Genomic DNA, 72,089 nt, shown 5'->3' on the forward strand with positions numbered 1-72,089 from the left:
AAACAAAAATTCAGGGAATTTGTTGCCAGTAGATCTGCCTTGCAAGAAATTTTAAAACAAGTTCTTTGGAGAGAAGGAAAATAAGAAGTAAGAAGTGAAGATAAAATAAAAACTTTTATTTTTCTTATTATTAATTGCTCTAAAAGACAACAGTTTGTTCAGAATAACAATAGCAAGTGCTCGCTTCGGCAGCACATATAAAAACTAACAAGAGCAATAATGTGTTTAATTATATATCATGCATATATGTGTGTATATATACACATACATATACTTACATATACTTGTATACATATATGTATTATGGACATATATATTTATCCTTACGTATAAATAAAATTAGTAACAGGTACAAGGGATGAGAGGAAGGGATTAGAATTATTTTGTTATTACAAGGTACTCACATTACCCATGTTGTGGCATAATGTTATTTGAAAATGGATATGGATTAATATTGTAAATGTATATTGCAACTCTAGGATAATGATTTAAAAAAAAAAAGAAATATAATGGATCTGCTAAGAAAGCAGAAAAAAATGGAATCACATGAAAAGCTTAATTAAGAGCATAAAAGTCATGTTCAGAGCCTGGAGTCTGCTTTAGATTCTATGTATCCTTCTCTCTCTGCCCCTCCCCCTTTGGTGCTCTGTCTCTGTCTCTCAAAAATAAATAAATGTAAAAAAAACTTTTTTAAAGAGCACAAAATCCAGAAAAAAAAGGAAAACAAAAAAATAGGAACAAAGACCTAGGACAACAAATAGAAAATAGTAATGAGTATGGTACATATTAATTCAACTATATCAACAGTTACTTTGAATGTCAGGGGTCTAAGTACAACAAATAAAAGAGAGATTGTCATAGTGGATGAAAAAACATGAGCCATGGGGCACCTGGGTGGCTCAGTCGGTTAAGCTTCTGACTTCAGCTCAGGTCATGATCTCATGGTTCATGAGTTCTACCCCTGCATCTGGTTCTGCACTGTCAGCATGGAGCCCACTTCAGATCCTCTTGTTTCTGTCAGCGCCTCCTCCTCGAAAATAAATAAAACATTAAAAAAACCCCACAAGAATCAATTATATGTTGTCTACAAGAAACCCACTTTAAATGTAAAGACACACATATATGGAAAGTAAATGGATAAAGAAAATACACCATGCTAGCACTAATCAAAAGAAAGCAGGCACAGCCATGTAATTTCAGACAGACTAGACTTCAAAGGAAGGTAAGTTATCAAGGAAAAAGAAGGACATTACATAATGATAAAGAAGTCAACTCCTCAAGGAGATGTAACAATTCCTTTTTTTTTTTTAATGTTTATTTATTTATTTTGAGAGAGACAGAAAGTACATGCATGTGTGGGGGAGGGGCAGAGAGAGGGAGAGAGAGTGAGTCCTGAGCAGGCTCTGTGCTGCTGAGCAGGGCTCAAACTCACAAACCGTGAGATCATGATCTGAACTGAAATCAAGAGTCAGCCACTTAACCTACTAAGACACCCAGGCACCCCGAAGATGTAACAAATCTTAATGTGCATGCCTCTAACAACAGAGCATGAGGCAAAATCTGATAAAGTAGAAAAAATAGATGAGTCTAGTATCGTAGTTAGAGATGCCAATATCCTTTTCTCAGAAGCAGACAGATCTGGTAGGCAGAAAGTCAGTAAGGACACAGTTAAACTCAACCACATCATCAATCAACATTGAATAGCAATCAACATTAATAGCATTGACATCTACAAACTGTTTCATCCAACACCATAGAATGCACATTTTCCTCATATTCATATGGGTCACTCACCAAGATAGGCCACATTCTGGGCCATAAAATACCCTCTAACAAATTCAGAAGAACAGAATCCTACCATGTCTGCTCTCAAAAGATAACAGAAGATAACTGGAAAACCCTAAAATACGTGGACATTAAACAACACTCTTTTAAATAACATATGAATCAAGGGAAAAAAATCTCAAGACAAAATTTAAAATATTTTGAACTAAATGAAAATGACAATACAACTTACCAAAATTTGTGAGATGCAGTGCTTAGAGGAAAATTTATAGCACTGAATGCATATGTTAGAAAAGGAGAGAGATCTAAAATAAATCATACAAGTTTCCACTTTAGGAAAGTAGAAAAAGAAGAGAAAATTAAGTAAAACATAAGTAGAAGAAAAGAAACAATTAGTAGTAATCAGTAATAATCAATTTCCTCTGAAAACAAGAAATAGAGAAAATCAATGAAACTAAAAGTTCTTTTAAAAGATCGAAAAGTTGATACGCTTCTAGTGGGGCTAACTAAGAAAAAAGGAGAGGACGCAAATGACTAATATCAAAATGGAAGAAGAACAACACCAAAGATTCTATGGAAATGAAAAGGATAATAAAGGAATACTATGAACAACTCTATGCTCATAAATTTGATAACCTAGATGAAATGAATGACATCCTTGAAAGATACAAGAGGAAAGAGATGATCTGAATAGGCCTGTATCTATTAAGGAAGTAAATAATATTTATAGCTTTCTAAAAGAGAAAGGACCAGGCCCAGATGGGTTCCCTGAAGAATTCTGTTACATAGGTAAGGAAGAAGTTTAACCAATTATCTACAATCCCTTCCAGAGAAAAGAAAAAGAGGGAATGCTTTCTAACTCATTCTATGAGGTCAGCACTATGCTAATACCAAAACCAGACAAAGACATTACAGGAAAAGAAAACTACAAACCAATATATCTCATGAACATAGATATAAAAATACTCAACAAAATATTAGTAAATAGAATCCAAAAAAGTATAGAGGAAATATATAAATCTTGTGATTTATACTTGTGACCAAATGGGATTTATTCCAGGTATGCAAGGCTGGTTCAACATTCAAAAAACAATTGATATAATGTAGCACATCAACAGACTAAAAAAAGAGAAATCACATGATCATACTAATAGGTGCAAAAAAAGCATTTGACAAAATCCAATACCCACTCATAATACAAACTCTCAGTAAACTAGGAAAAGGAGGAGATTTTCTCAACTTGATTTAAAAAATATACAAAAAACTTACAGCTAATATCACACTTAATACCGAGAAACTCAAAGGTTTCCCACCTAAATCAGGTACAAGGCAAAAATGTCCCCTCTAACTATCCTTTTTCAACACAATACTCTTTTTAATGCAATATGGCAAGAAAAGGATATAAAAGGTATGCATATTTGGAAAAGAAGACATAAAACTATCTTTATTCACAGATGACATGATCATCTATGTAGAAAATCTGAAAGAATCAACAAAAATACCTCTTGGAGTTAATAAGTACTTATAGCAAGGTTAAAGGATACAAGGCTAATACATAAAAGTTAGTGGCTTCCCTATATGCCAGCAATGAATAAGTGGAATTTGAAATGAAAAACACAATACCATTTACATTAGCACCCCCAAAATGAAATATTTAAGAATAAACCTGATAAAATAGAGGATCTTCGTGAAGAAAATTAAAAAATTCTGATGAACAAGATATAAATATAAGGGAAAGATATCCCATGTTCATAGAAAGGAAGATTCAATATTGTCAAGATGTCAATTCATCCCAACTTGATCTATAGATGTAATGGAACCCAATAAAAATCCCAGCAAATTATTTTATAGATATTGACAAACCAATTCTAAACTTCATATGGAGGGGCAAAAGACAGAGAAGAGCCAACACAATATTGGAAGAGAAGAACCAAGTTGAAGGACTATGCTACCCGACTTCAAGACTTATTATCCAGCTATAGTAATCAAGATGGTGTGGTGCTGGTGAAAGAAAAGACAAGTAGTTCGATGGAACAGAATAGGGATCCCAGAAACAGACTCCTATAAATATTGCCAATGATTTTGACAGAGGAGCCAAGGTAAAATAGAATGGAGTTAAGATATTATTTTCAACAAGATTCTGGAACAACCAGACATCTGCATGTAAAAATAATCAGTTTAAATAAAGGCCTTACCCTCTTCACAAAAGTTAATCAAAATGGATCATAGATCTAAATGTAAAACACAAAACCATAGAACTCCCAGAAGATAGCATACGAGAAAATCTAGATGGCTTTGAGTATGATGATGCCTTTAAAATTTTTTTTTAACGTTTATTCATTTTTGAGAAATAGAGCACGAGCAGGGGAGGAGCAGAGAGAAAGAGGGAGACACGGAATCTGAAGCAGGCTCCAGGCTCTGAGCTGTGAGCACAGACTCCAATGCAAGGTTCGAACTCACTGACTGTGAGATCATGACTTGAGCTGAAGAAGTCAGATGCTTAACCAACTGAGCCATCCTGGTGCCCCAGTGATGCCTTTTTAGATACAATACCAAAGACATGATTCATGACAGGAAAGTTGATAAGCTATACTTCATTAAAATTAAAAACATCTGCTCTGTGAAAAACAGTATCAAGAGCACTGGTGAAGAAGTTACAGACTAGGAAAAAATATTTGCAGGATAAACATCTGATAAACTGTTATCTAAAATATACAAAGAACTCTTAAAACTCAATAATAAGAAAACAACTCAATTAAAAAATGGGACCATAATAAACACCGTCCTAAAGAAGATAATTCAGATGGCAAATAAGCATATGAAAAGATGCTCTACATCATACCGTCATCAGGGAAGTGCAGATTAAGACAACAAGTACCACTATAGACCTGTCAGATGGCCAAAATTTGGAACACCGACAACACCAAATGCTGGTACAGATGTGAAGCAACAGGAACTCTCACTCATTGCTGGTGGGAGTGCAAAATAGACAGTTACACTGGATGAGAGTTTGGCAGTTTCTCACAAAACAAAACATACTCTTACCATATGATCCAGCAGTTATTCTCCTTGGTATCTGCCCAAAGGATATGAAAACTTATGTCCACACAATGGCATGCATGTGAATGTTTATGGCAGCTGCCTTCATAATTACCCAAACTTGGAAGGAAGCAACCAGGATGCTCTTCAGTAGGTGAATGGAGAAACTGTGGTCCATCCAGACAACAGAATATTATTTAGCACTAAATACAAATGAGTTATCAAGCATGAAAAATCATGGAGGACCCTTAAATTCATAATACTGAATGACAACAAGCCAATCTGAGAAGGCTACATACTATAGGATTCCAAATATATGACATTCTGGAAAAAGCAAAACTATGGAGACATTAAAAAAGATCAGTGGTTGCCAGAGTTGCAGGTAGTGGGGAGGGATGAACAGACAGAGCACAGAGGATTTTAAGGGCAGTGAAAATATTCTGTATGACACAATGATGGATATATAGTTGTTATAAATTTGTCCAAACCCACTGTATAGTACTGAGTGAACCCTTAGTTAAACTAAGGTTAGACTCTTGGTCTTAGTTAAACTAAGTGAAGACTCTGGGTGACTGTGATGTGTCAATGTTAAGTTCATCTTTAGTAAAAAGACTGCACTATTCTGGTGACTGATATTGACAATGAGGGAGGCTATGTATGTATGGGACAGGAGATATATAGGAAATCTTGGTAACTTCCTCTCGGCTTATTGGAAACCTGAAACTTCTATAAAAAAATGAGGTCTAAAAAAACAGAGTGGAAGGAGCATTGCACATAGATTATGGGGTGCGGTACATGGAGACGGGTGATCCCCAGCCCTTATAAGCAGCCCCCTTGAGCACATCCACAAGGAACATGAGGACCCTTCTGGATGTGGCTTCTATGGTTGTGAAAGTTGACCAAGGTGAGGGAGAAGGAGGAACTAAAGAGATAAAGAGAGTTCTTACCTGTAAACAGATTACTGGGCCACAGATGCTAGGAAAATGTCAGGTATGAAGGAATACCTCAGGCAAGTTATAAAGTTCATATGGATGAAACAGGGCCTCATCTTGCCCTTCCTCAGGGGGCTCACGGTCAAATGAGCAAGACAGGGAGTCAGCAGAACGTGGTGGTCACAGTGCTGGCTCTGAAGTCAGAATGCCCAGGTACCTCACCAAACCCTGTCACTTGCTGGCTGTATAGGCGAATTTCTTAGTTATTCAGATCAGTTTCCTCATTAGTATTATGAGGATAATATTACCATCATGTTGTGAGATGAAAAGTACAGTATGTTTATAACTTAACAATAATTCTTACCTGTCTCACCTGTTATACAGATTTCATTTTTCATGGAGAGGCTGTTCATGTTCCCTGCAGTTAACCTTAACATTCATCTAGTGGTGCCTAGTACTTGTCCTCCTTACAGACCTCTTCAGAGGTCTTCCAGAGAGTCAAGTGAGAGCCAGAGCCCAGAGATGTAGGGGAGCGATCATATCCCAGGGTTTGACCTTAGCTTTGCTAAGGAGAGAGGGACAGGAATTAATATTTAAGATCTCAAGCTCTCCCCAACAGTGCTAGGTGGGGTTTTTACATACATTTTGCTCAGTCTGTTAGTTATTTTTATCTTTACCATTTTAATTTCACCTAAACAACTAAGGCTTAGATTAGGACACATTCTCAGTAAGTAGCAGAACAGGGTTACAAAATTTAACCCTTTTCTTCAGGTTATAGTGAGCTTGGATTTCTAGCAGTATTGACTCATTTATTCGTTTGTTACTCTTTCAAAGAATACTTATGAAGGCCTGTGACAGAGGTTATTGGTTTCCCCTCAGTATCTGCTCTCCTCTTCTTTTTCCGGAATTGTTTTTAGATGAGTAGCATGACTTCCAAGAGTAAAAACCTCTTGTGCAGCCAGGAGCGGCTGTGTGTCTAAGTCCTAGCCAGTGGCATGCAAAAGGGTGTGTTCTTAAAGGCCACTATTCCTACCGTGCCCCTTCCTGCTGTCTGGATTGCAGACAAGACGGCTGGGGCTTGAGCATCCATCTGGAGCCACCAGGGAAGCCATATGCTGAAGATGATGGAGTGGCAAGGTAGAAGGTGCCTGGGTCTGACACTGGAATTATCATCGCTGTGGGGAAATAGGTTCTACTTACATACACAGGTTAGGAAAACGCCTAGAGAAGAAAGCAGCCACCATGGTGTGAAAGTGCCCGAGGCTAGGTAGCGAGATATTGTAATAGGATCACTAGTAAAATTACTTTCCATCTGACACCAATGTATCTTGATCACAAACTCCACTTGCCCCCCAGGCCCTTTGGTTCTTACACAAGTTAATGATTACTGTCCGTTTTCTTCACATTCACCACTTGTGTAAGATCTTGAGAGCTCAATAAATACGGAGACGAACCCCTGTTGGGGGCTCTTGTCTCCTCCTGGACATTAGGCTCTCTTGTATTCAATTCTGCAGCCACTCTCTTGCTGTATAAGACAGAACTCCAGGCTTATCGTCTGCAACACATACCAACCCGAGACTGCTCACATTCAGTCTTCTTTTATTTGAGAGAGAAATATTATTCTCTCCTGTTTAAGCCACTCTTATTCGGGGCTTTATCTCACATGCAATTAAACTCATACAGTTCATAACAGGAAGGCCCAAGTTACACAAATATTCTTGCTAAATAAGCTGCTTAGCTAATATTCCTTTTCTTTTTTATAATTGTTTATTTTTTCATTTTTAAAAATTATTTATTTTTTAGAGAGAGAGAGAGCACACGAGGGACAGAGCAAGGGAGAGAGTCCCAAGTATGGTCCACACTGTCAGCACAGAGCCTGATGTGGGGCTCTACTTCATGAACTGTGAGATCATGACTTGAACCGAAATCAAGAATTGGACACTTAACCAACTGAGCCACCCAGGAGCCTCTAGTATTCCTTTTCTTGATATTCGTATTAACTTTCAGAGTGTTTCCTTATTTAGCTATTTTGGAGAGCTCAATAATTGTTTCGGATATTAACACCATTGACAAAATGAACACCATTCATAATCATTAACTGCAGCATTTTACTCTTGCAATAATAAACATTTATGTATATTTCCACTATTAGAAATTCAACATATAGAATAAACATATAAAGAGATACCTTTCTGAAAGTGACTATTCAGCTACTAACAATAAGTGCAACTGAGATGACTGGGGTTTGTTTTCCCTAAAAATAATTAATGAGATAGAAAAGCATAATTTACCAACATTGTTAAAAACTATTTGTAGATATGTCAACAGAAGCGGGTAGGTCTGCAACCTAGAAAAGAACTTACAATGGTCTGTGTCTGGGCTCACACGAAAGAAGGCTGTCATGACAGGCATAGCTGTTTTTGGTAGAACAACGAGAGCCTCAGAATTAGGTAACAAAGGCCATCAAGACCATTTGATTAACTCCTTTCATTTTGCTTCTGTACTCACTAAGAAATTGTCTATTATGTGACTTGAGAGGGAGACACTGAGGAGGGAGGAGTCACCCAAGGGTCTATGAGGTTTTACTAAAGGGGCCAGCAGGCCCCCATCTCTCTCATCTCAATTGACTCTGGTAGAATTCATTTAAAAAAATACGTTGGTTTTGTTAAGGACATCCATAAATCAACATCTGTTTTAAAATGATTTATTATAATAATTAAAACAACAAAACCAAAAGAATCATCATTAAATATGTTGATGATAAACTTAATGATTTGACTACTATGACGTGAAAATACAAAGATACTATATAAATATACAGTGGGAAAGATGAGCTAATGATCTGCCCTTGTAAGAGAGGGCCTCAGGGTGGTTTTCCATTGACCATTATTTGGATCAATGGTTCCCAGTCTCAAATGGACAGTTGTATCTTGTGCTTTAAAAAATTATAATGCCCAGGCTGTGCTAATTAAATCAGAATCTCTGGGGACAAAATCTAGATATCAGTATTTTTTTTTTTCATGCTCCATAGATGATTCCAAAGTTCAGTCAAGCCTGAGAGCCAATGCACTGGATTTTGAGGCTAATGTTTGAGATCACGGAGTTGTTTCAAACTGACAGATTTCTTTGCTTCTGTTTGTTTTCATGGACTTTTGAAATTATTTTTGTTTTACAATTTTAGAGTTGTCCTGAAAACGAAAGAAAGCTCACTCATACAGGAAGCAGAAACAAGAAGTGTTAGAGGCTTCACATTCATTCTTCTTTGTAAGCCAGGGCACTTTAAAGACAAACCTTAGTACTGACGGCCAAGAAAGACTCAGAGACAGATACACTTAGAAAAGCAGTTTACTTGCAAAGGTGAAGTGAGTCAGACTGAAGAACTGATTGCCAAATACAAGTACTTAAAAGAAACAAAGCAAAACAACCCTGCACATTTGTCAGAGTTACAAGATTACATAGTCTGGTCAGATAGAGAAATAGTAATTTTCTCGGATGATTATCATACTTACAAAGGTCGTGATCTATTGACACGCGCAAGGCAGACATTCGGTATAAAATTATCTTGAGGGGAGTCCGAGGAAATATTCAAGGAGTTATTATTTTGGGAATCAGAACAAGTCAGGATGACTGCAGTTTTGGGGTTACCTCCCGTGAAATTTAGTTGTACTGGAAGCAGGCAAGGCGCCACATTTGGCTGTAACGCAAGTGTTAATTCTCCCATTCTACCCGGAGAGGAACGGAGCACTGTATCTGACCTTCTGCGCACGCTCCGCCCGGACGCCAGGGGGCGGGGCGACGGCACGCGGGGACTTGTGGGAAAGCTCAGGAAGGCGGGGCCCGGCGTGAGTCGCTGCGAGCCTAGGATACCGGCCTTGCGGGCACTAACGGCCTAGTGAGGTGAGTTGGCCTTGTCGTTTCCGCTGGCTGCAGCACCGACGAGGCTTTGGGGATCTCCTGGCTCGAAGGGGGCGCGCGGCCGTGGGTCCCGGATGAGGCGGAGGGCGTGGGGGGCGGCGAGGGCGCGGCGGTGGCCGGGGTAGCGGTGTCCCGGGTGAGCGTTCCGGAAGGGGCTTGCTCCGCGCGCCCGCGCGCCCGGGTCTGGACGGTCTGCTCTGCTGACCGACCCTCCGCCCCAGCTGCCTGGGGTGCTGGGCGGATTGGCGGTGGTCGGACTGCAGATCCACTCTATCCCGAGAACTACCGTGGGGCCCCGTCGGCGTCGGTGTGCTGCTGTGTTTGCCTGGATATTGAGTGGGAAAGCGATACCCGCAGCCCTGGAAGTTTCTGTGTGCTTGCTTGGACTCCAGCTCTGTCGCAGGTTACTTTGGGAGCATTTGCGCCTGCGGGAGCAGCAGAGTTGATGAATGAATGAAATGGAAAAGGGTTTCGACGCTTTGCAGCATCTCAGTGGCTTGATGCGGCTTTATTCCTATTTTTGAGCCCCCGGCAAAGCACTATACTAGTTTCGCCTTATTTTTTATTTTATTTTATTTCTACTTTTTAAGTAGTTTATTGTCAAATTGGTTTCCATACAACACCCAGTGCTCTTCCCTACAAGTGCCCTCCTCCATCACCACCACCTCTTTTTCCCCCTCCCCCTTCAACCCTCAGTTCGTTTTCAGTATTCAATAGTCTCTCAAGTTTTGGTCCCTCTCTGTCCCCAACTCTCCCGCTTCCCCTCCCCCTGGTCCTCCATTAGGTTTCTCCTGTTCTCCTGTTAGACTTCGCCTTACTATTTTTTTTTTTTAAGTGAGTTCTACATGTGTGATCAAACATGGGCGGTACCTGAAAAGAATCTTAGTTTAGGTTCTAGGGCCAGGCTAGGGGTCAGAAGACCTATCTGCATTTGCAACCGTTAGAAACTTGATTTTTCAAATCTCTTCTCTCTCTCCCATTCTGCTCCCCCACTTTTCTTAAGCTTTGAGTCTCCTCCCATCCTTTTGGGGACTTTGTCCCATCACTCATCCATTTTCCTAGATCTTCTTTTATCTGTTTCTCTTCGCCAGACTGTATTTCTGAGCAATCTTAGATTATTAAAGATGGAATCCCACTAATCCCAGTATAATCTCATTTACTCAGCATCTCATTTTATTTCCATTTTTTCTTTAAATTTCATTAAAACTCTCAGTAAGTCTTTATATGACCAAATATAATGCACTTTCATTCCTCTTAGACGACCTGTGTGTCATTTGGCACCACTAAGCTCTCTCATCTTTTTGAACTCTTTCTTGAGAATTCTGTTCTGTGAACAGTATTCTCCCAAGTTTTCCTCACAGCTCTCTAGTTGTTGCTGCCTAGTTTTTCCTGTTTGTTGGCATCTTTTACTCTGTTCCCTAAATGATAGTGTTTTCCAGGTTCCAGTCCCTCCCCACCCCAGCCTGTAGTCTCAGTGATTAAGCGTGTCCAGATCCATGACTGTAACTTCTACCGTTATGTTAGTGATACCCAAATTTATGTCTCTAGTCCTGTGTAACCACCGATAACTACCTACTGGATATATCCTCCTGATGTTCCATAAGCACCCAGTTCAGCATATCTCAAACTGAAATATTTGTTTTTCTTCTTGTCCTCCAATCCTGAAACTTTTACCTTTCCTTTTTTCTTTTTAATAGATCTAAAGAAAAAATTTTTTTAAGTAATGTGTACACCCAATGTGGGGGTTGAACTCATAGCCCCAAGATCAGGGGCCACATGCTCTACCAACTGAGTCAGCCAGGTGCCTCCTTTTCCTTTTAAAATTGTGATCCAGACTCAAAATGACACTACTAATTTAACCAGGCTCCCAAGCCAGAAATCTAAGACATTAGTTGAGTCCTCTGCTCCCCCACTCCTTATGTGAATCAGTCATCAAGTATCTTTTATCTTCCCACTATAATACTTTTCAGGTAACTTTCAGACCTCATGGCCTGGCATTTCAAGATCTGTCCCACAGCTACCTCAGCCTTCTCTTTCATCATTCTCTTTCTTAGTCCCTCAGTCCATCTGCTCACTCCTCCGTGGTTAATCACTTGGCTGCTCTTTGAATTTGACTAGTTAGATCAACTCTGGGACCTCTTTCCTTGAACCCACCACTCTACCCACCATCTTGATTTATGCCTATCCTTTGTGGTCAGTCCCACAGCATCTGCATGTACCTCTCTTTAGCACAATTGTTCTCAACCAGGAGTTAATTATGCCTCCCAGGTGACATTTGGCAATGTCTGGAGACACTTTGATGGTCAATCTGGAGAGGAGGGGGAACACCGCTACCTAGTTGGGAGAGGCCAGGGATGTTATCAGCCAGCTTACAATGCATAAGACAGATCTCCTACCACAAAGAATAATCTGGCCCAAAATATCAGTACCCTAAGATTGAGAAACTCTGCCTAGCCTAATATTTTGTTGCTCAGTGCTTGATTATTTTGTTTCCTTCTCCATTAGATGCAGGATCTTGTCTTACTTGTTTTTGTAGGGCATGTTACATAGCAGAAGTTCAATAAATTTTGAAAAGGAGTAAAGGAGATAATTAGTATTAACTTATAAACTAGAGATGGGCAGACAGTCTGCTACCATGGTCTATTTGCTAATTTCAGTGATTTCCTTAATGCCTTTCATATTGCATTGCAGCGATGCCCAGACTTGTCTGTTTTTCATTTGTTCATTCAGCAAGCATTGATTCATCTAAAAAATTATATTCTGATATTTTCTTTCTTCAGCATCACTTTAGGCTCTCTTCTTTCTGTGTATTTTGGCCATTTATGAAGTGGTAAAAATTATTATTTTAGCTAAACTTCAAAAAATATACCAAATATTTTTGTTTAAACTTGTCAGAGATTGGTTGGTCAAAACTCTACAGGCTAGAATGACTTCGACAAATAAAGCAATTGAATTACAACTACAAGTGAAACAAAATGCAGAAGAATTACAAGACTTTATGAGAGATTTAGAAAATTGGGAAAAGGATATTAAGCAGAAGGATATGGAACTAAGAAGACAGAATGGTGTTCTTGAAGAGGTAAATTTCTTAACTAAATTCTACTGTATATAGCATTCAGCAAAACTAATGTAAAGCACAACCTTAAAAAATTTTTTTTCAATGTTTGTTTATTCTTGAGAGAGAGACAGAGTGCAAGTGGGAGCAGGACAGAGAGAGAGGGAGACGCAGAATCCAAAGCAGGCTCCAGGCTCTGAGCTGTTGGCACAGAGCCTGATGCCGGGCTTGAACCCACAAAGTACGAGATAATGACCTGAGTGAAAGTTCGATGCTTAACTGACTGAGCCACCTAGGCATCCCAACGCACAACCTTTTAAAATGTTTTGTGAAAATACTGAATCTGAAGTGATTTGCTGCCTGTCAGCCTTCTGAAAAATTCTGCTTTTTAAAGTCTTTGTAATTATTTATATTAATTATATTAAGACATTTTAAGATTTAGTGAATAGTTGCTGAAAGAAAGTGTGATAATTCTTGAGGTAAATGAGTAACATCATACAATATTTAGGTGTTTATATTTTCTAGATCATATAAGTATATGTTTCATGATACATTAACATGCAGTATTAGCATAAAATGTAGATAGTACAACCAAATGTCTTTCTTAAGAGTGTGCATTTAAACATGGATAACTTTTTCATACTAATTATGTGGAGGCAGTTTAGTTTGCTGTTGCAGTACTCCTAATTCATTCTGGTGAGGCTGAAGATCAGGCAGGTTTGAAGTGTGCATTTAGGATTGCAAATTAAATGTGTTAATGAAACTTCCTAGATAATACTTATGACTAAACACTGTTCTACATCTGGGAGAGAATGAATTGAACATTTCAGGCATGAATTATTATAAGTGAAGATGGTAAATTGATATTTTTAAGTACTTAAAAAATAAAAAGTACTTCCTACTTGAAGATACAATTTAGTGAGAATTTTAAACATTGCTATTATACAAAAAATAATAATAGAGCAGTTCTTAAACAATGTGTGTGTGTGTTTTTTTTCCCCATTCCCTAGAATTTACCTCCTGTTCGAAATGGGAATTTTAGGAAAAAGAAGAAAGGCAAATCTAAAGAGTCTTCTAAAAAAACCAAAGAGGAAAACACAAAAAACAGGATAAAATCTTATGATTATGAAGCATGGGCAAAACTTGATGTGGTAAGTTAATCTACTCATGTGCTTCTTAGTATTTAAATGAAATTATCTTGGAGTTAGCTAAGAGCCATGGGTTCAGTGAAAAATAATGTAAAGTTCTTATGCCTGTGTTTTTGTCCTTTGGGTTGTTTTATGTGAAGACAAATTTATTTATAGTGCTCTTCAATTTGCTACATTATTTTTTTCTCCTATAGCCCTCTTTCAGTGAATAGCAGCTAAAACAGCCAGTATTCTTTTTTTTTCTTATTTTTTCTTTCTTCTTTCTCTTTTTGCAAGAATAGTATGTAGAGGTCCCGTGTACTCTTCACCCAGTTTATCCCTGTGGTTATATCTTCCTTAACTATAGTGCAATATCAAAACCAGGAAGTTGATACGATTCAGTGTATGTATAGTTCTATGCCATTTTATCACATGAACACTTGAGTAACCACAGTTGCATTTAGAATTCAAAAATACTGTATCGCCACAAAAATCTCTCTTATGCTAACCTTAATACTTGTTCCCATATCCCTCCTCCCCACCATCTCTAATCCCTAAACAGCCAGAATTCTAAGATATAATAACTCCCGGAAAAGAATGACTCTACTCTATGTTTTTATGGAGTGAAAGGCCTGTTGAATACTGGCTGAAAGGGAATGCCTTAGTGTCTAGTCTTGGGGCTGTGGCTATGGGACAATAAAGGTAGGCCTATCTTGATCCCTAGAAGATGGGCTTCGCCCTTCTAGATGAGGGTAAATGTGTGTGCCTCCCATCCCCCACACGAAACACATGGTATAACTGGAAAATTACCACCAGTACTCTGCCTCAGAACCCACGACCTAGTGCTTCAAGTGGCCATCGTTAGGTCAGGTCAGCCTGTGGAAGGGAATCTGTTGGCCAGCCTTATTCTAGACTCTGACCCACGTTAAGGGTTGATTTGGTGTGGTTGATTCCTTTTTAGCCTTCCTAAAAGTGTTATATACTAGTCAATTTATACAAAAGAGTAAGTGGAGATACATGTTCTAAAGCATAATAATAAAATGAATATGTGAGCCCACCATGTAACTTAAAGAGAATTATTCGGTCCCTTTGAAGCTAACCAGTGTGCTCCTTCCCTATCCCATCTTCTTTTCGCCCCTCTACCGCCATAGATAACCACTCTTCTGATTCTTGTTATTTTATTTGCACTTTTCTGTTTGACATTTTTATTTGAGGTTATAGTATACATACAGTAAAGTGCAAAAATCTGGTGTACAGTTTCCTGAATTTTTGCTCATATGTATACTTGAGAAACCACCATCCACATCAAGATGTAAGACATTTCCAGCATCCCAGAAACCTCCCTTTTCAGTTGATTGCCTCCCAAAGGTAGCCACTATTGTGATCTCTAATATTTTAGATGAGTTTTGGCAGTTTGGGAATTTCATATAAAAGTATCATATATTATACTTCTTGTTTAGCTTCAGTTGCTAGCATTATCTGACATTGATTCATAGTCAGTAGCAGTAATTTGTTCTTTTCATTGTTGATCAGAATTCCATTGTGTGACTCTATCACAATTTGTGTGTCCATTCTTCTATTGACATACATTTGGGTTGCTATTATGAACAGACCTGTTAGGAACATTCTTGTATGTATCTTTTGATGGATATAAGCACCTGGAATGAGGGGGATTTGCCAGGTCGTACTTTATATATACATATTTAGTTTTAGAAGATACTGCTCAGTGTTTTTCCAAATTAGTTACATTTTTCTTAATGAATCCAAGGCTAATTGACTCAAGATGGAGCTGGCACTATTAATTAAATAGTTTGCCATCTTTTTCAGTATTGTTCTGATGTAAAAGAAGTATGGTTTAGGTCTTGGATTTATTACTATGGGAAATGATGCTTTCTGAACATGATTTTTACTCTGCTGAGTATTATATAGTCCACTTCTCATTTTTTGTGACTTTATCCCTCATAGCCTTTTCCTTTTCATAAGGTGGTATCTTCTGATAATGCTTTTTCTTAAAAGGCATCATCTCAGATCATTTCCTAGAGAGATGCTTTCTACCAGTCATGTTTTCATTCAGCAGATACTGATTGAATTCTTGCTTCGTGTGGCCAATGCCGTCATGATGTACTATATTGCTTGATGTCATTTTAGTGTCTCTCTACAGGATATAGGTGTTTACTTACCATCCGCTCTAGTTCAGATCTGAGCACCTGCTTGAGTGTCTTGCTGCCAGTGGTGGTCTATACATGTCAACAGAGCAGGGTAATAATCCTGGCTCAATATGTGTTGGCAGACTGGTGGTGTTTGTGGTCTTCATGCTAACACATAGCTAAGCTTCAGATTATCTCTTAGTGTTCATTCAGTGGAACTAAGCATAGATTTATTTTATTTTTTAATTTGTCATACTTTGGATTTTTAACATAAAATAGTATGCTACTTGTTAAATGCAAAAACTATTTTGTTTATATAATTGAAAATTTTGTCTAAATGAGCTTTAGTGGGGGCACCTGGGTAGCTCAGTTGGTTAAGCATCATGATCAGATCATGATCTCACTATTTGTGAGTTTGAACCACCCTGTGTTGGGCTCTGGAGTCTACTTCGGATTCTGTGTCTCCCTCTCTCTCTCTGCCCTCCCCCACTTGTACTCTGTCTCTCTCTCCCAAAAATAAAAACATTAAAAAAATATTTAAATGAACTTTAGTGAACTCTTTAATGCTTACTAGTTTAAAATCTCTTTGTAAAAACCATTCTTTTATCATATATGATATGTTTAAAATATATTGATGGGGTTTATGAGATGATTTATTACCATGAAAGGAAAAGTGTGATCCAAAAGAGATTGGGAATTGCTGAACTAGCATAATATTCTTCGATAGTCTGCTATATTTTTGGAATTCACTGAGAAACAGTATAACAGTCATTGACAGAGGAGTCAGATTTGCTGGGTTCAAATCCTGACTTGACCACTTATTAGCTGAGTAACGTTGAGTTAACAGACTTCTGTGTTTTGGTTCCTTGCAGTGAAAAATGGGTGGTTATACTTACTGCACTGGTTTTTGTGAGGGTTAGGAGTTACTGTGTTCTACAAGCAGTTTTTAATGGTTTAAGAATAAGGAAGGAAAAAGGGTTTTAGTAGAAACACTTTTGTGGCTGTTGGTTGTTTATTATATTAGTTTGGGTTCTTAAAAAACTTTGGTTATGTCAAGCCATAATACCTCACTACTAAGTTTGTGATTTAGGGCTGTTTTGTGGACTCTATTGAGTTAGCTTACTACATGAGTTCAAAGCTGGATTCTTTAAGTGGTTTGGATCTTGGTTTTCTAAGGGTATATTTTTCTCTGGATATAATCCTAACTGTGAGAGGTTATTTGGGTGAAAAGCAACCTTAGACCTTTAGGTCTTTAGGTGATAATGACCTAGGTTCTATTGAGTGTACTTCTTTTTTTTTCCTAATGTCTTCTTTATTTAAATGGTCATGTAATTATGAGCACTGTTTTCCTACTTATAATTTCAGGACAGTATCCTTGATGAGCTTGATAAAGAAGAGAGTACCCATGATTCTGTGTCTCAAGAATCAGAGTCAGAAGAAGATGGGATTCATGTGGATTCACAAAAGGCTCTTACTCTAAAAGAAAAGGTATTCTTTAGGTTAGCATAAGATTCCTTCATGTAAGCAGGATGTGCAGAAACTCACATGGCTCCCAGTATTTATTCAACATAGTTCGGGGGCTATTCAGATTTTAAGTTTTTATTGGCTGTTGCCACATCAAGAGACAGTAGAGCTTGTGGATTAGGAATGTCTGCTTTGAAACCAGATTACATGGGTTCATATCCTGTGACAAGTTCCTTCAATTGCCTGTACCTCAGTTTTCTTAACTGTAAAAATAAAATTAGTATTATTAGTAAATCTCGGTTATTATGAATATTAAATGAATTATTATATGTAAAGTGCATGGACTGTACAGAGAGTCATTTTAGGGTTTTTTGTAGTAGACAAAAGTAACTTAAAATCAGCGTGATATGAGTATTAAATTCCACTCCTCCATATCATGGACCATCTTTTCAGATTAAACCTCATCTTGCTGCCTTTCTTTTGTTACGTGTCTGTGGGTTATTGTCAGTAAGATGTGTATAATGCTAAGTGTGTTACTCATTTTTCTACCAGGGCTTTTGGATTCTGCCCATCCAATGACTATATAGTGAATGTCAGCATTTGTTGACAAAAGACCATTTTGCTTAATTCTTTTTTCTTTACTGTTAACCTTGATTTCAGAGCTAATGAGTTAGAAAGAGATGCATCATATTAAAAGCAAACAGCTCTGGATTCTATGCCAATATGTATCTGACTCATTTGCTTTTTCAGGGCAATAAATACTTCAAACAAGGAAAATATGATGAAGCAATTGAATGCTACACCAAAGGCATGGATGCTGATCCGTATAATCCCGTGTTGCCAACAAACAGAGCATCAGCATACTTCAGGTTGAAGAAGTAAGGGATATCCATAATGCGTGTGAATATTTTATGTGTAGATGGACACTCATTAAAAAAATAAATCTTCCATACACCTAGGCAATGACATAATATTCACAGATAAAAAGGCATGTGTTATTAAGCCTTGAGAAGTCATGGGGAAACTCCAGATACATATTTTTTTAAAAAATAATGCTACTTTTTATTCTCATAACTAAGCATAGTAAAACCATACAACTGTTTGCTATCACTGTAGTTTATTGAACAAAAGAGCATTTGGCAGTATTAAGGACATAATCTTAGAAGAGTCTTTTAAATGAAATCAATTTGGCCTTATAAAAATTTACTATGTGGCCTGTCTTTTCCAGGTTTTCAACATAAAGTGGTAAAAACTTCTCTCAGATTCTGGCATTTGCATGCAAACTAGCATTTGGGAACCATACATCATAAAAAGATAACTGTCATCTTTCCTTGAAAATGGGGATGGGATCTTCTTATTTTTCCTTCCAAGTTTTTATTGAAATTCCAGTTAACATACAGTGTAATATTAGATTCAGGTATAGAATTTAATGTTCTTCACTCACTTACATCCAACACCTGGTGCTCATTACAAGTGCACTGCTTAATACCCATCATCTCTTTAACTTATCCCCCCTCACCCCGTCACTCCAGCCCACCAACCATCTAGTAACCCTCAGTTTGTTCATGAAAGTTAAGAGTCTGTTTCTTGCTTTGTCTCTCTTTTTTCCCCCTGGTTCATTTGATTTGTTTCCTAAATTCCGCATACAAGTGGAATTATATGATATTTGTCTTTCTTTGACTGACTTATTTCACTTAGCATAACACTCTCTAGCTCCATCTGTATTGTTGCAAATGGCAAGATTTCATTCTTTTTGATGGCTGAGTAATATTCCATTGTGTATAGCTACTATATCTTCTTTATCCACCTATCAGTTGATGAACATTTGGGCTCTTTCCATAATACGATTATTGTTGATAATGTTGCTGTAAACATCAGGGTGCATATATTTAGTATTTTTGAATTCTTTGGGTAAATTCCTAGTAGTCTAATTGCTGGAATTTAGGATAGTTCTATTTTTAACTTTTTGAGGAACTTCCATACTTTTTTCCATAGTGGCTGTAGCAGTTTGAATTCCCACCAACAGTGTAAAAGGTTCCCCTTTCTCCACATCCTTACCAACATCTGTTGTTTCCTGTGTTGTTAATTGTGGCCATTCTGACAGGTGTGAGGTGATAATCTCATTGCAGTTTGATTTGTATTTCCCTGATGATGAGTGATGTCAAACATCTTTTCATGTGTCTGTTAGCCATTTGTACATCTTTGGGGAAATGACTACTCTTGTCTTCTGCCCATTTCTTCATTGGATTATTTATTGTTTTAGGTGTTAAGTTTGATAAGTTCTTTATAGATTTGGTAACTAAACCTTTAATCAGATATGTCATTTACAAATATCTTCTCCCATTCTGAAGGTTGCCTTTTAGTTTTGTTGATTGTTTCCTTTGCTGTGAAGAAGCTTTTTTTTTAAAATGTTTGTTTATTTTGAGAGAGAGAGAGAGAGAGAGCACAAGGGGAGGAGGGGCAGAGAGAGAGGGAGAGAGAATTCCAGGCAGGCTCTGCCCTGTCAGTTCAGAGCTCACCATGGGGCTCAATCCCAAGACCCCAAGATCATGACCTGAGCCAAAATCAGTAGGTAGGTGCTTAGCCAACTGAACCACTTAGGTGCCCCTAGAAGCTTTTTATCTTGATGAAGTCCCAGTAGTTCATTTTTGCTTTTGCTTCCCTTCCCTCAGGAGACGTGCCTAGTAAGAAGTTGCTATGGTCGAGGTCAAAGAGGTTGCTACCTGTGTTCTCTTCTAGGATTTTGGTGGTTTCCTGTCTCACATTTAGGTCTTCATCCATTTTGAATTTATTTATTTTTGTGTATAGTGTAAGAAAGTGGTCTAGTTTCATTTTTCTGCATGTCGCTGTCTAGTTTTCCCAACACTTTGTTAAAGAGACTTAAAAAAAAAAACTTAAAAAAAATGTTTATTTATTTTTGAGACATGGGGAGAGAGACAGAGCATGAGCTGAGGAGGGGCAGAGAGAGAGGGAGACACAGAATCCGGAGCAGGCTCCAGGCTCTGAGCTATCAGCACAGAGCCCAATATGGGACTTAAACCCATGAACCATGAGATCATGACCTGAGGCGAAGTCAGATGCTTAACCAACTGAGCCACCCAGGCACCCTGAAGAGGCTGTCTTTATTCCATTGGAAATTCTTTCCTGCTTTGTCAAGGATTAGTTGGCTCTATATTTGTGGGTCTATTTCTGCGTTACCTATGTTTCTGTTTTGTGCTGGTACTGTACTGTCTTAACGATTACAGCTTTGTAATATAACTTGATGTGTGGAATTCTGATACCTTCATTCAGTGTTGCTTTCTTTTTCAAGATTGCTTTGGCTGTTTGGGGTCTTTTCTGGTTCTATACAAATTTTAGACTTGCTTGTTCTAGCTCTGTGAAGAATGCGGGTAGTATTTTGATAGGGATTGTATTAAATGTGTAGATTGCTTTGGGTAGTATTGACATTTTAACAATATTTGCTCTTTTAATCTAGAAGCATGGCATGTTTTTCCATTCCTTTGTGTTGTCTTCAATTTCTTACATCAATTTTTTTTGGTTTGTGGTCAAATGCTCTATCCCTGAGCTATACCCCCACCTGCATCAATTTTTTTAAAATGTTTTATTTATTTTTGATACAGAGAGAGACAGAGCATGAGAAGGTGAGGGGCAGAGAGAGAAGGAGACACAGAACTGGAAGCAGGCTCCAGGCTCTGAGCTGTCAGCACAGAGCCTGATGCGGGTCTCAAACCCATGAATGTGAGATCTGACCTGAGCCGAAGTCAGAGGGTTAGCCAACTGAGCCACCCAGGCGCCCCTCCATTTTTTTAATGTTTATTTTTGAGAAAGAGAGACAGTAGTGTGAGTAGGGGAGGGACAGAGAGAGAAGGAGATGCAGAATCTGAAGCAGGCTCCAGTCTGTGGCGTGTCCACACACAGCCTGAAACGGGGCTTGAACTTGCAGACCACAAGTTCATGAACTGAGCCAAAGTTGGACACTTAACTGACTGACTATTGTGTTTTCTGTACTGAGTATCATGTTATCTACAAATAGTGGAAGTTTGACCTTTTTGCTGACTGGATGCCTTTGACTTCTTTTTGTTGCCCGATTGCTGAGGCCAGGGCTTCCAGTGTTATGTTAAACAACAGTGGTGAGAGTGGACCTCCCTGACCTTGTCCTGACTGGATAGGAAAAGCTCTCAGTATTTCTCCATTGAGGATGGTATTAGCTGTGTGTTTTTTGTGTATGGCCTTTGTGATGTAGAGGAATGTTCCCTCTATCCCTACTTTTTTGAGGATTTTTTAAATCATGAATGGATGTTGAACTTTGTCAAATGCTTTTTCTGCATTTATTGAAAGGATCATGTGGTTCTTATGCTTTCTTGTGTTAATGTGGTGTAGCACATTAATTGATTTGCAACCACCCTTGCAGCCCAGGAGTAAATCCCACTTGGTTATGGTGAGTGATTCTTTTAACGTATTGTTGGATTTGATTTGTTAGACTTTTATTGAGAATTTTTGCATTCATGTTCATGAGGGATATTGGCGCTTAGTTCTCTTTTTTAGTGGAATCTTTGGTTTTGGAAACAGAAATGCTGGCCTCATAAAATGAATTTGGAGGTTTTCATTCCATTTCTATGTTTTTGGAGCAGGTAGGGCAGCCAGCGTTGGCGCTGTGCTGTTTACTGAAGTTGGGGGAGGGAACCATTGTCAGCCAGCTCCTTCGTCCTCAGAGAGGGGTCCCTGTGCTCTCAGGGAAGCATTCCAGAAGAGCAGATAATTTTCCCTTGTGCACTCCAGGCAGTTTTCAGATTGCTGTTTTCCTGCTGTTTCCATTTGCCTGCCCAGAACAATGTAGTGCCTTTTGGGCTCTATTATAGCCAAGCCTACTGACTTTTAAAACTCCAGACTTTAGGGAGCTGGTGTGGTGGGGACCCTCGCAGGTCTTCGGGGGGAGTCTCACCGCGCTGGGATGGATGCAGGTTTGACGAAGAAGGGCAGTCGCTGGAGCTCAGGGCCGTGGGATTTGGAGAAAGCAGGGTGAACAGCCAGTGTCCGGATTAGCTGCCCTCAGCTGATGTCTCTGTCTCTGTGCTCAGGGGGAATGGAAATGGTTCTTTTGTCCCCAGAGAGGTCCCTTTTTGAAAGCCACCTCTCAGATGTGCTCCAAGAAGAGGGAACAATTTTAGGGGCTCCTCAGATCTCTGCACTGTCTGCCCCAGGGTTGTTTGCCTGCCTGCTCTCCAGGAGTAGGGCAGTACCTTCACGGCTCTATCCCAGCCATGCCCTATGCCTTCTAAAACTCCTGTCTCTGCAGAAGCTCTCCTTGCCTGCGGTGGGCAGTATTTGGATTAGCCAGAGTATGGGGAGTTTTAACCAGGTGTGCTCTGGTCTGCTGTTAAATGAGACCTGATTCTCCTTCCACTAGATCTGAAGCTTTACAGAACTCTGTGGCCGGTGGACGTGGTGCGTGCAGAAGTTTCTGCTGGCCTTCTGAGGAAGGGGCCCGCTGTGCTGTGACTTAGGCACTCTTGCCTGAGAAAAGCAGTACCAGTGGAGCACAGGTCTTTGAGCCCTGCTGGTTGCCAAAAAGAGAAAATCAGCCCCTTGTTTTCCAAGCCAGTGGCTTTGGGGAAGCGTTCTTGTGCCAATCCCCGTGCACTCTCCTCTCTCTTGTTCTCCTCTCTTCTTCACCACGAGGGCTTCTTCCCTGTATCCATTTTCTTGGTGCTGGGCTTCCTTTCTTTCACTCCTTCCTTCTCTTCTCCCTCCCCTTCTCTTCTCTCCCTACCTACCACCCTTTACTTGCTTCCTTAAAGCAATGAAAACGTTGACATTTTTGTAGGTTACTTGGGGCAGGATGGGTATGTGTTCTGGTTACATGGTGATGACCAGTTGTACAGGTGGTACAAAGGTGGTTGTGTAAGTTTGCATTCCCATGGGGAGTTTGTAAGGATGCTTGCTCCGGCTCTTTACCAGGACTGGTAAATCGGGCTTCTTAATTGGTTTCAGTCTAGTGGGTGTAAAATGGTAATTCACTGTGGTCTTAATTTCCATTTCCACAACTGCTCATGAGGTTGCACATTTTATATATTTATTCACCAGTTGTATTCTTTTTTTTTCCCTGTGAAATGCCTGTTTCGTTTTTTGGGCATTTTTCTGTTAGTCCGTTTTTTAATTGATTTTTAAGAATTCTTTATTCTGGATGCTAATCCTTTAGTGTTTGTTCATAATAATTATTTTCTCCCAATTTGAAACTTTGGTTTTTTTTCTATGAAGTCTCAATGAGCAGAAATTATTAATTTTAATATATTTCAATTTATTGATTTGTTTTTAGAGGTTAGCACTTTTAAAAATACAATTTGTTACACCAATAGTTTCCTACCCTGAGCTTGTAATAGTCTTCTATATTTTCTTCTATAAGTTTTTATGTTTTAATTTTCATGTTTAAGTCTGTGTGCTGAAGGTGGAATTCCAATTTCATATGATTATTTCAGTCATGTCTGTCTTATTTATTGAACATTCATGCTTTTCCGGATCTACAATGCCACCATTGTTGTCTGCTCAGTTGGCGTGGATCCCTTTTTCTTTTTTTTAATGTTTGTTTATTTTGAGGGAGAGTGAGAATTTTGAGGGGCAGAGAGAGGAAGAGAGAGAATTCCAAGCAGGCTCTGCACTGTCAACGCAGAGCCTGATGTGGGGTTCAGTCTCATAAGCCATGAGACCATGACCTGAGCCGAAATCGAGTCAGATGCTCAACCCACCGAGCCACCTAAGTGTCCCACATGGATCTCCTTTTCATCCTTCTGTTTGTCCAGTTGATCTGTTGCCTATCCCTATAACCCATTCCGTACTATCTTTAATTGGTATAGCAAGTCTCGATATTTGGCATAGACATGTATTCTTACCTTATTATTTTTTAGGAATGTCTTGAGTATTCTTGGGCTTTTGCTTATCAGTGTAAATACTGGAATCATCTTGTAAAACTCCTTGAAAAATTATGTAGGGATTTTGATTATAATTGCTTTGGATTTATAGATCAGTTTGGAGAGAATTATATCGCTATGGTTTTGTGACTTATTATAAATCAAGAATAGGATGTATTTCTTAAGTCTTTAATGGTTTTGAAGACAGTCTTGAAATGTTCTGCATAGGAGTCTAATCTTTCGTTAGATTTATTTCTGAGGTTTTTTTTGTTGCTTATCCCTAGTAAAGCAACAAGTCACCTTGCAAACTTTCATTATTACGAACAGTGTCTCCAGATTGTTTTCACTTATTTACATAGACCATCAAATTGTCTGAGTTTTGTTCCCTTAGCTGTATATTTCTTTCTTGTGAAAGTGCATTAGCCAGGGCCTCTAATATAATACTGACAGAAAGCAGTGGTAGTGGGCATTCTTGTTCCTTTAAAGTGAATGTTACTTAACATTGTACCATCATGAATTAATGCTGTTCAGTAGCCTTAAGTAAATTAAAGAAGGTGGGATTTCAGAAACAAAGTTTGAAGTTTTGGTTTAACACATGAATATTATTAACTTCAAGGTCTTTAAATCGCAGATTTGCTGTTGCTGAGTCTGATTGTAATTTAGCAATTGCCTTGAATAGAAGTTATACCAAGGCTTATGCAAGACGAGGTGCTGCTCGATTTGCTTTGCAAAAATTAGAGGATGCCAAAAAAGGTATTAATATTTTCAGGTTATTATCTAAAAAAAATTCTTTAGTAGTTTAACAGATGGGTATACAAAGAATACTAGACAATCATAGTTACTACCCTCAGGGAGCTTTCTGTATTTGAATAAATCTCATTTTTGCTACTTTGGGAAGGAATGCATTATTTGCCACCAGATTTCAGTTCAGATTCTTACTCCACTATGTATTAGCTGCGGTACTAAGGGGAAGGATATGGATCCTCTGTGATTTTCAGTTGTTCTGCTGTAAAATAGAGATTAAAGCATCTTGTTGGATATTGTGAGGCCGAGGCACCACACATAGAGTCCTTGATGTGTTTTTCTTCTTCTGTAAATTCGAAGCCTTTTGTTACTCTATAAAATAAGCTTGTGAACTATAAATCATAAAATCTGAATAAAGTTGATTATCTAACAGGATGCTGCTGTTTCTTGGTTTTATGATATACCACTTAATGATAGCAAGTATCCTTCCTGGGGCTGGTGGAAGAAGGTGATTTGTCAAGGGATTCTGTTAGGAGTTTGATTGTCCTGGTGGAGAATGAAGACAGTCCAGTAGCCTACTATTGGTTAGTATTTCTTGGTTCCTCTTAATTTTGCTGTAGGATGCATGCTTATTTGTCACATGTAACAAATGATTGTTTTATAGAATTTTTTAATAATCTGTCTTTCACATATTCTGTGTCTTTGAATTTACTTAGATTATGAAAAAATATTAGAACTGGAACCAAATAACTTTGAAGCAACAAATGAACTCAGGAAAATTAATCAGGTAAAACATAGTTATTTAAGTGTATTACTTTATTTTTTGCATAGTCTTTGTACTATAGATTACTTAATATAGACTTTTTCTAATTTTAATTCTTTGTACTATACAGTTTTACTAAACAAATTTGCAAGCCAGGGGAAGTAGAATATTTAAAGACCCGTAGGAATCATCATCTTAAAAAGTCATCTGAGGGGGCACCTGGATGGCCCAGTCGGTAGAGTATGAGACTCTTAATCTTGGGGTTGTGAGTTTGAGCCTCATGATTGGGTGTAGAGGTTACTTAAAATCTTAAAAAAAAAAAATCATCAGAGGTTTTTGAACTGCTGCTTTATTTTTTCCCAGATGACAATTATTTTTCTTTATCCCACTAATTTTTCTTTTTTGGCTTTTTTCTGCACTAAACTTTTGCATATTTGATTTTGTAAGTTTTAAGTTAGTCTATCTTTATAGTTTATATCTTAGCAAAAACAATAGTAATTTTTTAACAGTAAGAAAATAATTATTTAACTATAAAATTTGCCAGATAATACTATACAGTTACATATTCCTTTCTCTTTGCTGTTAAATCAAAGTTATAATTATTGGGCCATGCATTGAAACTTTGAGAAAAAGATGACAATGATTGGGAAAAATCTGCTTTTAAATATTGCCATTACTTACAGCGCATAAAATCTCTAGATAAATATGTCAACTTTCTTAAAATTGTAAACTGTGTGATATATTTTTGTGTTTTGTCTGAGGTCAAATAATGACTGAATGTGAAGTTTGAGAAATTTGCTGATGTGGTCTTGATTATCTGTTTATTTTTGAAAATAGTTTCTCAGATGGTGCATGGCCTGTGTAGAATTTCAATAAATACTTGTTGAATAAATAAGTGAACAGCTACCATTAGTGATTTTAATTGGACTAAGATGTATTATTAAATTTATTATGTATTTTGTTTTGTAATTTGAATTCAATTTCAAATTAGGGTAAAAGGTATTATTTCAATACTAATTTGAAATGTGGCAGAAATTCCAATATATTTGAGTAATTTAGTATTTCCTAGTAAAATATGTATGCATCTTGCATTATTTGTTTATAGTAGTGGACTACTGTGTCTCCTAGGCTTTAACATCCAAAGAAAACTCATACCCAGAGGGACCTGATACAGTGATTAGGACCACTGAAGAAGAGAAAAAACACATTGAACAGCAACAGAATAAGCAGCAAGCCATTTCACAGAAAGATCTGGTAATCCAGAGGGATTTCAACATATATATGTTTGTTGAATTTACTCTTCGTTTCTTGTGTATCTGTTTCTATCCTTTTTTATATTTAAATGCTTCAGTAGGAGTTGAAAATTATACTAAAAACCTCTGGAGCTTATCATTTAAAACTTCAGTAATTGATGACTTAATACATAAAAAGAGTGTAGGGAGCAAATTATTTTGAGTATTTTAACATATTTATATATAGACGTAAATTTAACATAGACATAAATTACAGTTCATTCTTATATATAATTTTTTTTTATTCACACTGGACTGTTTCTGATAAAGAAATTCCTTTAGAAGCCATGAGTTGAGATTTAATTTATCTGTAGTTTTTCATGGACCCATAGAAGATTTTTAATAAATACTTATGGAATGGTTATTGTTTGTGATGAACCTGATTATAAAGGAATGGTACAGGGTAATCTGGTATACACATTTGAATGTGGTTTAATTTATCCTGTGTTTAGAACATGTTAATGTTACCAGAGATTGAGCTGTACAGTTCTGGTACTCTGTCCTTCCACAAAAATTGTTTGAGTTATGAAATTCTATTGTACAACTTTTAATTTAACTAAAAGTATATTTGGGCCTATATTTATTACAATGTGTGGTTTTTTAAAAAAATGTTTCATGTATTATTGAGACAGAGAGAAACAGAGCATGAGTGGGAAAGAGTCAGAGAGGGAGGGAGACACAGAATCTGAAGCAGGCTCCAGGCTCTGAACTGTCCGCACAGAGCCTGATGCGGGGCTTGAACTCACGAACTGTGAGATTGTGACCTGAGCTGAAGTCGGATGCTTAACTGACTAAGCCCCCCCAGGCACCCCTTACAATGTGCTTTTAAATTTAAGCTTTAACATTTAATTAGTAGGATAATGATTAATTCTGCAAAGTAGTATAGTACTATATGTTTCTTTTTTAGTTCTGAAAAGAGAAGAATGCCATTATAAAAAACAACCTAAACATTCTAAAACATGTATCATGGACTAGATTTTTAACATTAAAATATACTATAATTACTGGTATAATATTGATGAGTATTCTCTTAGTGTTTACTTAAGATTTGAATTCAACTAATTTCTTTGCATTTTTTTCTTTCTTCTTTATATTTCTCTCCAAAATGATAGGGCAATGGGTTTTTCAAAGAGGGGAAATATGAAAGAGCAATAGAATGCTATACTCAGGGGATGGCAGCAGATGGCAGTAATGCCCTTCTTCCGGCAAACAGAGCCATGGCCTATCTGAAGATTCAGAAGTAAGTGTTGGATGTATTTTATGCTTTTCAGAATGAAAATGAAATTTACCATAAATTGTCTTATTAGACAATAAAATAAAATTTATTCACTCTTGGGCATTAAATTTAAATGAGACCCTGAGTGTGTGTCAGGATATATGCAGTAAATGTTAGCTCTTGTTATTATTTTCCCACTCTTAATTATCTGGCATTACACAATTTAACAGTAATTGTTGCATGCATGTTATTCTGAGTTAATGATTTACAAATTATTTTTAAAAAGTTTTTAATGTTTATTGAGAGCAAGCGAGAGAGAGAGAGTGAGAGAGAGAGAGAGACAGAGATAGAGCTTGAGTGGGGGGGAGGGGCAGGGAGAGAGGGAGACACAGAATCTGAAGCAGGCTCCAGGCTCTGAGCGGTCAGCACAGAGCCCGATGCGGGGCTCGAACTCACAAGCTGTGAGATCATGACCTGAATTGAAGTCAGGTACTTAACTGACTGAGCCACCCAGGCGTCCCTAAAAATTATTTTAACCTCAGAACCTTTTGGGCACATTTTTATCTGGAAGTGGTATATATATGCATATCCATATATCACAAAAGAGAATTGTTGCCATTAAGATCAGCTGATTGCTCATATATATATATATACAGCTAAAACTTGGTCGTGTGGTACTGAACAGCTGTTCTGGATGCACTCAGGAGTTCCCAGTTGGACAATCGGGATAATATCTGAGGGCAGAGACTATGTCTCACAGTTCTTTATATCTGTTGTAATAATATTTTATACACTAGCAACAGAATTTAAGAAAAAAACGTAGGTACTTAAAATAGGGATTCTGATTATCTTGGTGCCATGGACCCCTTTGGCTTCATGGGGTTCTTCTTCAGAATAATATTTTTCCATGTATAATTATACATTTGAGAGTAAAAAGGAAGCAAATTGAAACATAGTTTTTAAAGTATTAAAATTTGTGATACAGTGATATACATATATACCATAACAAAATGAGAAACTGTATTTAAAATATAGGGAAATTGGGGTGCCTGAGTCCTCAGTTGGTGAAGCGTCTGACTTCTTGATCTCAGCTCAGGTCTTGATCTCAGGGCTGTGAGTTCAGGTTCTGTGCTGGGTGTGGAGCCTACTTAAAATATACAGGTAAATTTAAAGCTAATTTTTTAAAAAGACATTATGTGGAAATTTAAATTTGGGGTGATCTGTGACATCTTTTTCCACATATTGATGAACTAGTAAGTGTGGAGAGGGAGTACCCAAAAAGTCGCACAGATGATTGTGTTTCCAGTGTGATAATATGACCTTGCTCTGTGGCATCTGAAGGACTAGCTAGGGACAGACTTGCCCAGTAGTTGGCCAGTTAGGTCATAGGAGCATTTATAGACAGGGATTCTGTGATCACATACAAACAAACAACAGGTTAAATTACTACTGTAATTTTGAAATTGTGGTGACCTTAAGTAATATTTTGAGATACCTGTAACAGTTGAAATGTGATCTGAAAATGTTGGTGATATATATTGGTGCAAAATCAGCTACTCCTTTTGCTACTGTGGTTTATTGTCTGCAGTTATAATGGAGAGAAAAGCTAAATCCCATTTAAAATAAGTTAATGAAAATAAGGATGTTAATATTTTTCTCATCCAACTTTTCAGATCTCTCAAAGGACCTCAGGTTAGGAACTCCTGTCATATAAGTAAATTTTGTTTATATATCCTCATTTAAACTAACAGACAGGCATAGGGTGCCTAAGTGGCTCAATCAATTAAGCCTTTAACTTCAGTTCAGGTCATGATCTCATGGTTAGTGGGTTTGAATCCCACGTCGGATTCTGTGCTGACAGGTCAGAGCCTGGAGCCTACTTTGGATTCTGTGTCTCCCTCTCTCTCTCTGCCCCTCGCCCCCTCACACTCTGTCTCTCTCTCAAAAATTAATAAACTTTAAAAATTAAAAAAAAAAACCTAACAGACACAATTAGAGATACATTATTTTGATTAGTGAGAGTGGATGAGGTAAAAAACAGGTTGAGCGTCCCAGGTCAGGTTTAAAGGCACAGAGTGGAAAAGTTCATGTAATTTCTGAAAGGACAAGTGGTTCCTATTATGACTGTTATGCAGGATACAGTGGTAGAGATAAGACTGGAGAGCCAGACAAGCCCTTGACTTTGTGCTCTTTAAAGTACTATATCCTGAGAAGTGTGGGGGCCATGCTCCCGTCTTGAATGGAAGAATGACCTAATCAGCAAGTAGAAAGTAGATTGGTAGGGGCATGGGCACACACACCTGCACGTATACAGACATGCTCTTTCTTTCATTGAAAAATGAATTAAAAAATTAAGGGATGTTTAAGTTCATTAGAAATTTTGATTTTGTTCTTATGAGGTCTTGTTTCAAGGATAGGGTAGCAGTCATCTAGGCCTTCGGGAGAATGTAATCACAGGAGATGCTCCTTTTTTAGAATATTTCTATTATGAAACTTTTGCAGCTTTCATGAGAGTAATGTAATAAACTCTATGTACCAGATCATCTGGTTTTAACAGGCCGTACCTTTTTTGTTACATTTAGATTTTTCCCTTTGAATTATTGTAAAGCAAAGGATTTTTTATACATAACCACAATACCATTATCATGCCAAATAAATTCACAGTAATTCATTAATGTCATTTTGAAATATAGGAGGGTCATAAGTTTTATGTTTGTTTGGTTTTTTGGTCCCCTTAGCTTTTTGTTTTTATAGAGCACTACCCAGTCTGACTGAATTGATTGTTGGTTGCATGGTTGAGTAGAATTTATGAAAGGTGTTAGATGATATGCTATCACACACGTAAGGAGTCCTGAGTTTCATATGGTTTTGTTTTCCTTGGGTAATGTATACTGTGGGCAAATATAAATGAAGTTATATTCGAAAATTAGTCCCACTGCTAGGGATTTACCCAAGGGATACAGGAGTGTTGATGCATAGGAGCACATGCACCCCAGTGTTCACAGCAGCACTGTCAACAATAGCCAAATTATGGAAAGAGCCTAAATGCCCATCACCTGATGAATGGATCAAGAAGATGTGGTATATATACGCAATGGAGTATTACATGGCATTGAGGAAGAATGAAATCTGGCCATTTGCAGCAAAGTGGATGGACCTCGAAGGTGTCATGCTAATGAAATAAGTCAGGCGGAGAAGGACAGATACCGTATGTTTCCACTCATAGGTCTAACAGGCAAAAACCTTATGGAGGACCATGGGGAGGGGAAGAGGGAAAGAGAGTTGGGGAGAGAGGGACGCAAAACCTGAGAGACTGCTGAATACTGAAAATGAACCTAGGGTTGAAGGGGAAGGGGAAGGGGGAAGTGAGGTGGTGGTCATGGAGGAGGGCACTTGTGGGAAAGAGCACTGGGTGTTATACGGAAAGCAGTTTGACAATAAACTATTAAAAAAAGAAAATTAGTGCCAGTCGTAATTGTTAATTAGTACCTAGGTGTACCACACATGAGTGCAGCTAGAGGGGAGGCAGGCTGCCAGCAGTGAGGTTCTTTGTCTGCTCTGCTTGTACTTGACCATCATTCTCTTCAATCCTTCCCGCACACTCTTTTCCGACTTTTCCTTTAACCTGACCCTTTCCCTGCTTACCACAAGATCCAAAGAATAGAAAAGAAAACGTCTTTCTTCAAAGACAGATTTGGGAGTTTTTAATTGAAATAGTATGCCTGGGGGTGCCTGGATGGCTCAGTTGGTTAAGCGTCCAACTTCGGCTTAGGTCATGATCTCACAGTTCATGGGTTTGAGTCCCGCGTCGGGTTCTGTGCTGACAGCTCAGAGCCTAGAGCTTGCTCGGATTCTGTGTCTCCCTCTCTCTCTGCTTCTCCCCCACTCATGCTCTGTCTCTCAAAAAAAAAAAAAAAAAAATAGAAAAAAAAATAGTATGCCTGCTTTTTACTTTAGAAACTCAGTTTATGTGTAGTTTTTCTATAAGCTGCATTTTCCGGTTGGTAATTTTGTCATGTTTATTAATAGATATGAGGAAGCTGAAAAAGACTGCACACAAGCTATTTTATTAGATGGCTCATACTCTAAAGCTTTTGCCAGGAGAGGAACGGCAAGAACGTTTTTGGGAAAGTTAAATGAGGCCAAACAAGGTATGACTATTTTATAACAACTGTCACTCACTTGTCCTGATGAGACTCTCAAGTTACAGAAGCAGAGATTCGTGTAGCTTTCCCATGGTTCAAGAATACAGAACTTAGAGACTTAAATTTTCTTTCACAGTCTAGATCATTCATAGTTTGCATATTTGGAGGAATACAGCTTCCATAGTGGACTTGATTATCTTTTACTTCAATAGCATACAGTCTAATCTGGCTATTGCCCATCAGAATTCATGAGTAATTTGTGGTTTTTTTTCATGAATAATCTGAATCATCGCTGAGAAGGAAGAGGCAGAAAGAAGAAGAAAGGGAATCAGTTGTTAAGGGTTAGAGGATAGTGTGGGATCTGCAGTGGTGCTCCTTTTTATTCTTGGTACTAGTTATTTTTTCAGGGTCTGTCAAATTTACGTATTCGTTCTGTTAGTTTTTTTTAAAGAACCAACTTGGTTTTATTGTATGTGTTTTCTTTTTCATTTATTTCTGCTCTTTTCCTTTGTTCAGATTTAATTTGCTGTTTTTCTAATATTTTGACATCAGTACTTGATTTTCAGCCTTTTTTTCTCATATATGCATATGAATCTGGCAGTTTCTCTCTAAGCTTGGCTTTAGCTGCATCTCATGCATTTAAAAATGGTAGCAAAATATACATAAACAAAATTTCCCATCTTAACCCGTTTTAAGTGTACAATTCAGTAGCATTAAGTACATTCACATTGTTATGCAGCCATCACCACCAAACATCTTCAGGACTTTTTCATCATCTAATCCTGAAATATACCCATTAAATAAGAACTTCCTGCACCCTCCTCCCCCTCCCCCCAGCCCTTGGTAACCATCATTCTACTTTCTGTCTATGAATTGGACTATTCTACGTACCTCTCATATAAGTAGAATCATGCAGTATTTGTCATTTTGTGTCTGGCTTATTTCACTTAGCATAATAAAGTTTTCAAGGTGTAAGGCTGAAGGATATCCTTATATGGTCTCTTAGATTCTGTCTTACATTTGCTGAGTAACCCTGTCATTTTTTAATAGTGTGAGCTTTGGTAAGTTAGATGACCTCTAGGTCTCAGTTGTATCGGTAAAGTGGGGTTGTGATGAGGGTTACATGAGAATTCACATAAAGTAATTAGAATAGCACTTAGTGAATGTTTAGCTATTACTATTGCTCCCCCGTTTCTAGCATCCCGAGTAAAACTTCTTGAGATAAACACGGTTATTAATTAAATGTATCCTGTCTTGAACTTCACAAAGTATTTTCACTAATTTATTGTAGTTCTTAAAAATTCACTTTAGATTTTGAAACTGTTTTACTTCTGGAACCTGGGAATAAGCAAGCAGTAACTGAACTTTCCAAAATTAAAAAGGTAATATGTTCTTTTCACCAAAATATGGTCTTATTTTCTGAAACAGAAACACATTATCTGTTAACATAATTAACTTGAGAATGGTTTGATAGTCATGCTGCCAAATTTATTTTCAAGGACTTAATTGAGAAAGGACACTGGGATGACGTTTTTCTCGATTCTGCACAAAGGCAAAATGTGATAAAACCTATTGATAATCCATCTCACCTTGGGTCAACTGTAAGTAAAAAGCACTTCTCTTTCAGTTTTTTCCTTTTTAAATCTCAGTGTTGTATAATTAAGAGTTGGAAGCAAACTGTTGAATTAATAAACTCTTAAAAGAAATATTAAAAGCTCTTAGGACCATTTTTAGAATCTTTAAGAAACTTCTTAGGATTATCAACATAATAAAATGGGAGAACATTCAGTTGTTTAGAATTCTGGTATAACTTTTTCAGCGACTTAATTTAGCATTATAAATTTAAATATTTTTATATATTTTCTGATGTTAAAGATAATTAAAGTACTTTTATATTTTATAATAAATATTTTTAATTGCTAGTACCATTCTTATTTGAGATTATGATTTTATTATAAGAAGCTTGCATCTTGTGTGGGGTTTGATTCAAAATGAGCACCTAAGCTCAGCAACAACAGAAATAAAGTGAATGCTTTACATGTCGATTCCTACCATTCAGGTCATCTGCAGGCAGAGGAGGTAGGCGCTCCCTGGGGCCACCAAGATGCGGGAGGTGGAGGGGGCGAGAGGTGGTGCTCGGGGGGGACATGGCGTAGGATGTGTAGGGTGGTCCTGGTAAGGGAGGGAGTTCGATTGCATCCATACTGACCTGCAGAACAGAAGAAAGCTATGTATGACAGACCAAAGAACCAACACCAACCGCAGCTGAAACCCAAAAAAGCAGGTGTCAGGACCTGTCACCTTTCCTACCACCAGGTTCCAAGAGAGCAGGATCAGTGTCAGAAACTCTGTCCTTTCCACTGGGTGTCACCTACCCCTTGCGGGAGTAGATGTTAGGAGGTCAAACTACTGTCACCACCTGTCACTGCCCATGTCTGCGGATGTAGAATAGCAAGGGGTCACACCCTAGAGGAGTAACACAAGTAATTACAAAGTAGTATTTCAGACAGACAGGCAGGCATCTGTGTCCAAGGTAACCCTGCATCCGTCCCTCTCTGTGGCCACAGAAGCCTATTGGTATATTGAGAAGAGAAAGAAGGGGAATCAAAAGCCCATTGTCTGCACATGGAATCATAGCCGCTCCATGGAGAAGTGCTGCCTGTCAACCCTGACCTCCCTTTTGTCCCTCCTGGACCAAGGGGTCTTCTCTCTGGAAGTTCTGTCCATGGCCTCAGGTCTCTAGGTGGATAGGGGTGCCTGGAGTCTCACAGGGGAACTGAGGAAGGATTTTTTTAGAGGAACACGTGACTCATAAATGTCAACTAAACTCAGCTATGTTTATGTTAATTCATTAGTTCTGATTTTTAAGTAGCTGTGAGACACACAGTAGTTATGTTCTGTGTGGAAGAAGGAGATAAAAATTCTAAGTAAAAGGATTAACACAGATGTGTTTTGGTTTCTGGTATGAAACTCCCATGATGTATCATGAGAGGCAGTATGAGTTTTAACAGTGACTGAGGACACAACCACTTGCTCAGATGAACACAACTGAAGGACTTTGTGGGGGATTGGCCTTGCAGGATGAACTCATCTCTTCCTTCATAACTTCATTTCCAGTGTACGTTTTCTACCACAAATCAGGTTACTTCTGACAATTCAGCATATTCCTGGGGTACAACCAGAGGGAGTCCATAAAGTGCATATGCCACCAGAGAAGGAACAGTGATGTGTTAGAAAATTTATCTAAGACCATTCAACATTGCACAGAGCACACAATATGAAGTTGGAGGGATGGGGTTTCACATTTTCCAGTTGTGAGGATTACTGCAGACATTCTGAACAGGTTAATTGTCTGACTGGAAACAGGAAAGGAGGAAACAACAGGAATGGTTGCACATAGAGGAGTTCTTCAGTCAGGCCAGGAGCTTCAGTGTGGAGTGTGGTGTCATATTCTTTGTGTTTTTCCCGGAAATACGCAGGAGAAGCCCTACGGTCCTTAGCCTTCAAGTGCTTTTGGCTTCTGGAGGCACAACCAAGATGGCAAGCTGAAAATAGGGAATCCTGTAGGCTCCTGGGTTAAGAGTTTGCACTTTGAAAATAAATAACAGCAGACATATCATGCACCACACAAGACAGGGGTAAGGCCAGGAGAGAGTGCTTTCCCAAAGGTGAGGATTTCCCAGAAGAGTTACAATGGAAAATGGGCGCAGCGTTTGCCTTGTCTTCTGTACCCTTGGTAGAGACAGAGCTGCTGTTCCTCACGGGAGCAGCCCCAGCTTCCAGAGCTGATAAAGGCCCTAGGAGGAATGGAGGGCTATTGTGATTTGCATAGATTGTGCAGAATTAAAACAAACCCTCTGCTTATTCCTCCACCATCATAAACTCTACTCTCAGGCCCCTGATCGGAAGACGAGAGTTTCTCACATGCTCAGGTGACCCCCAAGGATAAGGTGGGGAAACCTTTCCCTTATACTTGGTGAAGACATCCCAGGACACAGGTTTGGGTGTTTTCATAACTCATCAAACAACTATGGACAGCTTGGTGCCCAGTCAGCTGAAAATAAAGTTAGAGATGTGTCTCATGGCTCAGAGAGTCCAGCACATGGCCTTTGTACAATGTACGTTTGCAGAAGTGGTATGTCCACCTTGCTGTAAACAGCCTCATTCTTTCTCTGGGTGAGACACCTACTTCCCAGCTCTGTGTGGGGAAATGACACAGCCCATCACATGTATGTCCTGAGAAACCTAAGGATCGTTGCAATGTGTTCAGTCAGGTTCATTACCCTAATTACTGCAAATACAGCACCATATCTACACCTTAATCCGCACCTAAGGTAAAACTGTAGTATATGCAAATTATCCTTAAAAATATACCATTGCACATTGTTTTTGGTATACGGTTGTATTTTTCATTAAGTCCAACAAAGCCAGTTTTTTTTTTCCCTGCAATATTAGAATAGCTGGTGTAAATTTAGCAATTTGTTTTGTGCTTGATCTTTAAGTTACTCATATAGGGCAAAAAAAATACAGATATCTATTTATCTATCTATCTATCTATCTTTCTACCTATGATACAACCCTATGGTACTTTCTAACATTCACATATACGGAAGAGTACACAAAGTAAGATTTAAAAAATGGTTTTATATACATGTATATATATATATTTTTTAATGTTTTTATTTATTTTTGAGAGACAGAGAGAGACAGCGTGAGCAGGGGAGGGTAGAGAGAGAGGGAGACAGAATCTGAAGCAGGCTCCAGGCTCTGAGCTAGCTGTCAGCACAGAGCCTGACGGGCTCAAACCCACAAACCGTGAGCTGAGCTCAATACCTGAACTGAAGCTGGACGCTTAACCGACTGAGCTACCCAGGCGCCCCTAAAAAATGATTATAGAATAATTATAAAGTGAACACCCATGAAGTCAGCTAGGTCAAAAATTGAAAGGCGTCAGCCCTGTGTGCCCCTCACTGCTCATAAAGGGTCTCTTGGTCTCGTAGCCTCTGCTGAAATACTTTATTTTCATTTTTCTGTTTTCCTGTAGCAAAACTTCACCTTTCTCCCTGGTCCTTCCCCATCTCTTTCTGTCTTTCTGTTTATTTTTATTTTTCTCTTTTCTTGAAATGGCCCTGTTAATATTAGAGCTGAGTAATAAATGTCATGGAGCTAAATTTAATTTTAACAATCAGTTAATTGAACCTTTCATATTTTCTTACATCTTTCTCTAGTGGTATCTTCTGTGTTTTACTCCTGTTAAACACAGTAGTGTCCTCCCCTGTCCTCCCTAACCATCAGCAACCCTCAGCCGCTCCCAGTGGGAGCTGTCCACACTTCATAGAGACCACTGAGTAGGACATTTTAAAGTTGGGATCATGTGGACACATCTGTTGTCAGTGAACAGATTTGGTTTTAAATGGGACTGTATTGATTTAGTTCAGTGATTTTAGCCTGTCAGAAATTACAGTTTATTTTGCAGCACTAACACATGCCCGTTCTTGGTTAATATCTTTATAGAAAACGGTTGCTGTTGATAAGCATAGCAAAGGCCTTAGCTTAACATGATTGCACTTTAAATAGAACTGCTACTGTGGTTCTGTTAACAAATTTGTTAATAGCTTTTAAAATTTTTATTCATCCACCCAGTAACATTTTGTTGTTAACTGTTAGTCTTAGCTGTGTTAATAGAATGTCTGGATTTAACACCATTTATATACCATTGAGTTAGTATATATGTCAAAAAAGTTTATATTTACAACTTTTTGATTTAAAATTCAGCCATTCAATTGGAGTGAAACAGATTATATTGAAGAAAAATGTTTTATTAAAAATAACAGAAGTATTATATGTAAACTTAAGAAATTGAACATTGACACAATGAAAAAAAGGAGTGAACCCTATTCTATTAAATTAAAAACCATTATTTTTAAGTTCATCTTCAAATAAACCATTTATTTGAAGTTTGTCAAGTCTTCACAAACTTCACCAACATGACAAATATATATGGCAGATCTTTAGTCCTTAGCTGGTTTTTTCCAGCTGCTACATATTAAGTCTACCTAGATCTTAATACAGAATACTAGTTAATTGGCTAGCCTTGTTCTCCTTGTCTTCACTTAGCCCACTGTAGGTTTGGCTATCATTTTTCTTGGCTTTGTTACCTGAAGGATGAGGTCCAAACTCCTTGACATGGTGCAGAATTCCTTTATAATCTGTCTTTAAGGAGCCTTTCAGGCTTTGTCCACACCACTCCTCCCTTGTACCAGCCCTGTTGGACTTCTCCTCTTTCTACTGATCGTGCCGTGCCCTTGAACATTGCCATTCATGTCCTTTTTCTGTGAAGGGTCCCCTGATGCCAGTGTTTATCTTCCTTCCTCTGTGTTCTCGTAGCATTTTGTGCTTTCACCTTTTATAGCATGCATCCCATTGTCTTGTAATTATGTATACAAGCATCTCTTCTTTCTCCCATTTAGAAGTCCATATGGTTGGTGCTGTGCCTCTTTTTAATCTTTATTCTCAGAGTATGACTCCTGTTTGTCTAACCCTCAGATTGAATTTACTGACAACTCTTAGTCTGGAAAATTAAAATCCTAGTACATTCTCAAAATATGTAACAGATACCAGCTATAAGAACACTGCAACCTTTTAATTTGTGATCCTAAAATAGAAAACCCTAATATGTTGATTTAAAGAATTGATTTTAATTGTTTTAGAAACCACTCAAGAAGATTATTATTGAAGAAACTGGTAATTTGATACAGACTCTTGATGTGCCAGATACTGCTGCTAATATCATTACTATGGCACACGGGACAGCAAGTGCAGGCGCTACAAGTAAGAAGAATTCAAGCCAAGATGACCTTTTGCCCCCAAGTGATATTCCAAAAGCAAAAGTACTGAAAATAGAAGAAATCAGTGATACTTCAGCCCAGCCGTGAGTAGAAGAAATATTCTTATTTTCTGCTGATCTAGAATGGTAATAATTCACTAGAAAATTGATATTACTGATGAGACTTGTGGTTTGTACTCCTCACCATAATTCTTTGAACTGCCCAACTTCACATTCTAGTTTTTCTTTTTCATTTGTACTTAATCATAAGAGAGGTTTTACTTAAAGTATGATCACTATTCCAATACTCTAGTGGGGAATTTAGAGATAAGAAAGTATCTTGAACAAATTGTGCGCATTTTTGTTCTAGAACTTCAGTGTATGCGTTTCATTTTTTAATTCAGGAAAAAATCTTTAATTTTTTAGAAGGAAGCTTCATAAAAAGTGTAGAATTTAGTCGTCACTATTCTAGTCATTAATACATAAGATTTTTTATGGGCTCCTTAAATTATGTTTGGAATTTTAAAATAGTCATATGTATGCTTAATGGTAAGAATATAAAAGATATAGATTAATTAGGTTTATTTGAGGATGTTGAAACTTTATTCATGGATTCTTTATATTTGCCACTCAGCAATCCTACTGAAAGGTTTTTTATAGTGTTGAATTTTAGTGGTTTTAAAGTGACAGTGATTAGTGATTTGAGGAAAACCCTAAATAGGCAGATTTTATTTAAAGGAGGAAGCATTTCTTGCTGTCTTGGAATATCTTTCTTGACACTGTGCTAATTCAGATTTCGGAAAGGCTGAGTTGTGAGTGTATGTGATGTGCTGTAGTAATGTAGCATATAGAAATGGTGCGCTTTTAAAGGTGACCTGGCTAAATTAGCTCAACAGGTGAGAATAGTTGTTATATAGCCAGCATGTGAAAATTTGCAAAAGCATAATCTGTCTTGCCAAAACTACAGATCCTTTGACAGCTGAAAGAATTTGCTACGTGCAGAATATAAATAGTTAGAATACTATATTAGAAAGTCAGAAATTTAAAAAAATCTCTCTTGATGTCTCCTTGCAGAAGCTTTGACTATTTATGATTCTTTTCTAATTGTTTGATGCCTCTGAAATATTTCAGACCTCAAGTCAGCCTGAAACCGGATGTATGTCAGTCTGTCAGTGAGAAGATTTCTCTACAGATAGACAAAGCACCGGCTCATTTTATCACTACTGTTCTTCCTCCTGTTCCTGCAAACTCGTTCCAGCTTGAATCTGACTTCAGACAGCTGAAAAGTTCCCCAGATATGCTGTATCGGTATGTGAAGGTAAGAAAGAGGAAGCCAGCAGTTCTAGTTAAGTAAAAGGTCAAAGAGCCTCCTTTGTCACTGCATAATAAGAGGACCGTGTTTGCTCTTTGTATAATAGGATTGTAGAGCACGTGCCGAGTGCGTATTTTACCCCAGCCACACCATTTTAAACATTTGCAACCAGGAAGACTTTGGAAAGAGAATCTGTTAATTCTGTGGTCTAAAATAACTTAATCTAATTTCAGAAACCATAATTTAAACTTAATTCTTCATTCTTCTTTGACTTTTTTAAGAAGGTAAAATACATTGAGTGTCTTCCATGTGCCCCCAGCACTGTTGCAGTATTTAGGCAATCATTCTCCTGAAAGTGAGCTCTTATTTGCTCCCAGAAAAAGAACAAATCTTATGAAATTTACCAAATAATGGATTTTAGCATTGTCTTTTTCAAGTGTGATTACAGTAATAATCCTTTGCAATTTTCTAGTATACAGTTACTTCTAAATATATTATCTCATGTAATTCTATTTTTTAAATTGTCTGGTTATTTTCATTGCTCTTTGAGAGCACTCTCAAGTTTCCTGTCTGTCCTAAGGGGGTGTCCGTCTACATCTCTCTGTTCTTGAGATTTTTCTCTGCCTTGAACAGAGTGATTATCTTACAGTTCCTCTAACTTTCATTCTTCTATCACCGTTACATTTCAGCGTGACCTCATTATTACTCAGTAAGGACAAATGCATAATAGTTATTCTTTACCATATTCACCTAAGCAATTGTTATATACATAACTTGTGATATGTGAATGTTGCTATAATGTAATTTTGTAACTCTTTATGTCTTTTCCAAGCAAATTGAACCATCCATGTATCCTAAGTTGTTTCAGAAAAATCTAGATCCAGATGTATTCAACCAAATCATTAAAATTCTGCATGACTTTTACATTGAGTAAGTTGAATTTTTTTCTTTATACCTGCATATTGTAATGTTATGTTATTTCTAGTGATTTGGGGAAAGTCATTTTCTTTGATGTCATATTACTACCTTCTGTAAAACTAAATAAGCTTTCTAGTAAATTTCACCATTGCAGACGTTGTAAAGAGATGGATGACAAGTGCAAGCAATGAAAATGGAAATGACTAGGTAGGAGGAAAAAGGACTTTAAAAAAAGTCTTTTTAAAGAAAGGAAGATGTAGAACTGACACATGTGATAGCGAATTAATAAAGTCTCTGCTAAGGTTCACACTTAAGAGTATTGTAATTTCTTCAAATGATGATCAAGCTCTTCATTTGGGCACTTAAAATATAGACTGTATCCAGAGAAAAACGATAAATGAAGATCTTATTTATATATAATTAGAAATACTGAGTTAGAAAAAACAGAATTAAATGAGCTACTTTTAATTAGTCATTTGTTTTATATTTGGATTATTTCAGAAAAGAAGAGCCATCACTCATCTTTGAAATCTTACAAAAACTTTCTGAACTAAGGAGGTTTGATATGGCAGTGATGTTTATGTCAGAACCTGAGAAAAAAAGTAAGTTCTATAAAGAAAGCTTTTCCACATCTCTTTACTCTGACCTATTTTATTTATTTGACAAACGATAGGGAACGTTTATCGAATATTTACTATGTACAAGGCACATATAATTAAATTTAAATTAATCACAAGTAAGTTAAATAGAATTACAGTTAAGTGATATAAGATCTTTTAATCCTGACCACAGCATTATTATGAGCTGTAGGTGTGATGATCAATTCCCTTTTGCAAAGGTGGAAACTGAGGCATAGAGAGATAAGGAACTTGAACAGGATCACCTAGGTAGGAAGCCAGACCCAGGATTCAAACGTGGGCTCTAGAGTCTGGACTCTTCTGCTGGAAAGTGCATCCGAGGGGAATGGTTGGGAGTCTGCTGCCCTGCAGCATGTAAGGGCCCTGCCGCAGGGGCACGAGTGCAAGGGAGGCGGGACTCCTGCTGTGAGCCGACGCTTCCTGTGTTTGATTTCAGCTGAGTCCGCACAGAAGTGCAGCAGTTGATGAATGCAGGGGTGGAGACTTTTCGACCCAGGGAGCAATGTGTGCAGAAGTTCTGAGGCAGGAGAGAGCACTCTGAACTCAGAAACTGAAAGAAGTACAGTGCAGCTGGACTGTAGGGTCAGGCGGGAGGGAGATTGGCAGGTGATGAGCCCGCAGAATTGTGTTCCTTATTTGTTTCAGCATCTTGGTCTTTCCCATGAGGTGTCAGCATAGGGAAACCTAACTAAAATTGAATTATGAGGGAACTTCAGTTATTTAGAGTTTTGGGCTTCAGTTTTAGGAAAAAGAGAAAAGATACTAGAATACAAGAGTACCAGTTGTTTAGTTTTAAAAATAGCAAGAACTCTGTGTACCATTTTCATATACCTCCTGGACTAACCATACTTTGGGCTCCTTTTCTTGTTTCTTTCTTGTGGCAACATGGAGTCGGAATCCCTAAGAAAAATACTCTTTATGTTACACTTAGAGAAGTGGACCTGTAATTTTACATGAGCTTTTTATATAGGGTTTAGAGTAAAAGACATTTCTGTTTTATCTTAAGACAAAAATAGCTCCTGAAATTCCCTGACAAATATTGGCTTCTCTTAATTACTATTCTAGTCTCTTCTACTACTTTTTTTCCTGCTCTGCTTCACTGACTTTATGTCTTTTTGATATATCAAGCTGCAAGCTGGCGAACTTATTTTGGCCTTCAGTGCTTTGTGTTTGGCTGTTCCCTCAGCCTAGAATGTCTTCCCCTTGCCTGCTTCTTCACTTCCTTCAGTCGTCACCTTAGAGTTGCCACCGCAGAGGCACGTTTCCTCAACAGGCCTCCTCAGAGTAACTGCTCCCCTCGCCTCCCTCATCACCCTCTGGCTTTTTACCCTGCTTCATTTTTATTCATAATATGTAACTAGCTGAAAATATTTCCTGTATTTGTTTATTATTTTTCTTTCCCTGATAGAATGAAAGTTCCCTGAGAACAGAATCTCTGTGCACCTTGTTCTTTAGGCCTCAGAGCATAGAACCGTGCATAGTGCCTAACAGCCTGTCAGTATAAATGCATTGAATGAAGGAATTGCTTCTGTAATGTGGGGAGTTCAAGTGTACTCAAAGAATGCGAGTTGGTTCTCTAGACTGGCCTACCAACAGCACTGTCTTGGTTGGGTCACCACTGTCGGCCAAGTTCAACAGGGGAGCACCTGGAATGGTTCCTGTCGTGTAACTAAGCATTTGATTACTATTTAGCTATTGTTATCTTTTGTATCATTAACAACCAGTAGCTAGTTTTAACGTTGGGAATTATATGAACTATAATAAGAGTTTTCCAAACTGTTGAATATGGACCATTCAGTGGTATAAAAGGTGATTTTGTATGATTTATAGGCAAATTTTGTTTTAACTTTTTTTTAAGTTTATTTTTTATTTTGAGAGTATGAAAGCATACAAGCAGGGGAGGGGCAGAGAGAGAGAGGGAAAGAGAGAATCCCAAGCAGGCTCTGCAGTGCCTGCACAGAGCCTGACTTGGGTCTAGAACCTACAAACCATGAGATCATGGCCCGAGCTGAGATCAAGAATTAGACGCGTAACAGACTGAGCCACCCAGTCACCCCATTTTAACTTTTAAGGGTTATATATTTTATTAGATACTATAAAAATGTATCACTAACATGATTTTATGATGTTATTAAGTTTTAATTTGCAGTAGTGATACAGAATTTTCTTTTAAAATAAAATGGTTTCAGTTTGAAAAAGTTAATTGGAATAGTAGGTAACTAAAAGTACACTTGTTACACAGGCCAGATGTTTCAAGTAGTACAGAAGGAGTTAAATCTAATCTGCAGGATTAATGTTATTGAGAAAGTAGGGGAAATTTTTTACAGAATATTCTGGTAAGAAACGTCATTAGATTCCTGTGTGTGTTTTCTCAGATAAGCTTTTTGAATATCTGAATTAGAATTTATAAATAATCCTAATGGTTATTGCCTTAAAAATATAAAAAGTTTTATTTGACAAATCAGATTATTCTCTTTAGTTTTTGTTTCACTTAGTTTTTAAAAAATGGAGATTAATATGATTCTTTTCCCTTTTTTACAGTTGCACACATGTTATTCAATCACATAGACAAATCAGGACTGAAGGATAAGTCTGTTGAAGAACTTAAGAAAAGATATGGTGGTTGATTTCTATTGTTTACTAAAATTACTATCTTTGACTTTCATATGTAAATTTTTTTTACTGAAAATAAAGTATTTTGCTTTTTAAGAAAATGAAATCATATAGGAAAGGACTATCTGTAGATGTAAGTTAATTAATTATACGGTGAACTGTGACTTAAGTAATGAGAAATGTCCTCAAGTGAACTATTTATAAGTCATTTTCCAGAAATAAAAATATAATGATGTATACTTGTAAAGATCAATATTTTATGTCATTTAAAATTTTAAATCTACATTCTTCAGTGCCCCATATTGTGACATTATTTTTATATTTTCATGTTTCTGTAGCCATATGACAAGCTTGCTTCATTAGCATATGAATAAAGTTATATTGGTATAGAGGTTAAGTAGATAAACAGTTTCTATAATTTTAATATCATTATGCTAGTTCAGTAATATAAAATTATTTAATTGCAGGATGTGTAATTTTAGTATTTATGTTCAAAGGAGACTGTTAACTAGACTCTTTGAACAGGTTAATCAGAGTCACAGCATCCTTCAATTTTCATGCTGCAGTTTTTTTTTTTTCCTTTCTGATATCCCCATTATATGTCATCTAAATGCAGATAATCATCTAAAGTAAAGTATAAAAATTTTAAAAACTTAAGAATGTGTAAAGTAGTAATTAGCATGTAGCTCGTGTGTGTGTTGCGTGTAGGTGTGGGATGTGTAAAGCTTTGGAAAGCGGGGCTGGTGTTCCCCTCGTCCTTGATTTGTATAGTACCTGGCACAGTCCTTTGCACATAGGTAAGTGCTCAGTTGATATTTATACAATTTAGTTCAATTTTACCATAGGAATCAACTTTAGTAAATGTTTGAAAGAGCACCCTAGCAAATTTTGGGCATACTGTAAATATTAAAACCAAGTTAGTTTTAGAGGCCATCAGCTTGTTAAAATACTAGATCACCATCCTGTAGCTGTTACTAGCATCAGTGAGACCGTCAAATTTAGGACTTTGATACAGTTGGTTATTTTTGTTGAATCATACATATGCTTAAAATTGCTTGGGTAATAATCATACTCTGTTTACAAAGATCATTTCCCAGTTCATGGTGTGAATTATTAAAATGGTCACAATTTGTGTAGCCTCTGTATTTTATAGTACACTTAGGACAGAGCTTGTTAGTGTTGTGCATTGCTAATTGTAGTGTATTTTGGCCTGTGAAAAGGCAATGAAATTGAGCCTTTTGTGTATAGCTTATACATAAGCTACAAATACTGAATTTTGAATGGCTTTAATTTTTCTCAAGTCATTAAGAAGTTGATTTTGATGTACAGAAAAGCATTCGAAAGGCAAAAATGTTCTTTCATTTATTTTCTTGTGTGATCCATAGAAGAAGCATACAAAGTAGCCAGGGCAGGTGAGTGTGATTGCCATTTTTTTAAAGTTTTTAATTTTAATTCCAGTATAGTTAACATACTGTATAACACAGTACGGTGTTATATTAGTCTCAGGCATATAACATAGTGATTCAACACTTCCACATCCCCCTGTGCTCATCGCAAAGAGTGCCCTCCTGAATCCCCGTTCCCTTTCACCTATCCCTCCATCCGTTTTTCCTCTGTTAACCGTCAGTTTGTTCTCTATAGTTAGGGATCTGTTTCTTGGTTTGTCTCTCATTTTCCTTTGTTCATTTAGCTTCTTAAGTTTCACATATGAGTGGGATCGTATGGTATTTATCTTTCTCTGACTGACTTTGCTTAGCATTATACTCTAGCTCCATCCATGTTGTTGCAATTGGCAAGATTTTATTTTATTTTTTTATGGGTGAATAATATTGTGTGTGTATATATATATATGCCACATCTTCTTTATCCATTCATCTATTGATGGGTGATTGCTATTTTTAACACAAGAAAAGGAGATTCAGAGGGCAAATATTTCCATGATTTCAGAGCTAAAAATAGCAAAGCAGGTTCAGAATATACTGTTTTCTACTCATAATCTACAGCTGTTTGAACTACTCCAGCCGGGAATATTTATGTCGCGTCACTTCCATAGACCATGGACTGACCGAAGAAGTATGGATCCCAAGATTCAGTTTGTAATTTGTACTAATGTCAATGTTAACCTGTATTCCCCCAGAGAGAATTTCATGTAGTGGTTGGACAAAAGGCTTTGGAGTCAGACTTCTCATGTTTGTATTCTGGCTTTATCCATCTGGCTTTAGGGCCTTGGACCAATCACTTTGTTCTGCTTTGGTTTCCTAAGTTGTGGAATGGACTTACTAACAGATTCTACCTCATTGGGTGACTGTGAGGATTAAAGGAATGGACACATTTGTGTTTGGAACAGTGTCTGGGTATATAGCAAGCACTTTAAGTTACTATTGTTATTACAGTTACCCTCATTTCCTGAAAATTGTTGGAATAAAGTATAGTCTTTAGGGAATGTCTTACTGTTACCTTACTGCAAAATAGCACAGTGGGAAAGAGTCATTTTGTATCCTGAGCATACATCCTATTTGCACTTAACTTGCTTGTTTCGGACACATTGCTCAATCTTCCTAAGTCTCAGTTTCCTCTTACATAAAATTAGAAAAATAGTAAGTTCCTACATCAAAGATTCTTGAAAAATAAATTGCTAATACCTATGAGCATTTAATACAGTGCCTTTCATATAGCGCTTAGTGATTTTTGTTAATAATAGTAATATCACTGGTTGACATAAAACACAAAAGCAGAACTTTCTCAAGTGATTTCTTTCTAAAAATCTAGTTCTTCACTGCTAATAGTATTTTCTTACTTGATAGCAACATTTAAACCATAATCTTGCATTATTGACAAATACCATGCCTACCATTTCGTGGTTTCCCCTCCAGTCTTTATTTGCATTAATTTCAGCAAATGGGTACAGTATACCCAAGTCCTTACCTTTTCATTAATTTCTGTTAATATGCTTGAGAAAGATTTTACGACCTAAAAATCTATTATCTATCTTAAGAGAAATTATTTCTGAACACAGTACCAAAGCTCAGTTTACCTTTTTTTTTTTTTTTTACAATTTCTTAATGTTTGGCGTTTGTCAGAATTCTGTTTCCAGTAACATTAAAATATTTAATGTTAACTAAACTTCTTTGATTGATTGATGATTGTTTGATTTAACAAGTATATATAGTACACATCTAATACCAGGCACTAGTAGGCACTAGAAATATAAAATGGACAAACTACAAATGGATTTTGCCTTCACAAAGCTTAAAGTGGTATGGAGGATAAAATAAACAGAATAACAGCTGTTGTGACAGGTAATACCAGGGGCTCAAGGGAAAGAGGAATAGATGCAAAACACAAGATCTGTTTGACACACTTTGGAGCATGGAGCGGGAGCTAGACAGTGGTAAGAAATGAAGCAGGAGAAGAAAGCAGGGCCCAAATCATAGGAGACGTGGACTTTCTTGTGAGGGAACTGGGGAGCTAGGGAGGATTCATATAGAGGAGTGGTTTGTCAGGTTTGTATCTTGTGAAGGTTACTTTGGCTGCTCTGGAAAGGACAGTTGCATGGGGACTTTGGAGTCAGGGGAACTTATTGGAAAACTTTCTGGGTGATTAAGAGATTATAATATTAAAAAAAGGTTTTTATTCTGTTTTTCATTTTATTTTTGAGAGACAGAGACAGCATGAGCAGGGGAGGGTCAGAGAGAGGGAGACACACAATCTGAAGCAGGCTTCAGGCTCTGAACTATCAGCACAGAGCCTGACACAGGCTTGAAACCATGAACCATGAGATCATGACCTGAGCCGAAGCCAGATGCTCAACTGAGTGAGCCACCCAGGCGCCCCGAGATTATGGTATTCTTAACTAGAGTACTAGCCATAAGGAGGGAGAGAAGTGGTAAGAATGGAGGAATGTTTAGCAAGTAAAATAGCTGAGACCTGGCTGTGGATTCAGGGCCTCTACGTTCAGCGCTTCACTCCAAGGAGCACCCGTTCGTGCTGTCTAGTGAATGGCACCCCTGGACGTAATGCGGATGCTTCCTATCTGTGCAGCCTTCAGATCCTGTGGAATGAGTATTGGGGTGAGAGGTCGAGAAGTAGAAGGAGGCTTTAAGGACTGTGCCCAGATTTTCCCCCCAGAGAGTGGTGGTCTTATTCGCAGAAATCGAGACCACAGAGCATGACACAGGAATGGAGGGGACTAAGCACTGGGGAAAACTAGACACTGCCTCTACCCTCAGGTGACCTCAGGTGACCCGCAGTGCAGCTAGGAGCCCGATAAACCGGTATTGACAGGGCAGTGCTGCATCTCCTTTCTGTTGGGGCTGTTGCTGATGTGGCTTTGATAGATATTTTGTGACAGCTCATTTTTACAGAGGTAGTTAAAGAAATCTTGTTTTCATGCTTTTAGAAATCTGACATGGTATGGAAAGCAGACTTTCAGGACTTTGCTTTTGAAAAAGATGTGAGAGAGTTAGTTTTTCTGAAGTGAGTTATGAAACAGGTGGCATTAAAATTAAAGCAAAATTTCTAGTTCACTAGAGAGTTACACTGTTCACAACTTTTTCCAGAGTGATTACTTGAAAGGGAGAAGAAGAGTGAAGCTATATATGGTATAGGTTATTCCAAAATCACTTTGATTATATTTTGTCTAATAATAATTTGGGGCAACAAAAGAATTTGATTAGCAGTTCTTTTAAACATGATTGTTTTAAATTGTATATAGATTTAAATATTCAATTATTTCCCTCTGAAGCATGACGATGGAAAGTCTCAGTCTAAATTAGCCCTAACAGCAGCCTCTCTGGCTGTAGACTTCTAATGCAATGGATCACTTGTTTTACTTCCATGTAGCAGGGCAGGTGTACTCATTCTAACGTGCTAGTGAGGAGTCGGAATTTTACATCTCTCTTCTGAAAATGACTGCTCCTTAAGTCAGGGCATCTCAGTATCTGGAAATAAACCTTCATTAGCTGATGCTTACAGTGGCATTTGAAGTTAAGTAAAAAAGACTTCTGGATAATTTTATTCAGTAAGTTTTGTTCATCTATATGTATCCTATCCCAAATCTCCATATTTAATAACAAAGACAAGAACACGCACACATCCTGCCACCAACAAAAATACACAGCTTGTGTGTGTCTACAGCCCTGCCCTAGTGCCACACTGAACTCTGCTCTAGAGGGGACTGAGGGTAGTGGTGTGGGGGGCTCAGTCTGTGTGTGCCTGGACCCTCCCTGTCCTGGGATGCAGGGCTGTGGGTAGCAGATCTAAGAAGACAATTCCTTGTTTTTGTTGACCTCTCTGATTGCAACCAGCCAGTCGAACGCGGGAGGTAGGTCACAGTTGATTCCCTATGGCTTGTGGAATCAGTACTGTGCCTTTGCAGTGACGGGTGCTGTGTTGATGGCCACAAAGCAAGCAGGACTGTATCCTGAGAAACCCAGTGGAGAGACTTGACTGGTGATTCTGGAGCTGGAGAGATGGGGATAAGGAAGGCAGACTGTGTGGAGAAGGTGAGGTCTGAGTGGCCTGGAAGGACACGGAAGATCTGGTTAGCTGGAAGAAGGGTGACCCTAGCTGCCAGGGGCTCAGATGGACAACAAAGTGGCAGCATGGAAACTGCTGTGACCGTTTCAGAATGGCGAGCAAAGCCCAGTCCTGTTCCCTCCGGAGACCCCTTGGGGAGAATGGTGAGTAGTAGAGTTGTTATCTAGTGCATCTTCTGGAAGCTCTTGTATTTTCTATGATGACACTGTAGCGTTTAAACTTAATGCTTTTCAAATACCAGCCCGAGGGGTCAGAGAAAAAAAATCAAAGGAAGCAGACAGTCATGCAATCCACATGGATGGAACTACAAATTTCGGCCTCATTAGGAGCCTTCTTTTGGTTTATTATCTCTCCAGGGAATATAATAAATGAGGAAGACCTGTCAGAGTTCTGTTTCAATCCACTACCTTACCTCTTGCCTTACCTACTGACGTTTAAAATCAGCAAAGCCGATGAACACATTGAAGATGACGCTGAGGCTGAGAGCCGGGAGGAGAGCCGTGTCATAAAACCAGGGCATCCTTTGGGAGAGGGGGCCGGAGCACAGGATGAGATGAGAAGCTTAATAAAGGTCGGGTAGAGACAAATATTGAAAAATAGGTAAAAGTGTCACCAATAATAGAAGATTCTCAGCTAATAAGTTACTGAAATCTATCAAATGCTTTTCTGACCTGGTCTGTCTCTCTTAGTAATGAGTCTCCACACAAGCTTGCTTCTTCCCTCAGCATGGAGACTGATTTGCATAGAGCAGAGCACACCATAGGCACTTGATTAACATTTACTGAATTAAAGACGACTAAAGTTCAAGACAGTTGTCACTGAGTCCTGTCCATCAATACCAGGTGGAAGCAATTCTAAATTAATTTGATCTTACAAAAGGAGAATTTTAAAAGCAGCCATTCTGGGGCACCTGGGTGGTTCAGTCGGTTGAGTGTCCGACTTTGGCTCAGGTCATGATCTTACGGTTTGTGGGTTTGAACCCCATATCCAGCTCTGTGCTGACTGCTAGTTCAGAGCTTGGAGCCTGCTTCAGATTCGGTGTCTCTTTCTCTCTCTGCTCCTCCCTGTTCACACTCTGTCTCTCAAAAATAAATAAATTTTAAAAAAATGTTTTTAAGCAGCCATTCTGTAGCCAGAGTAGTAGAAACACACAAGGGTAGAGGACTTAGTCATCTACTGATCAGGTGCCAGAATGGAATTGGCAGTACTATTCTGAATACATCTGGAACTCTGTCCCAAAGGATCAGGGCCATAGCAGGAAGTAGGTTTGTTTTTTTTTTAATGTATGTTTATTTTTGAGATCTAGTGTGAGCAGGGGAAAGGCAGAGAGAGGGAGACACAGAATCCAAAGCAGGCTCTAGGCTCTGAGCTGTCAACATAGCGGGGCTCGAACTCCCGAACTGCGAGGTCATGACAAGCTGAAGTCAGATGCTTAACTGACTGAGCCACCAAAGGCACCCCCCTGAAGGTCGAGTTTTTATCATAATGAGCTCTGGTGCTGCATAGTTTTCCTGACATTCAGTTGCTCCTCTGTGACCCTTGAAGCAGCTCAGTGAGATATTATAGGGCAGCTGTTAGGTTAAATTACTTGCCCAAAGTCACGTGAATAGCGACATTACTCAAAAACTCTGTGGTGGTTCTAGAAACTTCAGTCCTGACTCATGGAATCCAGTAATCCAGTTGATGTTATGACTCAGCTTTTAGCACCACAGACTATTGAGTGTGGGCTCTGTGGGAACTAGAGTTAGTCTGTATTATCAGTGGGATTATAGACATGCAATGTGTTTCAAGGGATGGCTTCCAAAGCACATTACTTGATACATAAAATGAAGATAATATTGCCTGAATAACTGAATTAATGAATTAAACACTATTAGATGAGAGAAGCATCCAGGTGAATGGCCTGTTAATGGGCTCAAAGCACTTGCCTGAACATTGAAGACCTTTTCATCATCAATGAGGATTGTTTTAATTCTGTTTCACAGGCTTGTGTTCAGAGACCGTCACCCCTCCCCGAGTGTTCTTTGAATTTTAAATGAATGTGGAAAGGGAGTAGGAATTTTGTTTCTTATGTGGAACTCTCTTTTGTTGGTCATAATAATTCAAAAGGCTTAGTGATATGTTAGCTACCATTTTTATGCATTGTGTTGTGTGTGTGCTAGGCACTGTACCAGGGGTTTGCACATACTATCTCAGTCCTAGAAACAGGCTCAAAGAGGTTGTTCTGTGAAGCTGGGAGTCAAATGGAGGTTAGTCTGACTTAGACACTCACACTCTTCCTTCTGCACTTTAGTCACTGCCAAGCAATCTCCCCAATAACATAGAAGAAGTAGGATAGCTGGAGACACAGGCTGGCAGCTGGCATTTCTTTGGTATCACCGCCACCCACTGTGTCTTCAGAAAATAGCACATACATGACAGACAGCATGCTGATAAGAATCCAAATGAGAGTGAATTTTAATTTCTTAGCAAGGTGTTGGCTCTTCAGTGTCTGTAGAAGTCTCCTTCTAGCACTTCTGGCAAACGTGAAGGTCTAACCTTCGATGGTGTTGTCCAGTATTGAAGCCTGGGAGGAGGATATGGGGAAGGGACAGAGTGTGGCCAAGTTCTTCAGCCCATTCTGTTGACTAACAGGTGCTGCAGACCTCCTCTGTGCTGGGCACCAGGGTGGTTGGCTTGGGAAGCTGGCACACAGGAAAGGGTGTTGTTAGTATTTATTTGGGCCCTGTTACGAGCCATTGGATTCACTCTGTGTTGGCCATAGTTGTCTGACATTCATGAGTGTGTTCATGCAGGGAGGCTGTGAGGTCACTGGGCAAGTGTCCAGCCAGGGAGCACATGTCAAAATCAGTGCCCAGCTGTGGCTACATCAGAAGCTCTCTTTTCCCACACCAAGCAGAGTCCCTTTTTCTACAGTGTCACAAGGTCTTTCTAGGGACCAGTAGGACGTGGGGGTATTCTTCCTCCCTTCAGTACTTTAGTGCATGGGACCTGGATCTAAAATAAATAATAGACTGGACTTTGAAGAGGAAGAAATGTCACAAAATGCAGTTAGAAAGGAATGTGTAGAAATGCCTGTCATTCCTTAGGACAGAGGGGAGAGGAGCATGTGTGTGCACGTGCAATGTGCGTGTTCCTGAGTGTGCGCGTGTGTACGTATGGTGGGAAATGGCTAACGGTCTGTATATGATACTCAGGTCTGTTTTATCTACTGGCCATCTGTTTCTCCTTTACCTTTGCCTCCCATTTTCCATCACCAATAAATTGTTTTGATTTTTGCTTTATGGAGTCCCGTTTAGTAATAAAATATGGTGATGTGGGTATTTATTTCTCAATGGGATAATTTCAATGTGCATGTTCTATAACATCAGAGCAAAAACTATAGTAACTGTAGTCAAGGCAGATCCAGGATTATGATAAACTGGTGCATTTGCCATGGCAAAAAGCCAAGTTGGAACAAGATGTTGTCATAGTTTTGTGGTCATTGGTTCAATATCCTGAAGATTATACCATGTTCAATCCTCTTTTCTACTCTTTGTATCAAATGCCTTTTGCGAGTGCGATTGGTCACTGCTCATTGGGCAGAAATTAGCTTATTAGGATGGCAAGAGGACCAAAGGGAAGGACTCATCCATTTATTGCCTAGCAATAAAGTGATGTGCCAGTCTGTTTCTCCAGCTGAGGTTGCTACTGACCTGATATTAGCTCTAAGAGCCTGTAATTTGAGGCCCAGGGCAGTCTAGCGTCTAACAGTGGTAGAAACTCTGCTCCATTATAGACTTGATCACGTCCTCAGCCTTGGGCCGGGATTAGATGGCCACAAAAAGTGCCAGAGGGCCCCTTGCCAAATATAGCTCCCTGTTGTCTTGCTGCAGTGCCTGAAAAACCTAATCTAGACCTCTTGGAGACAAACAATTTTACCTTGGCCCGGGCATTATGATTTGAAAGAGCTAATTGGCCCATTAGCAAAGATGATTTTATCTCATAAAATCTAAACCACCTTCAGGCCTTGGAGAGGATGATGCTAAAAGAATCCAAAGGTAGGCTTGGGAGGCCAAAGCCAGGGTGGAGTTCCAAGTAATCCAAAGGTATAGAGAGTGATCTAACGAGGTAAACTGGAGGAGAAGATGGATCCTGTCTACCTCTCACAGGCTCAAAGTTTTGCTTGAGTGGGGCCTGGAGACACTGCGGTCCTAGGCTCATGGCCTTGATATAAGTATCGATGGGTTTTCAGGATAAGCATTCTCCTGAGTCAGTTCAATGTTAGGTACTCTTGTTATCGTAACCCTCAATAACTAGACTGAGGTAGTGGGAGGTAAGTTTCAGTAGGATGCTGTAAGTGGCTCCCATCTACCTTCAGCCTTATTGTAAAACAAATAGCAAGGCCATCAGAAGCCCTCACATTGCAGAATCCAAATAGATTTCTGTAACTGTCACCAGAGCTTCAAGGGCTCCAGCTCTAGTGGGTCATCCATTTCTTTGATTCTCTCCAAACATAGCCTTAGCCTCCTACTTGTGTCACTGGAAGACATCATCTTCCATTGGTTCCCAGCAACACCCACCCCAGAGTGTTTACATGTGCACAAATCTATCCTGACGGTTCCTTGTCAGCTTCTTCTATGGATGGCTAATGCAGGCTTTCTGGCCATGGCCACTCTGTGACTACTTCTGGCTTCTGCTCCTCCCAAAGCCCACTCAACCCCAAGTGTGGGCACAGACCTCTCTGTTAGCCTCCCAAACACAAGTGATCTAGGAGGCAAAGTTTACCAGAACATCATCCAACATCTGAGGGTGCCATCAGAACATTATAGGACAGAAAGAGAACTTGAAAGCAGGCATCCCTGCTCCTGGAGTCCCCTACTTCCCTGCATGGTGCCCCTCCTCAAGTCAGAATTCTCTTCCAGCTGGCCCAAGCCAGATAAAGCAAAAACTTGGTACCCTCCTTTAACAGTCTCTGCAGAGGGTTATTTTGTGAAGGTGGCTTTTACATTTGAAGGCTCAGCATCTCATTCTGTAGCCTCTGCTCCTGCACCTGGATTGCTCCCACCTTTAGGACTTCTCAGAAAGATGAATGGGTGGGCCCTTAGCCTTAGATCTGCTTGACCAAAACACAAGTTGTCTTTCTCAGAGCAATAGGAAAAACCTCCCAAAAGAAAAAGAAAGCCCAGTAAATACAGAATGCAGAGAGAGCTTGTGATTCCCCAAATGTTGGCTTCAATTTTTTTTTTTTATTATTTTTTAGCTTTGTGTCTTATATTGGGTACCTGGGATTTGACTTAGCCCTTTTTTATTCATCCTTTTCATCTTCTTTTCCATCCAAGAAAGCCTGATTTGGGTAATCAGAGTAAGTCAGAATGTTCAAACTGAGTGTACAGTCTGTCGAATAAACTTTAGCTTTTGCAGTCTGAAATGTTTGAGTCAGGCAGTTGTGCCTGTTTGCCATCTCCTTTTTCATCACACTTGATTTTGTCATTGCTTTTGAGAGAGCAAAGCAGACCAAGCTGTCACAACTGAACATACAACATCAATAACCACCAGAGAATTTTTAATCCAGACCTGGTAGAAATTCAGAAAAAGAATAAGTCATATAGGGGAATGAGGCTCTTTAGGTGAACTTGGAAGTTCATGTTAACAGGTCAACTTAACTAGCTTGTAAGTGACCTGAAGTCAGGATTAAGATTTTCATTACTGTTGTGATCAATGTTGATTTTAATGACATTGCCCTTAAGGCTTGTTAGAAGGAAAGCGGAGTCTCATTTTCATGGATAATTACCTTTTGTAGATCTGCTTCATTAAGGAGTTGTAGTCTTATCATTTTTTAAAGGGCTGCATTATTAACTTTGATCCAGGAGATGGCAGTATGCTTTTTGTGTTGGGACTTGGATGTGAAATCTACCTCCTTTTCCCATAAACTGGCCTGGATAATAGGGCAGTGCATTGTGAAATCCATGATGTAATATAGTAATTGATTCACTACATTAAAACAATAATAAAACATTGAATCTGAGTTATAGGAATGAGATTATATTCTAAATTCATAAAATTAATGTTTTTTATTAAGCAAATAGTGAACTCTTAATCCTATGCTGGATTTTCTGTTGGTAGAGTAGAAATATAAAAAGCAATTGTTGCTTTAAGAGGCTTTAAACCTAGATGTAAACTCACAAGGCTAATACTAATAAAACAGAAAACAGTTATACATTAAATGAATTAGGAATTAAGAGGAAGGAGAGATGGCTGTGGTCTGACAGCACAAAGACTTTTCAGAAGTGGTGATTAAAGAGATGGGTCGGGACTTATGGAGAAAGATGGTGTCTTTAGCACATTTATTTTTCTTCCCCTCTCTCTTCAGATCTTACAAAAATAGTAGTAAATAATTGCAAACAAATAAATCATAAACAGCAGAAAGAAAAGCAACAGGGAATTAGGAAATGAGATATCAACAGATTTGGAAAAATGAAGGTGGAGGGAGTTATAGAAAGAATTTGCATGAAGGAGCAGAAGGAAGGTATTGTGGCTGAATTGCATTCTCCCAAAATTCATGTGAGGAAGTCCCAGCCCCCAGTACTTCCAAATGTGACGGTCTTTGGAGAGAGTCTTTAAAGAGGTAACCAGGTTAAAATATGGTCATTTTAATCCAATATGATTGTTGTCCTTATAAAGAAAATATTAGGACACACAGAGGGAAAAGGGAAGATCATGTGAAGACACATGGAGGAAACAGCTCTCTGCAAGCCAAGGAGAGAGTCCTTCAGGAGAAACCAATCCTAGTGACACCTTGACCTTGGACTTCTAGCCTCCAGAATTGTGAGAAAATGAATTTCTGTTGTTTGAGCCACATGACCTGTGGTATTTTGTTGTGGCAGCCCTAGCAAACTAATACATTCCAGAATGCTTGAGAGGCTCTGAATCAGGGAAAGGGCAGGGTAGGCGTCTGTCATTAATTTTGGGAAATTCTCAGTCGCTATTTCCTCAAATATTTCTTCTCCTTCTCTTTCTGGTATTCCTGTTATATGTATATTGCACCTTTTGTAATTGTCCGAAGGTTCTTAAATATTCTATTTTGTCTTTTTCACTCTTTTTTCTCTTTGCACTTCAGTTTTAGAAGTTTTGTGTTGTACATTTAGGTCTGTGATCCATCTCAGGTGAGTTGTGAAAATTTCACTGGCTAATTACACTGACCAGATCTTCCAGCATTACGCCAAGTAAGAGTGGTAAGAGGGGACATTCTGCCTTGATCCTTATTTTAGAGAGGAAGCATTCAGTTTCATCAGTAAGTATAATACTAGATGCAGTTTTTTTAAATGTAAATACTCTTTATCAAGCTGAGAAAAGTCCCCTCTATCCTCTATTTGTATTTCTGTAGGTTTTTTTTTTTTAAATTAAGAATGGGTGTTAAATTTTTTTCAAATGCTTTTTCTGTATTGATTGACAAGATCTTTCCTTATTTTTTTTTACATTAGTCTTGTTATATAGTGGATTACACTGATTATTTTTTGAATATTGAACTAGTCTTGCATCCTTGGAGTAAAGCCTGTTCATGGTATAGAGTTCTTTTTATAACATTTTGAATTCCATTTGCTAGTGTTGTGTTAAGGATGTTTTTACATTTATATTCATGAGGGTTATTTGTCTCTGTACTATCTTTGTCTGGTTTTGGAACTAGGGTAAAACTAGTTTCATAAAACAAATAGGGAGCTGTTCTCTCCTCTTATATTTTTTGGAAGGGATTATGTAGAATTGGTGCTAATTCTTCTTCAAACATTAGATCAGATTCTGCAGTGAAACAATCTGGACCTGGAGATTTATTTGGGGGGAATTTTAAAATAACAAATTAAATTTCTTTAATACTATAAGTCTATTTAAAGTATTTCATATTGAATGATAATGGTGGTTTGTGTTTTGATTCATTTCTTGTCAGCTGTAAGATTTGTATGTGTAGAGTTGTTTATAGTATTCTCTTATTATCTTTGAAGTCGTTTCAATTATGTTAAACTTCTTGAGGTTTGTTTTATGGCCTAGGATATAGTACATGATCTGTGGGTACTTGAAAAAGCTATGGATTCTGCTGTTGTTGGGTAGAGTATTTTATAAATGCCCAACCTGTTGGTAGACAGTGTTGAGTTCTTCCATGTGTAGCTGATTTTTTGTCTAGTTGTTCTATCAATTGTTGAGAGAGGAGTGTTGAAACCTCCAACTATCCTTGTGGATTTGTCTGTTTCTTATTTCGATTCTATCAGTTCTTGCTTCACATACTTTGCAGCTGTGCTGTTTGACATATACACATTTAGGACTGCTATGTCTTCTTGGTGGGTTGATCCTTTTGTCATTAACTAATCTCATTCCTTGTTTCTAGTGGTTTTCTTTGTTCTGAAGTCTACTTAATATAAGCACTTCATTGATTGCTTTCCTTTGATTAATAGTTACATGATATACCTTCTTCTATCCTTTTACTTTTAAACTTCTTATATCATTATGAAGTGAGTTTCTTGTGGACAGATTTGGTTTGGTCATGTTTTGTAATCCAGTCTGTTGATCTCTGTCTTTAAAGTTGTCTGGATCATTCATATTTGATGTAATATTGACACATTAGGGTATAAGTTTGGCATTTTATTTTTTGTTTTCTGTTTATTCTTATTGTTTTTCAATTCTGTTCTCTTTTTCTTGCCTTCTTGTATGTTACTGAAACATTTTGATGATCTCTGTATGTTTTTTAAAGTGTATGTTTTAATAAAGCCTTTTTATTGGTTGCTTTAGATACTGCATTATATATACATACTACTCGTATTGTCATGTTACCAGTTTGAGTGAAGTATAGAAATCTTACCTCTATTTATGTCTCTTTATACTCCCCTATTTATAGTATAAGTCTTATATATTTTCTTTACATATATTTAGAACCAGAGCAGACAATGTTGTAATTCCTGCTCTAACCCTCAAATATAATTCAGCCTATTGTAGGAAATGATGTTATATAGGAAAAATGTAAGAAATTAATGTAGGAAAGCCTGTTGTATTTATTTAGTTTTTAATTTCCAGGGTTTCTTCTTCTATTGTTTTATTTCTCTTTAGAGAAATTTCTTTAACCATTCTTTTTGGACAGGTCTCCTGGTAAGACCTTAGATTTCCTTCATGTGAGAATGTTTTGATATCCACAACATTCTTGAAAGATATTTTCACTAGAATCTGGTGAACCTATTAGACTCTTTAAAAAAAACTTTTTTTAAATGTTTATTTATTTTTGAGAGAGAGACAGAGCCTGAGCGGGGGAGGGGCAAAGAGAAAGGGAGACACAGAATCTGAAACACGCTCCAGGCTCTGGCAGGGCTTGAACCCACAAACTGCGAGATCATGACCTGGGCCGAAATCTGACACTCAACTGAGTCACCCAGGTGCCCCGAACCTATTAGATTCGTGGTTGACAGTTTTTTTTCTTTCAGCACTGAAAAGTACTGTGCCTCTTCTTTTCCGTCTCTGCGGTTTATGAGGAGAACTCCATTGTCATTGTAATTTTCCTGTAGTTAAGCTGTCATTATTCTCTGGCTGCTTTCAATATTTCTAATCTATTAATTCATTTATTCTATAATTCCTAATGTTCTGTCTTTCAGGTCATTGTTTCTCTCCTAGATTTCCTCCTGCTGTTGAGCAGGGATTTTTATTCTAGTCATTGTATTTTTCAGTTCTCAAATTTCCACTTGGTTCTTTTTGGAAAGGTTTTCTTTTTTTTTATGTTTTATTTATTTTTGAGAGCAAGAGAGGCAGCGTGAGCGGGGGAGAGTCAGAGAGAGAGGGAGACACAGAATCCAAAGCAAGCTCCAGGCTCTGAGCCAGCTGTCAGCACAGAGCCTGATGCGGGGCTCGAACCCACGAACTGTGAGATCATGACCTGAGCCGAAGCCGGATGCTCAACCAACTGGGCCACCCAGGCGCTCCTCCACTTGGTTCTTTACATCTTCTGTTTCCCATTTTTTTATTTGTTTTAAGCATGTTTGTAATTGCTTGTTAAGTTTGTTGCCCTTTTCAGTTTGAGCACTTCCTATTTCTTTGTATAACCAGTGATTTTTAATTGAAACCTGGGCATATTCACATTATGTATGAGAATCTGGATCTTATTTAAACCTTACTTTTTAAACTGATTTAGTTTGACACTTCTCTGGCTGGGATGTGGGTGGGGGCACCACCACACTGTTACTATCAGGCGGAAGTAGAATTCTGGGTTCTCCCCTCAGCCTCTGTTGACACTGGGTGTGAGGGTGGGGGTTGCTCATACTGTGGATGGACGTGGTCGTGTCCTCTCCTCACGTAGTCTCCACGGACACTGTGATGGGCGTAGTCTCCTGATTGCTGAGCAGTGGTCAAAGTCCTGATTCTCCACTAGGCCTCCTCTGGCACCATCCCGTCTGGGAAGGGGAGTGGGCACCTCGTCATTGCTGGGTGGAGGTCGAAATCCCGTTACCCAGCAGTCTCCATTTGATACCATGTGGGGGTGGCATGCTTGTTACCCGCCAGTGGGGATAAAATTCCTGGCTCCCTACTTGTCCTTCTCTCCTCCTAGCCCTCTTGGGTGTTGGAGCTCCTCATTAGAGTCTTGTGAGGGTGGGAGCCTAGGCCTCTGGTGGTGTGGATGAGAGTGGAACCACAGATCCTCTATGGTGTTGGTCTGGAGCAGAACTCTGTTATCCTAAAGTTTCTGCTTTGTTTGGCTGCTCCTTTCCTGGTCCTTGGCCAACTCTGGGGCCTTATTTTGGTGTGTCTTCATTGGTGTTTCTCAATTGCTGGTCTTTTCAGCACGTGTTTGGGATGTGTGGCAAAAAGAAAACCCAGGGTATTCACACCTTGTTCTTTGGGTCCCAAAGTCCCTAGCTGATCTGTTTCATTCTACTTTTCAATCTTCTTATATTTGATTTATAAGTAATATCCAGGGATTTTATTTGTATTTAACAGAACTAGGGAAAAGTACACTTACTACTAATAGTTTTAAAATACTTTGTGTACTTTTAGATTTAATCTCCCCCAGCTGCTTCAGTCAAAATCTCTGCATCATGTTTGGTTCCTCACTTGCCCTCATTTTCCATTGTGAAGTCCTCTTGGCTCTATCTCTGAAACATATTCAGATCCTCTTCTCTCCATCTTCACTTCTATTAGCCGAGGTCAAGTCAGGACCTCCTTCCTTCCTAGACCCCTACGCATGGCAATAGTCTGGTTTCCCTGCTTCCATTCTTGCCCCTAAAACCCATTCTCTTAACAATTGTTACAGTAAACTTTAAAAAATATAAACCACTTCATGTCACTACCCTCGTTAAGAACCTCGAAATGGTTTTTTTATTGCATTTTGAATAGCATGTGAATTTCTTATCCTAGTTTGTTAGGTCCCCAAATAATCTACCCCTTGCCTCCCTCTCTAACTGTATCTCTTCTACCCCTCCTTTAAGTCAAAATGACCCCATTGTACTTACCTCATTTTTCCTCTTCAGTATTTCTGTCTAATGCCTGCCTCAGGGCCTTTGTACTTGCTTTTGCAGAGCCTAGAATGCTCTTTTCCTAGATCCTCACAGGGTTCCTTTGCTTATGTGGATTCCATTTAAAACATCATCTTCTGGGAGAAGCTTTCCATACCACCTCTCTTATAAGAGAACCTAAGTAACGTTCTATATCAACACCCTACTTAATTTTCTTCAAAAAATCTATTCCTAATATTTTCTGGTATCTTTGTTTACTAGCCATCCATTCTCTTCTCCCTGTGAGATATAAATTCCATGAGATCAGGATCTTGTTTTCTGAGATGCACTGGAGACACAGTATCTAAATAGTCTTTACTAATTGGATGAACTCAATCAACTCCTACTGAGCTAATTATGCACAGAGGTGTATGTTGGGGATAAGATAATTTTTCATATCTGGCATAGAGAATCTGACCACTGACCTGTTGTAGATATCTTGGTCACCTCTTATAAAGCAAGAAACTGAGGGCCCACTATATGCCAGGCACATACACGGCCCCGGGAACACAAACATGAGTAAAGCAGGGCTCTTACCCTCTAATTTCTCACAGTCTGTGTGGGAGACAGAGCAGAACCCACTAACTGTACTACAGTGTGGTGTGTGAATAAGCTGTGGTAAACCTTATTCTCAAGGTAGGAACAAAACACTAAGAGATAAAGAATTGTGTGACTAATTTTGCTGGACGGTTGGATGGAGATTTTGAAAAGCTTTACAGAGACTACGGCATTTGAATGAGGCCTTCAAAGATGAATAGGATTTTGCCAGGTGCAGAAGGGGTGATCAGAGCATTCCAGCCAGAAGAGGAGAGGAGACACGAAAGCAGAGAGAGGCCAGTCAGCTGTCTGAGAGCAGCCTGGACTTTCACAGCACTTATTAAAGTCAGCATTAAAGCGACGCTGGCCCAATAACTGCATGAATAGACTTTAATTCTTTTCTGAGTTAATAAATACTTGATTTTTCTCCAAGAGTCAATGAAAGTTTGCTTTGTCTAAGACTTTACTTCCAAAGCTGTTTGTGGTTTTCCCTCCATCAGCTTCTTCTGTTTGAATGAACTATGGTTGCACCATATGAAAGTGGGGATAGGATCATGGTGAATTCACAGACATCCTGGTTTGCTTTCTCCGTGGGCTTGGTGTGCCGTGATGGACCGTACTTAGGGTACTTAACCATCTGCCGATATGGCCACATAGCATGAAATCCCTGAGTTAGGAACTCTTTGCTGTGGATCTTGTCTTGCTGGGTGGAACACAAATATCACGGGAAGAGAAATGTATAAATCCATTATTGAGTTTGGGCATCATCCTGAGAATGAACTGTGAGCGTCTTCCTTCTGTGCTAGCCAGTGTCCTTGGGGAACCAAGGGCGTGGGCATTTGGTGGTAGAGGAAAGAAGAAAGAGAAGGAGTGCCCAATATATGCCAGAAATCTACAGAGCCGGGTGCTCTGGTGCTCTTGGCATTTTAAGTTTCTCAACACTATTCTTCTAATTTTATAGATTGGGTCACTGGGGCACCTAGAAGTCGAGTAGCTTGACTGAGGTCACACTTCTAACAGTAATAAAACTGGAATTCAAAACCAGGTCTGTCTCGAAAGCTGGATTGCCTCTGCACCTGTCTTCTGTAGTAGATAGCATGTGGTCACATGGGGGTGGTGGCAGCGGTGAGCATGGTGGGAGAAAAGGGCAAAGACACAGAGCATGGAGGCCAAAGTTCACTCAGTTCACAGCCACACTTTGGGCTGAGCCTGAGGATAGCACTGTCTCTCTCGTCCAGGACTTGTCTCTTTGCCTTCATTTATGTGCCGTCTGCCTAGAGCAGTTCAGGGACAGAGGCATAATCTGGAGAAGCTGATAAAATTCTTGGCAAAATAAAAATGTACCAGATAGCTCTTCAAAGTGGCCTGAGTGCTTGCTTCCTACAGTGAATCTGTGGGCTTGGAGATAATCAGAAAACCTTCTTCATCAGATACCCTATCACAGATGAGGAAAGCAGTATGAAGGAAGGCAGCATGTGAAACAGGCAGTGTTAGGTACAGATGGGCTTAAAGTCATTGTCCCTCATCCTTGAGAAGGGTGCTGCGATTCTCTGCCAAGTTGCCTTTCTGCTCATCCCCTGAAAGCACGAAGCACGACTCTTCAGGATCTGTCACCCGGAGGGGAGGACTATAGTCCACAGGAAAATGATTTCCTCTGGATGTTACACACGTTTGTCCTCCAGAGATTAAAGAGGATTGTGCACGCAGCCAAACAAAGAAGCTATTGTGCAGCTTCTGGGTAAGGGTGCCACATGCACACATATGTGCATACACACATGTGTACGCCCACACACATCTCCTCCTCCTTGTATTGCATGCACGCAAATGGGCTCTGATGTGCAGTTCTCCACTCTGCAGTGCCTCTAGGGAGTCTAGCCACCCCCCTCCCCCGCCCCCCAGCCAGGCCCCCGGCATGCGGCCGGGCTGGGAGGTAGAGCACTCTGCACGTTGGGTCAGTGTCACTATCAGTCCACTCCAGTGTACACCGTATTGTAACTTCTTCCTAAGAACTGGAAGCTGAGTAACGTCCCCCCTCCCTTTCTTTTAAGGAACAAGCATTTTATTCAGTGACAGTAACCTATACCTTGAACGCATCAGTGCTGTAGATTACGTGGCTAAGGAGATGTTGTTGGCTCCTTCTTACACTGAAAACAACCTCTCACTTTGAGCATCAGGTAGCATCTCCTTGTTCATTTCACTCTCGCCACTTGAGCCTTCTTTCCGTTTCTCAGAAATGCCTGAGGCCCTTGCCTGGGACCCTTTTCCCTCTTCACTTTGCAGACCTCAGCTCAAAGTCTTACCTCCTAAGAGAGCTCTTCCCTAATCATTCGGACGCAGGTTTTCTCTCCCTCCCTGCCACACACCTGCTCTAGCCATTCTCTAACCAGCATATCCATTTCTTTTATTGCAATCTTAGCTTTATCACTACCTGATTTATCTTTTTTGTCTATCAGTTATTTGTTTCTTATTTGTTTTCTAACCTCTAGGATGTTAACTCTTTGAAAACAGGGACTTGTCTATTTATTGGACTCTTAGCATTTAGAAAATCTTAGAATAGTCTGTGATAGTTGTTCAGTAAGTATTTGTGAATGAATGAATGAATGAATGACTTATGCCTGCATCTGTACTTTAGAGGCTAGGGAGTCAGTGGAGCATTAGAACTTAGGTTCGAGAGTCAGAAAGCTAGGAGTTTGAATCCTAGCTATTGAGTTGATGGCCCAAAGTCCCTGAAGTTCGGATTCTTTATCTGTAACAAGAAGATAATAATAGCATGCACTTCACAGAGTTGATTTGAGGAGTAAATAAGGTAATTTATCTAACGTGCTTCTTGTTGAGTTTGCAACTTAGTGACAGTATTGTATTTTATTATTAATTGTTTATTATTATTAGTGAACCTAATGAGAAGGTAATAAGATGTGAGGGCTGAGGCGGAGGTGGAGGGCAGGCTGCCTCAGTGACGTCTAAGGTGGGACCTGTTTCAGACAGGTTTCATTAAGGAGCCCTATCCAGCCAATTATGCCCATGACCCAAGTCAACAGACCAATTTGAAGGAGAGGTATTCGTGATGAGGGTCCTCATTTGCATCATGGTACCAAAAGGACCGTACTCGGGGTCCCCTTGCCCTCAGTAGCTCTTGTCTAACTCCCCTGCAGCTCGGGAGCCCTATTCCTCCTTATAGGGGAGGGAACAGCCCTCCAGCAGCAAGCACACTGTGGTTAGCGATGCCAGTGAGCAACTAATAATCTGATGTGGTTGAGATCACTTTCTCTCATTTAGACTCTGGGTCACGTATTGGAAGAAACGTACTAGCCCTTTATCTACTGTCAGTTCTGATTTCATGCTTCCTCCTGTATGTGCTATCTAAATTAAATCTCTACTCTACTAGGGAGCTCTCTGGCTTTTGGCTCCTATTTTTGGAATAGTAGCGAAGACTTGGATGTCCAGAAAAGGAGGCTCTAGGACTCCTGCTGTGGTCTGGGCTCCCCCAGGCTCTGCTTGTCTGAGGGTTAGTGTTTCTCGTTTTCTTGCCACTGAGTTATTTATTGTTCAGCCGGTGACACCAGTGGTGTCTTAAAGCTAAGCCCTGGTCCTCCAGTAATTCCAGGCCCTTTCTCCAACAGGCTCTGAAGCCAGAGTCCCAAGGACAGCTCTGAAGTTCTGCCTTTCATGCTTGTCTGACTGTGTTTTTGTTTTTGTTTTTGTTTTTGCATGAATAGATTGACATTCAACAAAGAATGTTTGTTTTTGTTTTTGCATGAATAGATTGACATTCAACAAAGAATGACTCTAATAAATAGCAAGCTAGAGATCTAGGGGGAAGGAGGAAGAAATGGATGTTGAAAGATTTACACACTACATTGAGATATTGCTGAAGGCCAGTGTTAACAGGGCTGGGCCCTGTTGCTATTTTTAGTAACATCTGCGGGTATAGCTGGGGGCGGGGTGATGCTCCTGCCTGCCAGGGATGTGGAGGTCTCTCTCACAGGGCAGAAGGGAACCTGCCAGATAGGGACATGTAGCAGGACCAAGGGGCTGTGACTTGGTTTTTCCTTGGAGCACTTGTCTTAGTATGCCCACTGCCACCACTGGGCCTGACTCCCAGGGTGGCAGGATTAAGCTTGAAAATTTGGGCCCACAAACAGATAGAAACTTCTTTCTTCACTTCCCCTCTACAGAGCTCGGACATATTGACATTTTCAAGAGGACTTTACCAAATTCCAAGCAAACACAGAACATAAATGAATCAGATATTAGAGGCATGCAAAGTTCAGCTCGAACAGTCCAGGAGTCGTGACACCTGCGTAGCCTGTAGCATTCTGCTGTCCCCTCTCCAGTCCACTGGTCCCAGCAGCCAGACTGCCTCCCTGCGGAGGGCACCTGCCTTCTTCCCTGATGCTCAGTCTGCTTTCCCAAGGAGGCAAAAGGCCTCCTTGCTACTTTCAGTTCTTCAAGTTCAAGGCCAAGGGAAAATGCTAATGCTGCCTGTCTAGTAGGGACTTCCCCTAAGTTTTGGGTTCCAGTCCAGAGATGGGTCTTTTTCCAGCCACCTGGGAAGATGGTGCATTTCAGGTGAAACTTCTGCTTAGAAAAAGCAGTTTCATTCCTGACATGTCCAAGGGAGGAAACAATCACTAAAAGCATTCATTTAAGAACTACGCACTTACAGCTTCATGGAGGAAATCACTGATAAACGGTGCTCCGCTGGGGGCATATCTGAAGAGTGAAGGCCTGAGGGACATAGGTGGGCAAACCCTCCCTCTTCCTCAGGGCCCTTCCTAGAGTGTGTCTCTTGGGTGTCCTCCATGATGTTCACGCATTTAGTGTGTTTCTGGATTGTCACCAATTATGCTGTGAGCTTTGATAAGCTTCTCAGCAGGTGGGGTTCCCACACTGTACAGAGTATCACCTTTCATAGGGCAGGAAGAACCTTGTCTCTGGAGCGGGTGAGGCTGGTGGAAGGTATTTCCTCAACTGTGAGATGCAGGGTGTGCTGGATGGGTGGGGTGGCCTTCCAGGTGCCTGTTACATCTCAGTGAGCCTCTTCTTCTTCTAGCCTTTTCTACCAAACCTTGCCATTCACGTTTATGACCTAACCAGTGCTACTACCTTGTTACTACTTTGCAATTCCAGGGCAAAGCAAGGCACCTTGGATGTGTTAGTTAACAATGGTGTGTGCCACCACATGCGATCCCTGCTCCCCACCTCCCCTCTGCCAAGGTATCCTTCTCAGAGGTTTTAAAAGGGACACCAGATGAGGTGACTGAAGGAAGAGCTCACTGATGTGGGCCGCAAGGGGTCAGCACGGGCTGGCGTAAGTGTGGGTGGTGAGATATGGACCCAAGAGTTATGCTTGACAGGTGTGCCGAGGCAGCAGGCAGGCAGGTGACGCTGCAGGCAGGTGGCGTGCCGATGGGCTGCGTCGGGCTGTGGAAGCCAGAGTTGAAAACAGAAGCGAGCAGGTTGTGAACATTCTCAAGCCCCAAACCCAGGAGCCTGGGCTGCATTCTGGAGACAAAAGGGAGCCTTTGGAAGCATCTGAGCTCTGAACTAATCTGATGAATCCGCCTGTAGGAAGTCGGTCTGGCTGCAATGTGTAAGACAATTATATTAATTTTAATTACAGACTTGAAAACAGCAGTGTATTGAATGAGGAAATCATAACATATAAATACTTTATTGTGCAAAAGCATACTCTTACATTATGTTGTAATGTAAGGCAGGAGAATACCATCAGATACTAATGGATATATATATGTATTTTTTTTTTCTCCTGGAATTGGATTCTGTCTCTTCCACACCACAGGGAAGGGGACGTGGTAGAGATAGGAAGGTGTGGGAATCTTCTTCACAGTTGTGTTCAAAAGTCTACACCTCAAGGAACAGGGGAGAAGTTTCTAAAGAGTGAGTGAAAGTTCCTGGTCAGGAACCAAAGAGGGAGTGTGAGTTCTCAGAAGAAGACAACTCTCGGTGACAGGGTGACAGGTGATGGGAGCAGAGAGCCCGTGGCCTGCTTCCCAGGCAGAGCCCCGCACAGAAGCCAGGCTCCCGAAGAGACTCCCCAGCGTCTCCCCAAAGGCCTGTGTGCCTGTGTCATTGCAGCACCAGGGCCCCGGGACTCGAAGGGTCTTGTAGGCGGCACCCCAGGCCAGCGGACAACTCTGATTTCTTTCTTTCGGCTCGTGTCTGTCTCTGTACCTGCCTACTTTTATAGGCACATGCTTGCGTGTGCATCTACAATGTATTTGGAAATTGGTTGTGTTGTACTTCTTGTATTAGAGCTAATGGAACCATTGATGTGAATTCTTTTGGAATCTAAATCACCATTCTTAATGCCTGTGATATATCTAATATAAAGTTTTGAATGCCTTTGAAAAGAGCCTTCAGATCAAAGCTGCTGTTACATCATGTCCTAAACCAGAGAGCAATTCCAGAGTAGACAGCTGACTTTATTGTATGGGTTGGCAGACGGAACCCTGTCCCACAGCAGCCTGGCACGGTGAGAGTCCAGAGCTGTGGCTGAGCGGGAAGTTTACATGTGTCCTCCTAGGGCGTGTCTCCTCTCTCACATGACTGTCACACTCACAGCACCTCTGGTGCCAGGTGTGGGCAGGTTCCCATGCCCAGCAGTTCTCTGACACCATCTCCCTGGAGGTAGTGTCCTGTCTCACAGGCTACAGGCTCAGTTTCATGAGATTGCCCCTACTTCCGTCACCATCGCACATAGTGGTCTCCAGGTGACCCACACCTTCCGTCTGATCTGGCTACAAATCAGAGATTCTCATGATGTCCTCCGCCTTGGATTTGATCATCTCCTAGAATAGCTCACAGAACTTCAGAAAACACTTATGTCTACCTGTGTAATATATAATAGGGGATGGGATAAAGCCCACAGATGAACGCCAGATGAGGACGACCTAGAGTGAGGTCTGGGAGGATCCTGCATGCAGAAACTTCCGTCCCTATGGATTGGTGCCTGTCACCCTCCCAGCATACACTGTGGGTGTGTCCATGCACGTGGACGCTATCCTAACTCCGTACTTCAGGGCATAGGCACGATCAGTTATTAACTGCATGTCCAGCCCAATCTCCCCTCTCTGGAGAGTATGGGGGTGGTGGGAGAGGGCTGAAAATTCCGAGCTTCTGATCATGGCTTGGTCTTTCTGGTGACTGGACCCATCCAGGAGTCATCCAGGTGTCCACCAGAAGTCACCTGGTTAGAACAAAGGACTCAGGAAATTTCATGGAATTTAGGAAATCTGTGTTAGGAACTGGGGTCAGTGACCAAATATTAGAACAAAAGTGCTTTTATCACTTAGGTATCCACAAAGATTTTAGGGAGCTCTGTGCCAAGAATAGGGACAGAGACCAGGATTTTCTATTTTCTGTTATCTCACAGAGGCACACCCCAGGGAGAACATCAAGAAGTAGTGCTTCCACTATCCCAGGAGAAGGAGGATTAAAATAGAAACTAAGGGCGGGGGGCCTGGGGAGCTTAGTCAGTTGAATGTCCGACTTTAGCTCAGGTAACAATCTCATGCTTATGGGTTCGAGCCCCACGTCAGGCTCTGTGCTGACAGCTCAGGGCCTGGAGTCTGCTTCAGATTCTGTTTCCCTTTCTCTCTGCCCCTCCCCCTCTCACACTGTCTTTGTCTCCCTCTTTCAAAAATGAATAAGCTTTAAAAATTGTTTTAATGTTAATTTCAGATAATGAATAATATTTGTAACATACTTATACTAAAGCATCATTTATTATTACCTGAAATAAATTTAACTGGGTATCCTGTATTTTTTCCTCTTGTGTCTGACTCCCTTACTTTGGGCAAGTCATTTAAACTCTTGGGGCTTCAAATTTCTTCCTCTGAAAAAGAGCACTTTGCTTTAGGGTGCTATGCTTAGGATCAAACGGGATCACTGCACCGGAGGGACGTTTTTCTCCACCTTCTCAGAGTCCCTGGCTGGGTCCAAAACTTGAACGGACAAGGAGAGATTAGCAGGAGAAAATCATACAAATTTATTTAATATAATTCTCATGTGACATGCATGACTTCATAAGGAAAGGAAGACCCAAAGAATCAGCTAGACCTGAGTGTTTTTACACTAGATTTGATGAGGAGTGAACAGTCACGGAGGACTGTGTTAGAGTAAGGTATATGAAGTAAGTGTAGGAAGCTGGGAAAACTTAGGGAAGTCTGTTTGTTACGATTTTTCTCTATGTCCCTTCTTCAGAGACAAGGATGCTCCTTTCCTCTGGCAATAGGGGAGGCACCTTTCACATGAGGGTTTTATGACCTGTTTCCAAAAAGGATGGAGGGAAGATCAAAGTGACTTTTCTGCTTCTTCTATTGCCTCAAACTCCTTGAGCTTAAAATATTGGATATGCCATGGTGCCATATTTTAGGGTAGCATGTCTGGAACCCCAACATTCCAGTCATTAAAATGATTTAGAATTTATAGTCTTATGCACTCCTAGAATAACTCTAAATAGTCTGTGTGGAGTAGGGCAAATTCAACTTTTAATTCTTCTTAATAGATGTGTGTCCTTGGATATCCGTCATGCGATAATAGTGGTATCTACCCCATAGTGTACTTATGAGTTTAAATGAGTTAATGAATGTGAAGTGCTCAGCTCTGAGCATGGTATATTGTAAGTGCTCAATAAATAATACTCAGTTACTACTGAGGGTGCATAAATATGATGCAATATTATCAGGCTAAATCAAGAAGACTTGCTAAGTGCTCTCTCTGCACTAAGTGCTGCTGGGCATTATCTTTTCTTTCTAGTTAATAATCAGAAGGGGACAGAAATTGGCAAGTTTAAAGGGGGAGGAAATTTATACCTCTTCCTCAGTATGTTAAGAGACAGAGATAACACCTTTGTGAACATTTTTGAAGAGTCTAAAAAATTTTCCTAAACCTTGGTCCATTCAATAAACTCCGAAGAAACCAAAAGCTGATGCCTACATCTTACCGCAGGCAAAAACATCCCTCATAAACAAACTGGGGTTCACTGCAGCCCTTGATGTATCACTAGCCCGAGGCTAAAACTCTCCCTGTTTATTAAACCAAACGGACGCAATCTGGGTCATAGCATTAGCGAATGGTGGGCAGGCTTTGTCTGGTGCTCTAGATCCCTGAGCACAGAGGGAGAAAAGAAATTCATCAGAGAGAGCTCATCAGAGCCGTTTTGAGAGAGGCTCGATACCTTTCAATATAGGAAAACATTAAGATGTAACCACACGGAAAGGTAGAAATAGAAGCTGGGGAGTAGTGGCAACAGAAGCATCAGGTTTTAAACAGTTTTGAGCTTGTTGAAAAACTATGAGTATTTGCGTAGCTGCCTCTCCACCATCAGTGTTGTCTTTTCAGGGACCTCAGAGACTTAATGGAGAAGGGGACAGATAAGCAGGTGCCTGACCGTCAGAACTGCAGCTCGCAGGCAAACAGAAAACCACTTCCTCTCCAGCCCCTTCTCTGGAGCCCTGAGCCCAGGGGCTCTGCCTGCAGATTTCTTCAGCGCTCTCCTTTCTCCCAATCTTTCTAGTGTTCTCTTTACCGACTTTTTCCATCCTGAAGCTCTCACAATCCAATCTCCACGTTGCTGCCTTGTGAGCCATTTTTAACATTTGGCAGGTTTCATTGCTGAAATAATCAAGCCTCTCGTGGAAGGGAGGTGCTGGGCT

General features: G+C 39.4%; 1 protein-coding gene across 1 annotated transcript; it reads left to right on the forward strand.

The window, feature by feature from the left end:
* Positions 1-9,575: 9,575 nt before the first annotated feature.
* Positions 9,576-45,493, forward strand: RPAP3 (RNA polymerase II associated protein 3). The gene is made up of 17 exons (XM_029955129.1): positions 9,576-9,653; positions 12,567-12,750; positions 13,737-13,877; positions 17,366-17,488; positions 18,215-18,342; positions 25,001-25,122; positions 25,830-25,900; positions 27,005-27,130; positions 28,281-28,408; positions 32,414-32,535; positions 33,841-33,911; positions 34,029-34,130; positions 39,240-39,460; positions 40,487-40,673; positions 41,500-41,597; positions 42,087-42,187; positions 44,765-45,493. The coding sequence occupies exons 2-17, from the start codon at positions 12,598-12,600 to the stop codon at positions 44,848-44,850; spliced, it is 1,980 nt and encodes a 659-aa protein (XP_029810989.1). The 5' UTR covers positions 9,576-9,653; positions 12,567-12,597; the 3' UTR covers positions 44,851-45,493.
* Positions 45,494-72,089: the final 26,596 nt, after the last annotated feature.

Source organism: Suricata suricatta, chromosome 10, assembly GCF_006229205.1.
Source record: "Suricata suricatta isolate VVHF042 chromosome 10, meerkat_22Aug2017_6uvM2_HiC, whole genome shotgun sequence".
Classification (NCBI taxonomy): domain Eukaryota; kingdom Metazoa; phylum Chordata; class Mammalia; order Carnivora; family Herpestidae; genus Suricata; species Suricata suricatta.

What these genes read in the sequence shown, in the direction of transcription:
- RPAP3 (XM_029955129.1), top strand. Translation starts at nt 12,598, where the DNA reads ATGACTTCGACAAATAAAGCAATTGAATTACAACTACAAGTGAAACAA. An exon ending in CTCTTACTCTAAAAGAAAAG is followed by an intron (nt 17,489 to 18,214) that starts GTATTCTTTAGG and finishes TTGCTTTTTCAG; the next exon opens with GGCAATAAATACTTCAAACA. An exon ending in CCATTTCACAGAAAGATCTG is followed by an intron (nt 27,131 to 28,280) that starts GTAATCCAGAGG and finishes CCAAAATGATAG; the next exon opens with GGCAATGGGTTTTTCAAAGA.